The sequence below is a fragment of the Heterocephalus glaber genome, unplaced genomic scaffold (assembly GCF_053883595.1).
Source record: "Heterocephalus glaber isolate CG9 unplaced genomic scaffold, H.glaber_assembly_v1.0 deba00001444, whole genome shotgun sequence".
Classification (NCBI taxonomy): Eukaryota; Metazoa; Chordata; class Mammalia; order Rodentia; family Bathyergidae; genus Heterocephalus; species Heterocephalus glaber.
The window spans coordinates 9,270,945-9,340,654 of NW_028258297.1; the positions used below are offsets into that span (position 1 = coordinate 9,270,945).

The 69,710-nt window shown below is 52.5% G+C and overlaps 3 protein-coding genes, 1 long non-coding RNA gene and 1 other non-coding gene across 6 annotated transcripts in view; 4 read left to right on the forward strand and 1 right to left on the reverse strand.

Moving 5' to 3' along the window:
- The first annotated feature begins 5,856 nt into the window (after positions 1 to 5,856).
- On the forward strand, positions 5,857 to 17,167 carry Cbx6 (chromobox 6). Of its 2 annotated transcripts, XM_013072480.3 has the most exons (6): positions 5,857 to 6,041; positions 6,337 to 6,860; positions 7,008 to 7,051; positions 7,194 to 7,259; positions 7,379 to 7,445; positions 11,677 to 17,167. In XM_013072480.3, the coding sequence occupies exons 2-6, from the start codon at positions 6,792 to 6,794 to the stop codon at positions 12,670 to 12,672; spliced, it is 1,242 nt and encodes a 413-aa protein (XP_012927934.2). In that variant the 5' UTR covers positions 5,857 to 6,041; positions 6,337 to 6,791; the 3' UTR covers positions 12,673 to 17,167. The 2 variants fall into 2 exon arrangements, with proteins under 2 accessions (XP_012927934.2, XP_004845647.2); XM_004845590.4 differs by lacking the exon at positions 5,857 to 6,041 and having other exon boundaries at positions 6,673 to 6,860; positions 11,731 to 17,167.
- An 8,365-nt stretch (positions 17,168 to 25,532) lies between these two features.
- On the reverse strand, positions 25,533 to 30,153 carry LOC110349381 (uncharacterized). Its single transcript, XR_002395289.2, has 3 exons — positions 28,981 to 30,153; positions 28,645 to 28,814; positions 25,533 to 28,381 (listed from the first exon to the last, which is right to left on the reverse strand). It is a non-coding gene; the product is annotated as an uncharacterized LOC110349381 (long non-coding RNA).
- A 310-nt stretch (positions 30,154 to 30,463) lies between these two features.
- Positions 30,464 to 49,740, forward strand: Nptxr (neuronal pentraxin receptor; the record flags this gene model as incomplete). The annotated part of the gene is made up of 5 exons (XM_013072479.3): positions 30,464 to 31,306; positions 41,614 to 41,839; positions 43,060 to 43,307; positions 45,394 to 45,573; positions 46,065 to 49,740. Coding segments are annotated over 5 exons (1,722 nt in total), but the record flags the coding sequence as incomplete, so codon positions are not given.
- Positions 49,741 to 52,632: 2,892 nt separating this feature from the next.
- On the forward strand, positions 52,633 to 52,734 carry LOC147827468 (U6 spliceosomal RNA). Its single transcript, XR_015452374.1, has one exon. It is a non-coding gene; the product is annotated as a U6 spliceosomal RNA (small nuclear RNA).
- Positions 52,735 to 64,948: 12,214 nt separating this feature from the next.
- Positions 64,949 to 69,710, forward strand: part of Dnal4 (dynein axonemal light chain 4) — an 11,449-nt gene continuing 6,687 nt past the window's right edge. The window contains exon 1 of the mRNA XM_004845592.3: positions 64,949 to 65,078. The gene's annotated coding sequence lies outside the window, so the exon portion shown is untranslated. The remainder of the gene's footprint in view (positions 65,079 to 69,710) is intronic.

Sequence of the window (69,710 nt, forward strand, 5' to 3'; positions counted from 1 at the left end):
AATAACCATCACTGCCAATTCAGATTGTTTGGAGGGCTGAATTAGATAACGTCATATACAAAGCACTTCGAAGTATCCTTGAGTCATAATGAGTGTTAGCTGTTGATACTTTTTACTAATATAATTTCATTTTCTAGAAGTGATCTAGTACACCTTCAGTAGAAGAAAGGCATGTAACTGTCTATGTTTTGAGTGTGTGTGTGCATCTCTGTAGAAATATGAGCGCCCTGGGGCTCATAACCACCCCCCCACACACACACACACATGCACATGCAGACCTCCACTGTGCCGACAGCTCCAGGTGCCGTAAATGCTGTCATATCCAGTATCGTCGTCCTCCTCACGACAATGATACCAGATAGGAGCGAATATCTCCAACTCACATGTGAGGAAAACTGGGGCTCTGAGAGGTTGATGACTAAAAAAGCTGCACAGTTTGGATTGTATCTATTCATCTCTCCGTGCCCCATGGATTCTTGAGAGCAAGAATCTCATCTTCACGTTGCATTTCTAGAGCCCAACACAGGGAAGGAGGAGGGAGAGATTCAGCCATGGTTTGCTGGATCTGAATCCCTAAATATGTCATGTGGTCAAAATTACCCTTGAGAAATCCCTTCAATGGCCCATGCATTCATCCAACAAATATTAACTGAGCACCTACTGTATTCAGGGCCATGTGCTAGCAATGGAGATAAAGTGGGAGCCAGGTGGGCAAACTCCCTACCCTGTGGAGCTTGGCATCTCATGGGGGAGTCAGGCATTAAACCAATGGTTAATGTTAAACCAATGGCTGGTGTGATCCCAAGCAAAGTGGAGGACCAGGCAGGGAAACTGAGATGAGAGAGAGAGAGAGAGAGAGAGAGAGAGAGAGGCAGATCCCTTTATAGGAAGTTGGAGGAAACCTTTCTGAACAGGGGACATTTGAATGGACTAAGAGAATTGAGCCACACAACCATCAGGAGAAAATGTGGGTCTTCCAGCAGGGGCAGCAGCAAGTGCCAAGAGCCTGGAGTAGGAACAAGCCTGGAGAGGCCACAGCTCCATACACATGGTGCTATGTCCCCGCGTACACAGCAAGTTGGTTCTCTGTCCAGCGCTCCCGAAGATTCCTTCTTCTTATGTCCCCAACCCGCTCCTGTGCTTTGGCTTCCATCAGCCAGCATCTCTGGCTCTCCTTCCAAGCCACCTGAAGGGTACTACAGCCACTTTGCACACCCAGGCAGAAGCCATTCCTCCCACCTACCCTCTCCCCATGCATCCTTGAACAAGTGCCCAATTGGTGGGGACAAATACTGAGGAGGAACTCAAGCTCCAGGTCCCCTACAAGACTCACTGCAGAGTGCCCAGATGCACCCTGGGCAATGTCTCAGCAACGTATGGGATGGAGTCGTGAACGAATACATCTGCTGAAGGTCATCTCCGATTTTTTATTTATTTATTTAATTTCTGGTTCTGGGCATCAAACTCAGGACCTTGTGCTTGTGACGCAGGTGCAGTGCCACTGAGCTAAATCCCCAGCCCTCATCTCCAATTTTTTTTAAACGAGTGAGACAAGCGCATAGGGTTGATGCAGTGTTGAGTTGAACATACGTATGATGCTACAGCCCCACCACATCCTAGCCCACCCGGACCTCAAACTGGGGAACTGAGTGAAGTCCTGTATCCTGCACATCCAAGCTCAAGGCACTGCCTTCTAGTTCAAGAGGGCACAGATCGTCAGTGGGATAGGAGGAGCTAGACTGTTGCTTTTCCAGTTCTGCCAATGTGCAAAGCCTCAAGGGCCAGGCTGACATTCTGAAGCGGAACAAAGCCACCTCCCCGCCATCCCTCAGCCCTTCCCTGCCCCAAGTGCTGGCACAGCCCTCCAGCAGCCTCCTGCCTAGCCCAGGTCTCAGCACACTCATTCCAACACTAGTGCAGCAGACACTTATCAGGCACCTGCAAGTGCTAAGGACACAGGGGTATTAGTTGGTGCCGGTCACAAAAGTTGAGGTCCTCAGAATTCTGTAGGTACCGTCTTAGTCACTGTCTGATGAGCGCTGGGACAAGATATCCGGCACCCACAACTTAAAGAAGAGGTTCATTTTGGCTCACAGTTCAGTCCATAGCTGACTGACTCCAAGCCAAAAAGGGCGAGGTGAGAGGGCCTGGTGGAGGAAAGATGCTCACATTGACAGCCAGAAAGCAGAGCAAAGGGAGGAGCCAGAAAGCCTTCCAGGTCACACCCCCAGGGACCCACCTCTTCCAACCAGACTCCACCTCTTTGTTTTTTTCTTGGTAAGGGGATTGAACTTGGGACATTGCGCTTTCAAGGCAGGCACAGTGCCACTGAGCTAAATCCTGGGCCAGACTCCACCTCTTAACAGCACTTTCAGCTCTGACCCCTTCAGTTAGCATCCCTATGATTCAATCACCTTCTAAAAGCCCAACCTCCGAACACATGAGGTTTTGGGGGGACATTCTAGATCTAAACTATAACAGTGCCATTGGGGAAAAAGGATCTGACCACGGGTATCCCTTCAGCTTCAAGCATGAGCTGTGTCCTGATTAGGACCCACTTTTGGTAAGTTACTGTGTTAGTCCTGAGTCCCCTTGTGCCGCCTTCTGTCAGGGGATGCGGGATGGAGTCTTTTCCTCCTCTTGAACTTAGGCTGGCCTTATAGGTTAGTTTTCTAGTACTCTGTAACAAACACCAGCAATTTAGTAGTTTGAAGCAAGACCCATTTATGACTTCAGTGCCAGTAGGTCAGGAGTCTGGGCACAGCTTACTGGAGTCTGCTCAGGTCCCCAGGCTGCAAGTGAAGTGTCTGCCAGGATGCATTCTCATCCGAAAGCTCGAGTCCTGCTCCAAATGCATGGGTTGTTGGCAGAATTGAGACCTTGGCATTGTGGGACAGGCCCTCAGCTCCTGGAAGGTACCCACCAATTCCTGCCATGTGACCTCCACAGCGGGGCACTTGGCTTCTTCAAGGCGGGTAAGAGAGCAGTTCTGCTGCTCTGAATCTCTCCCCTGGGAAAAGACCTGGCCCCTCTTTCCATGGGCTCCCCTAACCAGGGCAGACCAATGTAAACTCCCTTTTGAGCAATTCAAAGTCAACTGACAGGAACCCTTAATTCCACCTGCAAAGTCACATTACTTTTCCTGTATAAGCCAGTCATGGAGGTAAACTCCTAGCACTTCCCTAAGTCCCACTCCCACTCAGGGGGAAAAGATCATACAGGACAAGCACTGGAAAAAGGCAGACAAGGCAGGGAAACTTGAATTCATTCAGCTCACCATACCACATGACTTGCCTTGACCAATAGGATGTGTTGGGAACTGTGTTGCATAACTTCCAAGGCTGGGCCTTAGGAGCCTTTGTGACATTTCTACCTTGTGTAGCTCCTACTGCTGTTATAAGGAAGCCTGAGCCAGACTATGAAATGATGAGAGCTTTAGGAGGGAGGGCCAGCCAGCAGCCAGCACTAAGGCCCCAGACATGGATCACCCCTTGGCCTTATCTCTGACTGTGGCCATATTAGTGACCTTCACCAAACTGGAAAGAGAACTGGCCAGCTGAGTCTAGCCAACCTGCTGATCAGGAGAGATGATAAATCCTGTGTTTTAAACTACTACATGCTGGTGCTTCCTGCCATGGGCTTATTCCCTAGCACCACTAACTGGAATGCCCTCTCTGGGTAGATCAATGTCTCCCTCTTGGTGCTGGACCCAGTGTCAGAACTACAGGCTGTTAGAGGTGAAGGGGACTTTGTTTCACAGAATAGAGATGCTCTCTAGGGGCTCAGAGCCGCAGGATGGGCTTGGATTTAATAAGAGTCATTGACTGAAAAATGTTGTGAACCACCAAAATTGGCCAGTCCACACTGCCGTGTTGAAGCTGAGAAACAAAGACTTGGGGAGGGAAAAAGAACTTGCATGACATCACCCCACTGGCAAAAGGGAAGGGATGAAAACCCTGGCAGCCACAGTTCCCTGTCATCTCATCTTGGCACTCCACTAATGAGTCCCTGAGGGTCCCTGAGGGCTCCACCTTGAACAAAGCCCAAGCTCAACCAGTGTTCAAGTTCCTGCCAGTCTTTCAGGGCCATCCCTTGCTGTGTCCCCCAACTCAAGTTTCAGCAGGTGACTTGTCAGTCCCTGGGGCACAGGCATATTGGGGCTCTGAAGCACTGGCCCACCCTGCCCCCTCTCCCCAAGATGCCTTTCAGCTCTTTGCTAGCAGGCAGTTGGGAAGCCCTCTGGCCTCTGCTCCCCCAGGCTCATTTGCTCCCACGTGTCCTGTACATGTCTTTTGTGGAGGGCTGAATAATCCCCCCCCAAATATCCACATCCTAATCTCCAGCACTTGCAAATATGACACTGCATGTACCACATGCATTACCCCATAGAAAGGGGATTCTGCGAGTGTAATCGAGTTAGGACTGTTGCAAATGGGAGATTATCTTCAAGGAGCTCGAGGATCACTAGGTCAGTCAGTGGACAGCAAGGTGAGGGTGGAAGCGGAGGTCTGAGTGACAAAGCCACGCAGCTTCTAGAAGCTGCACAAAGCAAGAACAGACTCTCCTAGGGCCTCAGAAAGAAACTAGATGGACAATACCTCAGCTCAGCTCAGCGACGCTGATTTGGAACTTCTGACCTCCACAGCAATAATGTAATAAACTGAGTCCTCTCAAGCCACTAAGTTTGTGGTCATTTGTTACAGCAGCAACAGGAAACTCCTACATTGTTCTACCACCAGTCACACAGTGCGGCAGGTCCCTTTCTGCCCCACTTCCTCCTCGTCCTCCTACCCTGGAGCACCTTTGCTTCCTGATGGTTTAACACAAAGGTGGACCACATTGGGGGCTCAGAAATGCTGCTGAATGAGCTCACAAGTGGATTACTGTATACCCACTTCCTTCTGCGGCCCTCTCCCTCAGTCTGCACACACGCATGCACACACACACACATACACTCACATACCTGCACAACTCACCTACCCACCTTCAGGAGGGCAGCTCTGCTCTGACACCAAGGTCTCCTCAGCTTGCCAGCTAACAGCTGTTTCTCAGAAGCTCCGAGACTTTAAAGGAAGAGGGCTTTCTCTCCAGGTAATACTTGGACATATATTGCAGGGATGGTTGATTTAAAACTGCAAGAACGGGTGTTGTAGCATAAAAATATAAAAACCATTCTTCCTAATAAACAAGTGATGGAAGCAAGAATCCTCATCCTTACACACCCACTCACACTCCTCCTCACCCCACCTCAGCCCCCACAGCCCCTGAAATGTTGCTGAAATCTGTGATATGTGACAGTGATACCAGAAGATATCTAATTCCTATCATTAAGGGTGCAAAGAGGATTCCAGAACAGTGTGAATAGTATGATTGTATTTTGATTTAAAAATTAGATATATATGATATACACATACAATGTATATATGTGTACATATTCACTTACAAGTGTGTTTATAGTTCATCCCCAGTACAAAAAAAAAAAAAAAGACAGAGCCTTGTGAATCTTGTGAGAACAAGTGTGTTTATATAGACGTTGAACAAAGGTTTTGTGGAGATTGTGGATAAAAGGGATTTTTGGTGGTTTGGTTTGGGTTTTTGAGACAGGGCCTCCCTATGAGGTCCAGGCTGACCTCAAATGTACTATAAATGTAGTCCAGACGAAGTGATCTGCCTGCCTCCGCGCGGGTTTTTGTTTTTCTTGCAATGTTTTTTAAAGATTTGTTTTGCAAAGAACAAGACCATTGGCATAACAGAAAATAGAGTTTAAATTATTTCAAAATAAAAGGCACGGAAGGGTTCGTGTACCGGGCAGCCCGGCCCAGCAGCCCTTCCCTGAGTCTCCCTAGAGCAATGGCGGAACTATCAGTCCGAGCTATGGGCTGTAGGCCAGAGACGTGCCGAGGGGCCTGAGAACCAGAACGCATACACACGACCGCGAGGGCGGGTTCTGCCGAGTGACCCACGGACGACCCGCTCTGGACCCAGCCTGCGTTAGGGGCGTTCTCGCCCGCCGCTTTCCAGCCCCCGCTGCCTCAAGTCCTGTACGTGGTCGCCGGGCCTCCTGGGAGAGGCAGGTGTCGCTGGACTGCGGTCGTGCCCCGGACGCCCCAGCTCACTTCTGCCTCCCCGGCCCGATTCACTGCACCCCCCCATTTCCTACGGTGGCGTTTTTGTTTTAATTCATCTAAACTGGTTACAAAACCATACTCCCACGAATACATAAATAATGGATAAGGATGGGGGGTAATGTCTTAAAGAAATTCCCGCAAGGCCTGGCAAGGCAACAGCAAATGCATTTCTGCTGTCTCATATTTAACTGTTTGCAAACTTCTACAGGAGGATGCGCAAGACTGTAGACTCGGGTTCCATCGCACTTCCCCGTCTGGGCCTGGCAAGACTTGCATGGGGGTTAAAAGAAGGGGAGAAGGCGGCAGCGACCGGGGCCGATAAGATGATGGGGAGCAGTGTACCACTGCACTGAGCCTCAGCGGCTTGGCGCAAGCCAGCCAGCCGTCCACCGGTCTCCCTCCCCGGACCCCACTGCCAAGCAAGGCCCCTTTAAGAGCCAGCGCGCGCCCCCGCCCCGCGAGCGCTCACTTTCCCTAGCAACCGCCCCGGGGGAGGGGGAGGTCCTGGCAACGGCGCACTGGCCGGGTGGGTCACGTGACGGCCCGCCGCTGGAACGCGAGCGCGCGCCCCGCCGGGGCCTGTGCGCTGCGCGCGTGCGCGAGCGGTGCAGCACCGGCCGCGGGAGCCGGGAGTATTATGGGCTGTGGGTGCTGCTGAGCAAGATGGAGCTGTCTGCAGTGGGCGAACGGGTCTTCGCGGCCGAATCCATCATCAAGCGGCGGATCCGCAAGGTGAGCCTCCGCTTGGGGCTGGTGCCAGGTCCGCGGGACCACGGGGAGAGGCGGTCCCGTTAGCCCGGCCTCCCCCGGGCCGCCGCCTGCGAGCGTCCCGCATCTTCCCCACCCCCACCCCCATTTTTCCCCCTCTCTGTTTTTCAGGGACGCATCGAGTACCTGGTGAAATGGAAGGGGTGGGCGATCAAGTAAGTGGCGCGGGGCGCGGGGCCGTGGGGGAGGGGCGGCAGCGGCCCTGGGCCGTGGGGAAGGGACGCGCGTGGGCTCCCTCGCCGCTCGCCTCTGCCTCCCGGGTTTTTACGTCGGTTTTGTGCACGCGTGGCCCTGCAGGTACAGCACCTGGGAGCCCGAGGAGAACATCCTGGACTCGCGGCTCATCGCCGCCTTCGAGCAGAAGTGAGTCGGGCCAGCTGGCAGGGCGCGGGCGGGAGGCGTGGAGCCGGGAGAGCCGAGCGCGGGCCGGGGCCGGGGCCGGGAAGGGGCTCCCGGTAACCTCTAGTGTTTCTTGGCCGCAGGGAGAGGGAGCGTGAGCTGTATGGGCCCAAGAAGAGGGGACCGAAGCCCAAAACTTTCCTCCTGAAGGTAACCTGGCGCGGCCCCAGCAGCCCCTTGTCGGGCCCCCATCCCTGCGCAGCGCGGGGCCTGGAAGGGAGGGACAGCTCCGCGGCCGCCAGGCGGGCGGGCTTTGCAGAGGCCCCAGCTGGGCAGGGGGTGGCGGGGAGCCCCGGAGCAGGCCCTGGCAGCGGGCCGCGGCAGGCTGAGCAAGCGAGGTCGGGGAGTGGGGATAATCCTCGTGAAGGAAGCCGGCCTCTGAGGGCGCACAGGGCTCCAGGATGGGGGTGGGAGAGGATGCCCACGGGAAGGGGTGGCAGGGGGCTGTTTCTGCCCTGTGTTTCCTCACTTGCCCTAGCCTTGAGCGCTGGGGCTGTGCCAGTGGGTGGAGTGTGAGCAGCACGCTGGGAGAGGTGCTTGGGAGACCACCTGCTCCTGCCCCCAGCTTCTTGCCTGTCTCGGGATTTATCCTGCACTCTCCCCGCCTCACTCGGGGTCCAGTTTGAGTTTGACCTTAAATCACTTCAACTTGATTATCAATCAGCCTGGGCCACAGACACTTGGGAGCCCTGAGCCTCAGTTTCTCCCCCTGCCCTGGAGGTTTAGTCAGGATGGGGTGGGGCAAGTACAGCCTGTTTACCTTGGCAGGGGAGGGAAGAACTTCCAGAGGAAGCCATTTTAGGGTCTTGGGGATATTGGTGAGAAAGTCTTTTCCCAGTCTGGGAAAAGGAGAACAAGAGGTGACAGGCAAGGCCGCAGGTGGAACTCACTGGGCAGGCTCTGTCAGTCTCCCTGTAGGACCAAAGGTGTGTCCAGGCCCTTTCCACCCAGCAGCTGGTGATTCTGTTTCTTTTCCCACCCAGGGAGGGCTGTTTTTGGAGAAGAGACTGCAGAATGCAGAACCTCTAAATCTCCAGATCATCTAAAAAGCTCAAAGCCCATGCAAGGTGGGGTGGGCCTATCCAGCTCACTCTGCCTCCTCTCCCAGGCGTAGGACCACATGTGTAGGGTTTGCTTTGGGCTTAATGCAGAAGTGAAAAAAATATTGCTTTCCAGAATTCCATATTTCTGTAACCGCTTCCCACAGTCACTGCTCGTCTTAGGGAATCCACCGAGCTACCTTAACCCTGGTGCTTCTCATCGGGAGAGATGGGGCTGGGCTGGGGCGGAGCAGCTGGAAGGCTGGTGGGCTGTGACAGCCTCTCAACGCATCTAGAGCGCCCTCTAGCGGTGATGTGGTGATGCTCAGGAATTTTAAATCGCAAAACACCTTTTTGTGATAGTTTTCATTCCTGAGCTCTTTTATGGGCCCAACACAGTGCTGAGCCCCCTGCATGGATTGTTTTCTTTAATTCTCACAACCCTGTGAAGTGAGGAATGTTAGCCCATTTCACAGATGAAAACAATCAAGGTCTAGCCAGGCATGGTGGTGCACGTCTGTAACCCCAGCACTTGGGAGGCTGAAGCAGGATTGCCGTGAATTTGAGGCCAGCTTAAATTACATAGTGAGACATTGTCTCAAAAAAAAAAAAACCCCACAGAGGGGAGATAATTTTCCTGAGATCTTGCCACCCAGCTTCCTGGCTTCATCTCTTTCTTCCCCTTGTCCCTCAAGGAGTACATGTCAGGTTAAGGGGCAAAGGTGGGGACACGCAGAAGGGTTGTGGAGATGGCAGAGATGGTGGGGTAAGGGGTATGGAGAGTCTGATAGCAGCAGCACCCTGACCCAGACCTTAAGAGACAGGTAGCTTGGTATTTGCAAGGGGTGGAGGAGACAGCTTGGGCTGAACCATTGTGGTCTCCATTGGGCAGTGTGGCAAAGTCAGCAGGTTACACCCAGCTCTTTCTGCTGGGAGCCATAAAGGGCACAGAGCCCATAAGATAGCTTCCATTATTCCCATTCCACACTGGGAGAAGCTGGCCAGCGAGGTTTCATAACTTGCCGGTGGTCACAGTTGACATCGGGAGGCCAGGTGCTTTAGCCTTTCATGCTGTCTGCAGTGCACAGCAGCCCTCGAGGACATGGCTGTCACCCAGCCCAGTGCTGCAATAAACATGTTGGCTCCAATTCTTTTTAGTTCAGGCAAATCCAGGTCCTGCTTTCAATTAATTTTTAACCTGAGGGAGAATTACGGCTCTTACATATTATTAGAATAACATTGAGAAATTGTAAAGGAAGAAGTATTTCTTGTAGAAAATTTGGGACGCACACATTGAAAAGGGATGATTTGTCATAAGCCCAACCCCCTGGGGCTCATTGGGTGTGAACTGAGTATTTGCTGTATCTAGGCAGGTGCCACCTGCCATCCGATGGTCACAGATATGCTGTGGGAGGTCCTGTTCTGATTGCAGAGAGGGAAAGTGAGGTCCAGGAAGTTCATCCTGCATCTCCATTGTTCCACACTGAACCTAGTTACAGAGGCAGGGTGCAGAGAGAGTAAACCCCAACTCGAGGGTCAGAAAGAGGGGATCCTCTGAGTGCCAGTGGGAATGTACTGCAGTGAGCCCTGAGCTTGCCCCTACCTTTGTCTAGGAAGGGGTGTGAGGGCCTCAGCCCCTGGGGAGCAGTGGAATCCAGTCAGCATCATCCCTGTGTGCTGCCACCTAGTGGCCAGAGGGATTGTAACCCAAGCACCCCCAGGTGATGGCAGCCTGGGCCTAGAGGACTCTGGCATTAGAGTGTTTTTCCCCAGGGGAGTGAGGGGCACATTCTAAATGAAGACATTCCCACTGGATAAGGCAGTCAGTCAGCAAACACCTGTTCTTGGGTTATCAGATATCCCCCCAGTACTGATTAAGCACCCAGCTCTGTGGGGAATAGGAATTAAGAGTGGCCCCAAAATGCCCCACATCAGGGTCCTCACAGACTATGGAAATATGTCCTTCCTTGGCCACCACTATCCCCAACTGGATCAAAGCGGTCACCACCTAACTAGAGCCAGGGGATGTATAGACCTGAGGTCCCCAGTGAAACCTGAGGTCAGCCATCGCTTGATGGTTCTATCCTCACACCACTGGACCATGGCCCACAGGCCTCCCTCTGCCTCCACCTCATGTTTTCACAGGCTGCCATGGCCTAGGGAGCTGCCTGGGCACAGCTGGTGCTCTGCAAGGGCCACCCAGGCGTCAGGACCCATATTGGCATTGCCCCCTCCACGTCTGGGATCTGTGCCCTGGCTGGGTTCCTCTAGGCATCTGTACTTCATGTGTTGCACCAAGCCATTCTGCATGTCTCTGTCCCCCCATGAGAGATCACAGCCCCTTGCAGGAAGCTATATGTAAGCGGAGGACAGCTTATATGACCCTGGGACATCCTCACTCCATTTGGGGACTTCTGACACAGAGCGTGTTGGATCCTGGAGTCTTTTGAAAACCCTGCTGTACCCTGCATCTCCCATGGGAAAGCAGATGAGCTGCGCAGAGCTCTGGGGCTCTGGAGAATCCCCAGCCCTGGAAAGAACCTGGGACTGTTCTCGAGGCTGCCCACAAACCTTGCCTCAGTCCCGCCCACTGCCATCTGGGCATAGAGATGTGGCGTGGTTGGGCCACTTACAAGCCTGTCCACACCAAACTCATGTCTGACCAGGTTGGGTTCCACCTCAGGCTTTGGGGTACAGGCTTTGGAATCCGCTGACCACAACTCATTGTGAGCCAAGCCCAGGCCACATAGGTGAAGCAGACCCAAGAGGACACGCACAGAAGCTAGGAGCATGCAGAAGGGGGCTAGAGGCCGAGGGGCTGTCCAGAGGTGTGGGTCACTAGGAAGCGGGTCGGAGCTGGAGGTCAGTCAAGACAAAGGCAGAGGGACATGGGGCACTGGGGATACTAAGTAGGCAGGGCTAGGTACCAGGGGAGCAGCAGGGACTCGCCCTCTTTGCTGTCACCAGGAATTGGTCCCTAGAGGCATCCCAGGCTGGACTGGGATCCTTCCCAGAGGAGCTGACCAGTGCCCTCAGCAAGGGCTCCCCACAGGTGTTGCATCCTGATTACTAACACTGAGCAGGCTGGGGATGAACTGAATCTGTCCCCAGGACCCCCAGCCCGCTTGTGGGGTAGAAAAAGTCTGAGACTTGGAGTTGGGCCTGACCCCCACCTTAGGCAAGTTGTGTCACGTCCCTGGGCCCATTTCCTCTTCTAAGTTGGAGTCCTAGGTACCACTGACTTGCTTCCTGTCCTCTTCGTGGATTGAGAGACTTGTGTAGGGCAGGCTCAGAGGTTAGCGGGAAGCCCTGAGGTCCCACCCTCACCCCTCTGCCCGCAGGCCCGGGCCCAGGCAGAGGCCCTCCGCATCAGTGATGTGCATTTCTCTGTCAAGCCGAGTGCCAGTGCCTCCTCACCCAAGCTGCACTCCAGCGCAGCCGTGCACAGGCTCAAGAAGGACATCCGCCGCTGCCACCGCATGTCCCGCCGCCCCCTGCCCCGTCCAGACCCCCAGGGAGGCAGCCCCGGCCTGCGCCCGCCCATCTCACCCTTCTCTGAGACGGTTCGCATCATCAATCGCAAAGTGAAGCCACGAGAGCCCAAGCGGAACCGCATCATCCTCAACCTGAAGGTGATAGACAAGGGCCCAGGTGCGGGGGGCACTGGGCAGGGCCCCGGGGCGCTCACCCGCCCCAAAGTCCCCTCAAGGAACCGCGTCATCGGCAAGAGCAAGAAGTTCAGCGAGAGCATCCTGCGCACACAGATCCGCCACATGAAGTTCGGAGCCTTCGCTCTCTACAAGCCCCCGCCCGCCCCGCTGTCGCCCCCGCCCGCCAGCAAGGCTGACCTTGCTGCGTCCCCAGGCCCGGGGCTGCTCCTGCCCACCCCCACGGCCACCTATGATGCCCGCAGCTCCAGCTCCTCTGGCTGCCCCTCGCCCACACCTCAGTCCTCCTCAGACCCCGACGACACACCCCCCAAGCTGCTCCCGGAGACCGTGAGGCCCTCTGCCCCCGAGTGGCACGAGCCCGAGGTGCTCGACCTGTCCATCCCTCCCGAGTCGGCAGCCACCAGCAAGCGGCCACCTCCTGAGGTCACTGCCGCTGCTGGCCAGGCACTTCCCCCAGCCCCGGAGCCCACTGGTGCCTCCTCTGAGCTGGAGGCTGGGAACTGGCGCCCGGAGATGTCGCCTTGCTCCAATGTGGTAGTCACCGACGTCACCAGCAATCTCCTGACGGTCACTATCAAGGAATTCTGCAACCCTGAGGATTTCGAGAAGGTGGCTGCTGGGGTAGCAGGTGCCGCGGGGGCCATTGGTAGTGGGGTGAGCAAGTGAGTCCCCCCAGGAGGGAGGCTTGGGGGGCTCCTGTCCGAAGTCACACTTGTGCTCCCACCCCACCCCTGCCCTTAGACCCGTCTGCCTGTGCTGTGCTTGTCTCACGTGGCTCGGTGTTGACCCAGAGATGGGGCTGGGCAGCTGGCCCCTCAGGGGCCAGCAGGTGGGCCAGTCCTAGACTAGGTTAGGGCTGGGGCAGGGCCGGGCGCTGAGAAGTGCTCCCTCGTCTCTTGCCACTGCCCCTGCCCATGCACAGTGGGGCCTGCTGGGTGGTCTCTGGGGAGCCCCAGACCTGGGGTTCCCCTGCCCCATCCATATCCCACCCCGCCGTCCCTCCCAGCTTGCTTCTTGCTCTCGTGTACAGCATCTGATCTCGGTGCTAACCCAGCAGCTGAGGGGCCCTTAGGAGACCCCCACCCAGGGTGGGCACAGCCCCTTCTGCCCATTTGGCAAAGCCCCAGACAGAGTGAAGGACGAGGCCAGATGGGCTCCTCTCTCCACACCAGTGAGCTTAGCAGCCACTTTTGGGCCAGTTCCATGCAGGCCCCTGGTGCCCACCCCTGCCTTTCTGAACCCCTTTTGAAGGCAGGAGGAGCTGACAGAATGCACCCTGCCACCACTTCTGGGCATCTAAAGCCCTTTTAGTTCTCGACCAAAGGTGCTACAAGAACCTACTGTGGAGACCCCAGCCGTGCATGTGTGTCCGCCCTGGGCAAGTGTGTACGTGGATCTGTATGTGCGTTGAGTGCTGGGTGCCATCCTTTCATGATGGTACCTTCACACCTCTTCGGAACAGGGTCCTAAAGGCCTGGTCCTGGCCCACCTTAGTGGGGCCTGGCACAGCCGGGTCTGGGCAGTCTGCTGTGGGAGCCCCAGTGTTCTGGGGCCAGTGAGCCCCAGGCCCCTCTCTCCAGTGGTCAGCCTGGCCAGTTGGGTCTGCCCTGCAGTCATTGCATGGTGGGGACTGTGGCAGAGAGCTGGTGTCCACACCGGCCTCCCCTTCTGCCCAGTGGTCAGGGAAGAAGGAGGAGACCTTGGAGACTTCCCGACTGTCTTCAGCTTCTCCCCCCCTTTCTTGGCTTCTGACCGCTGAAGCTTTTTCACAGCCCAGCCTGCTCAAAGCCACAGGAGGCCGGGATGCCCTGGGCAGCTTCCATTGCCCTATGCTGCCTGGGCACCAAGGCCTCCATGCCAGCAGCAGTGACCAAAGCCCCACTTTTAGGCTGGGCACCGGGAGGTAGGCAGACCAAAGGGGAGAGACCACATGTTCCAGATGGCAAGGGGATTGGTCACCAGGGGTGAACTGGCCTACTTTCGGCCACTGCCTAGGATTTGGACATGGGTGGCACATTCCTGTGTGTGGCTGGAGCTGGTTTCTTGTGTGTGCAGCTGTGGGTACCTCGTTCAGAAGCAGAATGACAAGAGGCAGGTGGGAAGGGAACCCGATCAGATGACCAGCCCTTGGTCCTGAGAGGAGGACACTTTCTTCTGAGTCTTCCTGCGAGGGCTGCAGCATGGCCTCACCCTCCCCAGTGCAGGGTATAGAACAGGCCCTCACAGGGTTTGAGATGGTGGCACTCCTGGGTCCCTTCCTGCCCTGCCCTTTGTGCAGGCCTTGTGACCGTCCAAGTGCCAATTGGCTTTTCCCCAAAATAAGGGCTGGTATTTCTCCTCTGTCGGTAGAGGTGATTTCCCCCTGACCCCTTCCCGGGTACGACTTACCTGGGTACAAGTTACAGGTGTTTCCAGAGACCATAGAAATGTGTTTTCCTGAGAGTCTGTGTCATTGGTGACTTTTTTTGTAAAAAAGTTGTGTTTTCAGAGGTGATTTTATGACAGGAAAGTGAAAGAATTAGTTTTACAAAAAAAAAAAAGGGAAAAAAAAGAAAAAAAAGAAAAAAAAAAGAAATAGAAAAAACTATTGCGGGATTCCTAAGGGAGCGGGGTGGGGGGAGAAAGATATTTAAAGAGAACCTAGTAGCGCGGCATTGCACAGCCGAGGTGGGGAGGTTAGGAGGGGCATCCCGGGCCTGGGGCTGCTGGCAGCTTGGACCCAGCCTGGCCACTGGCCACCTCTTTGGCCCAGGTGGGTGAGACTTCCCTGCCAGCCTGGGCCAGACTTCCACACCCGTCCTTGTCCTTGCTTGAAGGGAGAGGCCATAGCCTGTCCCAGGGGAGCTGGCCTGAAGCTGGGGTACCAGGCAGATAGAGGGCGAAGGCTCCGTGACTTGGGACCTGAGGGGGTCCACAGGGTCCTCCTCTGGCCTGTGGTTGATTTTCTCCAGGAAGCCTGTGAGTTCTTGCTCTCCTCCCTTTGCCAGCTTGTTGGTCCCTACCACTGCCACACCATGAGGGGGGGCAGCTCCCCCATCACCCCAAAGACCCTGACATCCCTGAGCTTCCCTGGCCAGGAGAGGGATGCAGGCTGCAGAAAGCTGTGAGCCCCAGGAGACTGTGACTGGAGTGGTGGGGAGAAGGCATTGCCCATGTCTTTCTGAGGCTTTCCAGGGGCCACACCATGCACGCACAGTGCCTGGAGGTGGGTGCTCCCAGGGGGCTGGGTGGGGACGGGATCAACAGCAAGCCAAGCCACCCTCTGTCCCCAGGAGGTGCAGTGCGGCCCACACGCCCTTGACCACACACTTGCATGTGGATCAGCCTCCTGTGGGCCCCTTCTCCACCCCTTGCTGCTTTTCCATTTGCCTAATTACCAAGCAGAAGTTGCAATCTGGTTTGCTTTATTTTTGTATGTGAAATAACCCCCAAAGCCCAAGCTCCCGAGTCCAGTGTTTCTTGGGCATCGGTTATCTCCCCTTAAATGCACCATCCTCCTTACCCACGAGTCGTAGGAATTAGGCGAAGTCTGGTGTATCTGGGTTGAATGAAAGAGTGGGGACCCATCCCTGTCTCATTTCCCCTCTGACCTCAGTCTGCCCTCCACGGAGGGGGTGTTCTGGGCAGCAGGGCCCTGGCCAAAGCACTGCTGGCGTTTAAGGACCAGGGGTGCTCCAGGCTGCTGGCCCAGGGCTTCCAGGCACCCACAGGCACCCTTATTCTCAGCCCTGCAAAGGGGTCGAGTCAGAATGAGCCTCTTCCTCCCCTTCCCTCTGATCAGGGAAGAGGTGAGGATCTCCAGCCTCCCGGGCATGTGGGCAGAGTGGAAGGGACCACCCCATTTCAGAGGCAGCTAAGCTGCTTCCCTGGGGTGACATGGCAGGCCTATCGCCCAAGCTGACCTGGCCTCTGGGGAACAGCCCTTCAAAAGGGGACCCCAAGGCCAGCACAAGGGGGATCCCTGAGCTGGGCAGCCCACAGCTGGAGGGTCAGCCCAGAGAAGGAAGCTCGGTCAGCCCCAGGTGGCTGGGCTGCCGCCGGCCTTTCCAACCTCTCTGGTCACCCAAGAAGATGCATCCCATTCTTCCCTTTTCTGTGGTTTGGTTTTGGGAGTTTGTTTTTTTTCTTTTTGCACTTCGCCCATGCTGGACAGTGGAGCCCTGCCTGCCCAGTTCTGCTCCCGGGCTCTCATGCACTAGCCCAAGGCAGCCTCTTTGGGGCTTGTATGGTTTAAGGAATCACTTTAAAAAAAAAAAAAAAAAAAAAAAAAGATGTTTAAGGGTTTTACTTTTTGCTGTTTGCATCTCCCCTCAATTCAGAAAGCCCAAGATGAGGGGCTATAGCCCCAGGAGAGGGCTCTCTGACCCTTTTCTTGCTAACACTGAGATATGGAAGTTGGGAGCCAGTTGGGTAGGGGTCCCAGACCCCACCTCCCAGCCTGCTTATCTCCTCGAGCCTTGAAGGAGTCAGCACTCCGCTCCACCAGAGAGTGCGCGCCTACTGTATGCAGAGCATCAGCTAGGCTACAGGGTCTGATGGTCTAGTGGGGGAAGCCACTCCCTAGGGGCCAGGTGGGAGCATGGAGCATTGGCCTGGCCTTGCTTGCTGTTGGGTGCAGGGGAGATGGAGACTTCTTTTGTTGGTTTTAATTTAAAAACACAAAGGCCTGAAGAAATATGTATCTTATAATTTTTTTAATTTTTGAAAAGCTCATTTAATGAATTGTGCACGAATGAATTCTATATATATAAAAATATACGTATATAGCTCTATATTTGGGGAGGGGCACTGTCTCTTTTTCTCTCGCATTTTTAAGATGAAGTGTTGTTGCCTTTGTCTGTGGTTCAACCATCCAGCTCCCAGCTGGCTAAACTTTGCCTCCAGTGGTTAAAGATGGGAATGTAGTAGGCTGGCAGGGGGGAAGTGGGGATGGGTCCCCCAGTCCACCCTGCCCCTCCCTGGTGGAGACAGAGGGCTTATTTTGGGTGTGGGTTTGGTTCTCTTGTTCCGGGTTCAGTGAATTCTGAGCCAGGGGAGGGCGGGTTCGTGCTGATTACTCTGTCTTGTATGTTTTGTTCTGCTGCTCTTTAATATTATATGCCAGGAAAGGGGAGTGAAAAGCCTTTTACCCCCAAATAAAATGTCACATTCCAAAACTACAGTCCAGCCCCCAGAGTGGGACGCATCTGCCTCGTTTTTTCTGCTGCGACTGTGATCATTAAAAAGCATCAGGTCCCACTGGACCTCTCCTGTCACAAGTGAGGAGGGGCAAGCCCTGTCCCTCCACTGGCCAGTGGCAGACCAGCCTTGTGCTCCTTCCAAGTCCTCCCCCGAGGTGACCTGAGCCAGGGGTACAGGACACAAGGGCGGTTAACACCGGGACTGCCACTTCCCGCAGCCTCATGAGACTGACTAGTAGCAAGTGGGAGGGAGGCTGAGGGTCCCTCCACGCCCCTCCCCCAGTTGGAATAACAGCATCCTTGGAGAGAACAGACCATGGCGTTGTCATAGGCCAGGAAGAGGGCACAGCAGCCTTTACCAGTGGTCCCCTCAGTCTGGTGCTGTGTATTCCCTTAACAAGCAGCCCTCACAGCTCTGAAGAGAGCCCTTGGCCTTTGCACTGTGTGCCCTTGGTGATACATGGAGCCCTGTCCCCACCTGTAGGTACAAAGCAGCAGCTCCAGACAAGCTTCTGGAAGTACCTTCCCCGGATCCATGTTGCCCCCGCCTGGCTGCCACCTTGGTGCCTTGAGCACCTGCCTGCCTCAGTAGTCTGCTCCCGGGAAGCCCTCATTCAGTACTTATTTTCTAAAAACCCTGAATTGCCAGTGTACCTACTATGTGCCAGGCTCTGTGAGTACCACACTCGCTTGGCCCACGGCCCTCACCCATCAGGAGGAGGTCAGAGATGGAGCAAGGCCTTAGTTCATCCGCTCAAAGTGGCCCACCTGTCACCCTGGCCCATTAGTTTGTCCGACCCCTGTGCTTTCAGGAATGGAGGCCATGGGCTGCCCTTGGGAGCCAGGTGCATCCTAAAAACGGTCACTGCTGTCCCTTACTGCAAGTCCTGCCCCTACTAAGCTGCTAAGTCTGCTTCATGGTTGAGGGATAATCGAAGTGCTTAGCAAGCCCAACACATAGCCCACCCCACCGGAGAGGAGCCAGGTGGGGAATGCATGGGGACTGGGGGAGAACACTAACCCCCAACCCACGCTGGGAACTGAACCCAGGCAAGCGTGCTACTGAGCTACAACCATGACCTGAGGACCGCTATTTCGCAAAACTGTCATTTTTTTGAAAGTGAAACTTTAATGGTTTTTTGATCCTTATCAAGCTGTGCCCAGAGTGAGAGGGGAGTCAGAGATGCCATCAAAATGTCAAGCCCCCTCCTGGTCCAGAGAGGAGCCTGTGGACTGAGTCCATGCCCTCTTTGTTCCAGCTGCTGGCTTCTGAGAGAAGACACTTCAAAAGGCTGCACAGCCCACAGGGGCTGGGCACAAGGACACCTGGCCCACAACAGTGGGTAGCAAAGGAAGTGACAGAGGAGGGGCCGGGTCCTGGCCTCCAGGCCTCTGAGTGCTCTGAGCGTCTTTGCAGGAAGCTGTGAGCTCAGGACAGTCCTAGGGGAACAGAGGCCACTCGGTGTGATTTGAAATGACCTTCACCAAGGATAATGAGGTATGGAACCCAGCCAAGGCTTGGGGACAGTGGGGTGTGGCCAGAGGCAAGGGATGTTTGGAATATTTAGGATTTAGCAATGGATTGCCTCAGGATTTTCTAGAGGGAACTTCTAGAAATGTAGCTGGGTATCAGATGTAGTCAAAGGAGCTGGTAGAGATGCAGGAACAGGAACTTGGCAAGTAGGTGGCCTGGGGAGGTAGCTTGGGTTTGGGACACCTTGGGAGTGAATCACGCAGAGGGCCCAGGGGGATTTTCACACATGAATTCAAGGCTCAGAGCAAGTTTCTGCCCATAGGCACTGCTCTAACTGCTGTGAGTCTGCCCCTGGCTGTGCCTCAGCTCTGAGATGACAGTCACCACCCACCCTGGAAGGACAACTAGACAGGTGCTTAGCTTTAGGGGGTCACTGGGAAATTAAAGAGCCCCATACCAGCCCTAGGCCTCCCACTCCTATCTCCCCTGTTTCATGCCTTTTATCTCAGGGTGCAGCTGGGTAAAATGAGGCACGTGGCTGGGGGATGATTAACCATGTTAGGGGAGGACACAGGGTCCAGGAGCTTCAGGAGGGTGTGCTCACGGTCTGCAGACAGTGGGATTGGATGGAATCTGCTGTACCTCACAACATTAGAGACACTAGATAAAATGTAACAAGCACCCTTTTAGAGACCTGATTTTCCAAGACACTAAAAAAAATCCCCAGGGACTAAAAACAAAAAAAGTCAGAATGACAAGCAGGTATGGATCCTTTGGGTTCCCTGCGAGGTGGGGGATGTGGGGGCTGGAGTTCGAGGAAGAGATGGCCTTTTCTGATCTTGGGAACCAAGGATTTTACACCTCCATAGCAGTGGGAGATGAGGTCTGGGGCCCTTGAGGTCTGGGGCCCTTGCCAGCAGAGATACCAATGAAAATGCCTGAATAAAACTGGACCTGCATCCTCCATGAGAATGCAAACCTAGGGCAGAGGGAATCACTGTTTTGCAAAGGGCACTGTCAAAGATGTTGTGTGTCTCATTTCTGGCTCTGTTGAAACACACAAAAAGAATTCTCTCTTGAGAAATGATAAGTCTAGACCTTCCCTAACACAAATTTGAAGTGTGAATTTGTATTTCTCACATGGTCTCAGAACTCCTAAAGCTTGAAATTAATATAAGAAAACAAGCCTGGGTGGGTCACACCACAGAACATGTGGCAGTAGCAAATACAAGCTCGCTGGAGGCCATCACCACTACCAAAGCCACATGGGAGCTTCACAGATACAACCTAACAGGAACTCATAACAAAATTACAAAACAGAGAAGCAAGCCATAAGCAGCAGAAAAACAACATATATAGGATTCTGCACCCAACACATTGTTTACAATGTGCACTGAAGATTTCAAAAAATTATTATGTATATCATAGTGCAAACATAAAGCAAACCTCAATAAATTTCTAGAAACTGACACCACGGTTCAAGGTTGTTAGGTTAAAAATCAACAGCAAACAGTAATCAATGTTGTACTGGAGTAAAGATAGACATATAGACCAAAGGAATGAAACAGACCTTCCTATGTACATCGTGAAATAGCTTTTGACAAGGGTTGCAAAAGTAATCAGTGGTGAAAGACACTCTTAACAAATGGTGCCAGAAAAACTGAATATCCATATGCAAAAGAACTAAGTTGTATCCTTACTTAGAACCATATACAGTCGGTCACTCCTCAGGGTCCATGTAGACTGATTTCAGCCCCACCCCCACGTCTACCAACATCCATGTTCAAGTTCCCTGTGTAAAATGGCATAGTGTTTGCATATAACCTATATACATCATCCTAAATACTTTAGATCACCTCTAGATTGCTTACAATGTTCAATACAATGTGAGTGCTGTATAATACTATTATATACTGTGTTTAGGGGATAATGATGGGAGTTTGTAAATATTCAGCACAAATGAGCTTCCTTCCTTCCTTCCTCCCTCCCTTCCTTCCTTTCTTGTTTGGTATTTTTGATCAGTGACTGGCTGAATCCATGGGTGTGGAGCCCACATACATGAAGGGTATGTACAACTATATAATACTGAACTCAAACCTAAATGTAAGAACTAAAACTATAAAACTTTAGAATAAAATCCAGGTCAAGAACTTCATGACATTGGATTTGGCAATGATTTCTTAGATATAACACTATATCAGTCAGTGCTTACTAGAGAAAGAGATTTAATTCAAGATTTACAAATATGTAAGAATTTACAAGAACGGCTTACAATGGCTGCCCAAAGAGTCAGATGTGGAAGAGTACACAAGGTCTGTCTGCACACTGGAGATCTGCAGAATCTAGTCGAAGGTGTAATATCCCATGGGAGTCTGAATCAGGAGGCTGAAGGGTCTGCACTGGAAGCTAGGAGACAACCTCCATGATGAAGGCGAAGCCTAGAGCCCCTCAAAAAAAACAGAAGTGAGCCTTCCTTCTTTGTTTCTCTTTTATACCATTCTGGGGACAAGCCTCCCTAGGGTAGGTCTTCCACACCCAGAACTAGGCTGAGCAATTTATTTGGGCCTTTCTTACTGAAGTTGACACAATCAGTTAACTATCAAAAACACCAAAGGTACAGCCAACAAAAGAACAAAATAGACAAATCGGGCTGCATGAAAATTTGTAAATTTTGTGCATCTAAAGCACTACCCACTGTAAATGCCAACACAGAATGAGAGAAGATACTTCCACATTATACAATGGATAAAAGATAAATATCCAAAACATATAGAAAAATTTACAACTCAAGGACAAAAAAGCCAATACAAAAATAGTCAAAGAACTTGGAAGACGTTTTTCCAAAAAAGGATATAGAGATGGTCAATAAGTACATGAAAAGATGTTCAACATCAATAATCATTAGGGAAATGTAAATCAAATCTACAATGAGATAGCAGTTCATATCTACCCAAAATAAAAAGCCAGACCAAAACAAAACATTACGATAAATGAAATAAGTCAATTACAAAAAGATAAAAACTATAGGGCTCCACTTATATGAGATACTTAAAAGCTGCCAAGGTCATAGACACAGAGTGGGGGTTGCCAGGGATTTAGGGGTGCAGAATAGGGAGTTAGATGTTTAATGACCGCAGAGTTTCAGTTTTACAAGGTGAAAAGACTTCTGAAGGTCATGATGGTGCTGGTTGTACATTATGAAAATATTTAATACCACGGATCTATATGCTTCAAAAAAGGTGGCAAATTTTATGTTAGATATTTTACTACAATAAAAAGTGGAAAAAACAAAACAAGACCATAAGGAAAAAGATAACTAAACAACAAAACTTTGTAGATGGCTGAGAGCTCTCATTGGTGTGCATGGGCTCAGACTTCTGAAACCTCTTTAGGACAATGGGATCTGAGCATGGAGATGACAATGCCCTAATAGGAGAGAGACACTCAGGAGGTGCAAGGCTAATAGAGGCGACTGGATGGGAACGGGACCCTCTGATCTCTCCAGATGGTATGTGGCCTTCATTAGAGCAACATGGAACCAAAGTCTTTTTTGCCATTTCCCAGGGCTGAATGTGCTCGGAATATGGCAAAGACAAGAGCTTCCATTTAAATGACAGCCACCAGCAGCCAGCCTTTATGAGTAAGTGGGTCTGGACAGCATCCCTGCAAAGAAGGGTGGGCGATGAAACAGGAACAAGAACAAAGGCAGGTGGCAGGGTTTCTTGGTTCTGTGAGATAGCCAGGCCCCCTGCCACTTTCCCTTGCCCTTGCTGCCTCTTGCTCTGAAATCCCACCTCCAGCAGCCAGCTCTCTGGGGTGGAGCAGGAGGTCCTAGGGTTCTCTGTCGAGGCGGAGGCTCACAGCTGGGAGCAAGGAAATGGGACACACGTCACAAAAGACAAATGTAGACTCTGTCCCCCAAGGTGGCTCATGAATGTGATGGCCACCTCCCTGTAGCTCTCAGGCCTGGATTCCTGTGCCAGTGGCATCCTAGAAGATAGCGTGCTGCTCTCATCATCTCTGAGTTTCTCTCTCGAGCTGGTCCACCCTCCTGCCTTTCAGATTCAGGCACCATGGAGACCCTTGTCCGGGACTCAGGTTGCCTGGTTTGGGGCCACTTGGCCACTTCTCTCTAGGCTTCAGTGCTGCTCAGCTGTAAGGGTGAACTGGATGTCCTACCTCACAGTGTTATTTGGAGGATTAGGGAAACTGATGGGTAAGAAGTAACACCTTCCGGATCTGCGTGTCCAGACTCCACCGCTCCTCTACTTCCTGTGTCCCAGCTGGTGGCCCACCAGCTCTCTGTGTCCCCTCCCTGTGTGACAGACCGGTGAGAGTAGGAAATCAGCGGTTGGGGTCCCAGCTCTGCCAGCTATGGAGCCTCCTAGTCTGGGCTTCCTCTAATTATCCTTTCCTACTCAGTGTTACTTTAAGAAGAACTAAGACATGCAGAATGGACTTCACAAGGATTGACTTGTTAAACAACTACAAACTTTAAAGCACAGTTCAAAATAAATAGACAATCGGGGCTAGAGATTTAGCTCAGTGGTTCTGCCGCCTGCCTCACAAGTGCAAGGTCCTGAGTTTGATCCCTGGCACCAATAAATAAATAAATAAATAAATAAATAAATAAATAAATAAACCCCGTAGTCCCACCATAGGCAGACGAGGGAAACCAAGATCAGACGTGGGGGACCTCAGAGGTTTGGAAATGGTACAGCAGTGTTTGACCCCATGTGGCCATGCTTAACCACCATGCCAGCACATTGTGCCAGGGTGCAGTCATCGGAGAGGGACTGCCTGGCCATGTGTGACCCTGGGCATACAGTGTACCTGTTCTGTGCCGTGGTTTCCCTATCCACAAAATAGGAGAGGGTAGTAAAGCCCCCTCCCCTGCAGGATTGCTGAGTGTTCTGTGAGCCAAGCTGTGAGCTGCACACTCCAGGGTCACTGTCACATGAAGCCTCCCATGGTGCTGCCAGGGATGGTGCAGACCGAGGCTGAGTCACTTGCTCCAGGCAACACATTTGGGATTGAAACCCAAAGGCCACACTTTCAACCACTCCGCCTTAGCTCAGTGTGACCCCCTTAATGCCACACTGAAAACCTGTCTCCCAGCTGCAGATGTCCCCCCAGGCTGCCTGACTCACCCCTTCTCCGGATGGGAGCCGGGACTCAGTGCTGTCTGACTCATTCGTTTCCGGCTGGTCCCCAGTCTTTGTGACTAACTGACCCCAGGTGGAAATGTCACTTGGATCTGTCTCTTTCTCACCGCCCTGGGGTTCCCTTCCAGCCCAGACCCCCAAGTCTAAGGACAATGGATATTATGTAACTGCTTCAAAGCATAGAACTGCAAAGGGGCTGGGTAAAAAGTGTTCCCTCACCCCTGACTAAGAAGCCAGAAGGGCAGCAGGAGGCCAGAGGCAGGAGGTCTCCTTGGAGATGGTGGGTGGCATTGCTTCTCCCACCTCAGGACAAGTGAGAGGCTGCAAAGCCTCAGACAGCACAGTGTGTGTCCACTGGCATCTGGAGAGCGGGCAAAAAGCCGGCTAGGGTGGTCCGAGATCAGCCTGCACTCTGGCAGGTGACTCTCCTAGGGTGGGTCGCTCATGTGACCCAAGACAGGTGTTGAAAGGAGGTTGTGAGCAGCCACACAGACAGATGAGGCTTTGCCCAGGTAGGGATACATGTAGGGATGCCTAGTGATGGGGTTGCTGCAGACCCTGCAGAAGCCCCCGTAATTAGAAGGAGCCAGGCACCCATGCCACCTGGGAACATCCATCCTCATGACCCGCTCAGTAGGACTGGAACCCCACTTCCTCTTCTCCCTCCTCTATGCTCCTCCCTCAGAGAATCCAGACTGCACCCACAGGTGATGGAGACTCGGTCAGCAGAACGGGGCAACAAGCCAACCCCCTGGGACAGTAAACCACTGCTCATCCAGGCTGATTCAACCTCCTAACTCCCATCTGATCCCCCTGCCGCCCCTGGGATCCCACCTCCCCTGCTCTAGACTGCCCACACCGAACAGTATGTCCCAGCCACAGGAGCTGGAGTGTCTGGGTTTCAGCTCCAACCTGAAGCGAGCTGCTAACTTCTCTGTGTTTCAGTATCATTATCAGCAACATGGAGATGTGACACTGACACCCTTCCTTGTTCCACCAGGGTTTTGTGAAGCGGAAGTGCAGAATCATCTCAGCAGGGGCATTCTGCATTGTCATGCACTTCCTCCTCACTGTACAATCTTGAGAAGATCCCTTTCCCTACCCTCTTCACACTTTCTATAGCTGCAAGATAAATCACATGTGGGTACAATTTCCCAATGGCTACAGCTATTGCTGATGGCTGACAAACATCAGAGAGGAGAAAGACTCACCTTGGCCCATCTTGGCCCACCCTGGGGTCCGGCTGGCAAGCTCAGGGGACAGGATCAGGGAGGGGCCTGGTTTTCAGGGCCTCCCAGCCCCTTGGACCCATGCACCATCCCTTCTTCAGCCTGAGAGTGTCCCCAACCTCCCTCTACGTCTCGGGCTCACTTAGCTACTCTGAGTAGACCAGGGAACAGATGGCATTTGAGGAGTCTCTGCCAGGCCACCAGGCAAGGTCCCAGGGCCCCTACTTTGCTGTTGGCAGCTCAGGGTGTGCATTCCCACTTTAAAGACTAGGAAACTCTAAGGGCAGCATCTGAAGAATCCTAGGGCCATCAGAACAGTCTTTTTAAGGGAACTGGAGATAGTGCCAACAGTCACTGGATTCCATGGTGCATGCAGTGGATAGATACATCCTGGGCACTCCCTGGGTGCCAGTGACCCACATGTGAGAAACGAGAAACTTCATGTGGTGGCCACATGAAGTCCAGGGACTCACTGGGGAAATGCAAGCTTTGGGTCAATGCAGGAGAACCTGGCACGGGAGCCCTGGATGGGAGGAAGAGGGGCTGCGGTGGCAGATGGGGTTCCGGGAGGGGCTTGAGGGAGGGTCCGAGAGAAGGGCTGCTTCTCAGAGGATCCTGGGCTGCTTTCTCATCAGGCAGGGTCTGATTAGCTCTTTGATGGAGACAGTGAGAATGGGAGATATGAAGTCTGTCCACTTCTGGGTTTAAATGCCAGCTATGCAGCCCCTGGCCCCTGGGATTCTGGGCTGAGAATTAACCTTTCTGAGCTTCAGTATTTTCGTCTGTGAAATGGAGACAATTGTAAGGGTCGGCACAGATGAGACCTGGTGGAGTAAGAATCCAGAGGCAGAGAGCCCAGCTCTGGGGCCATCAGATGCCCGGGAGTCAGCAAGGACCCCCAGACCCTCAGTCTGACTTCTGGCCCTTCCTGGCCTGTCTTCCCTGGGCCTGGACCCAGGCGCATGTCTCTAGCCAACTCCTGCAAGGAGGACATTCGTTTCCTCCTGGTTCTTGGCCCCTCCTGAGTGTGTGCGGAAACAGATGCCCTCGCTTCCTGCCCAAGCCTGAGAGCTGGGTTGGCTTCTTCTGCTGCTTGCAGGGAGGCACAGATTCTGGGTGGGAATCTCTGGGCTTCCCTGGGAAAGAGAGCTCTCCTCCCTGGCTTCCGCCCTCCTCCCAGCATCCACTACGAATCTCCAAAACACTTCTGGGCCCTCGAGAGCCCTATTCCCTCTTGGGAGGCCCCAGACTGGAGTGTGTTGATTGAATACAGCCTTAGTCTAAATGACTGAGCCTTAGTCTAAATGATTCCCCAACCCTGTTCACAAAGCAGGCAGGAGGGGAGCCAAGAAGGGGTAGCTCTATGGAGTCAGGCATTATAGCCACTTGGGGAATTAAAGGCAAAGAAGAAAAGAAAGAAATTAACATTTACTGAGCATCTGATTTAGTGGAATAAATTAGGAAGAGAGTAGCACATATTAGGCACCTACTAAGTGCCAGGCACTGGGCTCTGTCCCAAGAATACAAAGCAGCAGGGGAAAGTGGCCCCACGCTTGTGTCCCTGGGGAGTCTACACACAACCTCTCACATGGACATATTCAATTCTCAGCGGATCGATCCAGGTGGGCACCTGTGCCTCCACCTTACAGATGAGGAGACCGAGGCAGTTCTGGGCCACACACCAGACCTAGTGGAGTCTGAACCGTGATCTTTGGGATGGAGGGGTCCAGGGTGGATACAGGTGGCTCTCTCTCCCCAGCCCCCACTTTTCCACCTTCTGGGGAAAGAAGTCCATTTGCTCACAGCTGCCCTTCATTCACTGGGAGTCTGAGCATCCCAAAGTACTGCAGTCTCAGAGAGGAGAGGAGGGGAGGGTGTCTCTGCAGCCAGTCTGGGGGAGAGGAGGTGGGAGGCGCTGTAATGCGGACAGCTCCAGGGGCCAAGGGAACAGAAAGGCGTGTGTGGCCAGCATCTGTTCCACACCAGCCCTGAAGGATGTGGCCAAAGGACAGGCTTTCAGGGATCATGAGGGTGACCCACAGTCAGGTTTGGCAAGGACGGAAGGTTTCCTGGGATGTAGGACTCTGCCCCAAACTGGGAAAATCCCCGGCCAACTGGCATGACCATGAGCATTAGCACAGACTGCCATTGACCTCATGAACATCCAACCTGCCGTCTTCAGAAATTACCTGGTTACATTTTCTTGCCCAATTCCACTTCCTCTCAACTCCTTTTAAAAAATTAATCTCAGCTCCATAGACATTCATTGAGAAGCAGTGCTGCACTAGGCTCTGGGAAATGAAAGAATATTATTCCCTGGTTCTCATCAAGGGGAGTGACTAAGGGCAAGTTAGAGGGAGGTTAGCAGAGGAGGTGGATTCCTCTCCCACCCTGCAGCCAGGGACAGAGCCTGGGGCCGTGGCTTGGCTCACTTCCCTCCCTTGTGCACTGGCAGAGAGCTCTTGGGGCCACCGATCCCTGACTCTTGAACACACCAAGCACATTGTGTTGCCTCAGGGCCTTTGCACTATCTGTTCTCTCAGCTTAGAACACACATCTCCCTGATTTCTGCATGGTTTCTCAGGTCATTCGGGTCTCAGCTCAAATGCAGGCCTTTTCTGATGACCTTGTAAATCTCCCAACCCCGGCCGCCCTCAGCCCTGCCCCATATTGATAGAGTCCTATAACTTTCTTTAATGTGACTTTAAAATTGTGCTTTATGGTTCTCACTACTATCGTAAATTGACTTGTTTATTTAATTATTCATTTGTTTACCACCTGCCTTCCATTAGAATATAAACTCTGAGCTTGCCTTGTCCCTAGCTCAGTGTCTGGTACTGTGCCTGACACAAAAATCGTCTAAAACCATTTTTAAATGAATGGCTATATTTGTTATTTACAGGAAAATGCTCTCACTCTAAAAATGGAATGAAGTGAAGAACAAAAACCCCAGGAGACATAAGACTTGAGATGGAAAATGTGAGGATGTCCCCATCCTGTGGAAAGTCCCCTGAGAAAACTCTTCTATGATCCCCTGACATAGTCTATGTTAGGATTAAACAGGGTCCATGCTAGAGCCCAGGAGAGGAGGGTTCGAGGACCTCTGTGTCCCCCATTCCCTGTTCTATACCCTGGAAGCACTGTCTGAGGGGAATTAGTCCCCAAAGCTTTCTCCAAGACCCTACCTGGGGCTTCACGATGAATGCTGGGGATAAGCAGACCGAAGGGAAAATGAGAAACAGCATTGCAGAGGGGACACGTGCTGGGGTTTTGCAGTCATTTGCACAGTCTGGGCTCACTGCAGGCAGTGAGGGATCGGAGATGAGCCTGGAAGGATGAATGGCATTCAGATGACGCCCTGAGAAGCCGACATGATAAGACCAGAAGTTTATTGTGGCTTTCCACATCTTCCTCTTATTCCTCACTCTCCAGATCAGGAAACTGAGGCACAGAGAGGGTGTCAGGACCCCTGAAAGGCTCAAGATCTGCCCTACTTGCAAATTAACAAGGGAGCCTTCCTGGGCTTCATGGGTACTGACAGGAGGCTCAGGACTCCTGCTCAGAGACAAAGGACTTTATTATTTACGCACCACAGGCAGTGTGAACTTCAGGCCTGCGACAGTTTCCCACGCCCTGGGCGCAGCTCAGGTGACCATGAGGGAACAAACTCTTGGTCCGGGCCGGGCCAGGCCGGCGGAGAGGAAATCAGAAAATCACCGTCTCTGTCTTCCAAAGCTGCTCACCATACAGAAAAGACGTCCTGAATGAGGGGTGGGGCCGCTTGTCACTCATAGGGAGGGGAGTGACAAGTTCATATCACAGATTTAAAAGTTGGGCCAGGGGATAAATAGACCAATTGGCACAAGATTTGACTCCAGCCCCTGGACTCCTTTATCCATCTGTCCCCAAACTCATGTAAAGCTGACCCATTTGATGCCCAGGTGACAGTGGCTCCTCTGTTCCTGGCAGCAGCTCCCTCTCATGGCCTCTCCAAGTGACAGGCAGGTGGCCAGTTTCTCTTGGGGATGTTACTGTGTGTTTCTGCCTTCACAGGACACATGAGTTGTACCAGGAGTCCCAGTGCTTCATCCAGGACATCAGGGCCCATGTCTTTGTCCCTGAGACACTTCCTCCCAGCTGTGCTGCCTGGGCTGGGTTTTCAGGTCACGGCCTCAGTGAGTCCTAACTCCAATCCACCAGCTATGTTATAGCTCAGAACTGGATGAAAACCCCCAACTCCAGAGATGGGGTGAGCAGGGTTGACAGTGTCCCCATGGGCATGGAGCACATGCCTGGGGACCACTGGACAGGGTCCCAGTGGCCAGACAGGGTCCCCCGGGGCTGTTGCCTTGTCAAAAATGTTCTGGTGTTCCTAAGACCACCACCAACACTATGCAAAGACTACTCAAGACCACCATGATAGCCGTGGTGGTCCGAAGACTCCGCCTGGCGCTTCCCCTGCAAGTCAGGAATGCAGGCGTGGAAGAAGGGGCCTGGGCTTGCAATTCTCACAAGTGCAGGCCACAGCAGGACATGCACATCCCTCCCCAGGTACCCTTGCAGCCCTGGGAATCCATGCTGGTCAGGGACAGCCACGTGGGACAGTGGAATTGGCATGGGACTACAAAGGGCAGTAGGATTTTTTCTGAAGTTTTGAATTACAAAATTAATTTTCAACAAACTATATAAAGACAGTTTTGACAGGATAAAGTAAAAAACTTCTCTACATATCCCTCCCTTCCTGCCCTCCCCTCTTCTGGTTTGTCCCCTCCTTACCTGGTCCTCTTCCCCACCAGGGTTCTTCCTACCTGTTATCTTCACCCAGAGGACACGGGGGTGGCAGGGTCTTCTCCAGGACCTCTGATGCTTACATGCCCCAAGGATTCAGAGGAGAGGGTTTCTACTACTCCCTGGAATCGCAGAAAGGTATTTTGGATGGAGGAGAGGAGTGAACTCTAGCTCCGTTGAGAAGGTGGAGGTGGCCAGAAAGTAACTGAGTTAAGGTCAAACACCCCCTCCCCAACACTGGCCTCCTGGCTCCACTCCACACGCCCCCCCCCCCCAGCTCCATCTGGGAGCCCCGACCCAGCTAGAAGTGCCCGGGCGCAAACGCTGCTCCCACGCATACCAGCTGCGTGACCTAGGGCAGCGACTTGACCTCAGGGGGCCTCGGTTTCCTCATTTGCATTGTGAGCCTGTCAGGCCAGGCTTTATTGCAGCACGCTCAGCACAGAGCCGCACGCGCACGCGAGGAAAAGGCTCCCCGCGAGGGAGCTGTTGGCATCCCCTTCACCCGGAGGAAGGAGACCAGAGGACTGGAGGGGAGCGGTGGGGTCGCCCAGGAGTCGGCGGTAGAGCGTCCTCGCTGCAACTCCGGCGGCGCCGCACCTGGGCGCCCGGCGCTGAACGGGTGCGGGGCTGGGCCAGGGCCGGCCCGGGGGAGCGAGTGGGGCGGGGCCGCCGCGCCCGCCGCCTTCTCCTCCCGCCGCGCGTCGCGCTCAGAGCGGCGGCAGCAGCGGCCGCGGAGACAGCTCCGGCTCGCCTCCCGTTCCGGGTCCCAAGCTCCCGGGCCCCGAGCCCCGACCCCGCCGCCGCGCCAGCCGGGGCCTCGAGCGCCCCGCCTCCCGCCTCACGCTGAAGTTCCTGGCCGTGCTGCTGGCCGCGGGCATGCTGGCGTTCCTCGGTGCCGTCATCTGCATCATCGCCAGCGTGCCCCTGGCGGCCAGCCCGGCACGGGCGCTGCCCGGCGGCGGCGACAACGTCTCTGCCGCCTCGGGCGCCGCCGCGTCCCCGGGCCCTCAGCGCAGCCTGAGCGCGCTGCACGGCTTGGGCGGCTCGTCCGGGCCCTCCGCGCTGCCCGGAGCGCCAGCCTCCAGCGCGTACCCGCTGCCCCCCGGGCCGCTCTTCAGCCGCTTCCTGTGCACGCCTCTGGCGGCCGCCTGCCCGTCGGGGACCGAGCAGGGCGACGCGGCGGCGGCGGGCGAGCGCGAGGAGCTACTGCTGCTGCAGAGCACGGCAGAGCAGCTGCGCCAGACGGCGCTGCAGCAGGAGGCGCGCATCCGCGCCGACCAGGACACCATCCGCGAGCTCACGGGCAAGCTGGGCCGCTGCGAGAGCGGCCTCCCGCGCGGCCTCCAGGACGCCGGGCCCCGCCGCGACACCATGGCCGACGGCGCCTGGGACTCTCCCGCGCTCGTGCTGGAGCTGGAGGACGCTGTGCGCGCCTTGCGGGACCGCATCGACCGCATCGAGGTGAGCGCCGCGCTCCGCGCCGTCGGGTGCCCCGCGGTCACCTCCGGTCCGCGCGTGGCCGTGGCCGGGAGGGCGGGTCGGTAGGGTGCCAGGCTGGGACGCAGGCCAGCGTCGTCTGTCATCGTGACCGAGGCACCTGGGGCGCGCTGGGCGGGTTGATGTTGAGCCCCTTTCCTCTCCAAGCACTGGTCCCACGATTAGTTTCTACAGCTGTAAAATGGGTCCAACCACATCCACTCCTGGTGGAAATCGATTGAAACAAGTGTGTGGAAATGCTTGGCACATACTAGGATCTCATTAAAGATCCATATCGGTTCCTTCTGGAGCCCCCAAAACTGCACCAGACCACACTCCATGGTCAAGAGATACGATTACCTGTCCTAGGGACTCTGGGTCTTCCTCTCAAACCGAAGAGAGGGGAAGGGGGCTCCATAATACAAAACGGGGTGCGCCTCACCACCTCCCACCCTTGAATGAATGGGCTCAGACTACTGGCCCCTCCTCAGGAGCTCAGTTCGCACCCAGCCTCTGACCCCTAAAGGGAGGCTCCTGGGGTGGGGTGGGGAGGAACAGGGCCTCACCCCACTCCTCCTCCATTGCCTTTTCCAGACTTTCCTGGCTCAGGCTGGTGGTGGCAGGGGGTGCCCCTCTTGGTATGGGTGATCCTGGGTCAGACATTTCTCCTTTGGCATCTGGCAGCCAGCTTCCTCCCTGTAGGAACACACCCGAGGTGCCCAGAGGTTCGGGTCAGACAATCACACTGGGTGCTAGGAACAGCTGTGGACACCTGCCAGGGGCCGACTTCCAGACCTCGAGGAAGAGCACTGTGGAAGAAGAGGATGGAAAGGCCAAAGTGCTAGCTCCCCTGCTACCTGCCCCCGGCCTGAGTGTGGCAGGGCAAGCCAGAGGAAGGAAATGCAGGGGACTCCCACCCCAGCTTAAACCCTTGGGCAGCAGAACAGACAGTGTCCACGTGGAAGAGTGGGGAGAGGAGGCGGAGGTCTGGGAGTTCAGGGTTGGGTGTCTTAGAGCTAAGAACAGGAAAGACGGCCAGGGGAAAGCTTGAAGTCCAAAGTGAATTGAGTCTCAGTTTCCTCATCTGTAAAGTGGGCATAAGAGCAGTAAGGACTTCACTGGGGCACCAGAGGAAGAGGGAGTTGATTTATGTAAAAGGCCAGAACAGTGCCTGGCGCAGAGGTCTGCTCCATCAATTCGAGTGACTGCTATTTTTAACAATATGCTATAATGTTATTCATTTCTAAAATACAACCAAAAATAAAAACAGGAACAAACTCTCTTTTTAGGGAGCAGATTTTATTAATATAAAAATAATTTGATATCCAGTCAACCTCTTCTTGCCTGCCGTGGCCCTGCCCCCACACCCGGATGGCACAGGTGGCTTCTCCCACGTCTGGGGCTGGCACAGCCAGGCTGGCCCTGGACCTGTTCCCTGGCACCTGTGGCACTTGGCAGGGTGGGCTCCCCTCCTGGGAGCCTGCTGAGGCTGGGGGGATCCTGGGATTTGGCAGCAGGTCAACCTTCCAGACAGGGGGGAGCCCGGCTTCCCCACACGCACCTTCTTATGCTTTCAGTGTGCATCAGGCATGAAGAAAGAAAGGCAGGGTTCTGCCTGGCCACCAGGTCCCCTTCCCAGCCTGGCTGTCCCTTGGGGGTATGTGGCCGGGTCTGGAGCCAGCAGGTGCAGGGTCAGACTCTGGGTCTCTGCTGAGTCCCCTTTAGCCGCTTTTCATTTCTCCCCTCTGTTCTTTCCTGTAACCCTCAAAAGCCTCCAGATTTTCAGGGTCTGCCCTCTCTGCCACCACTGCCCTAAAAGCGCTCTTGCTCGTGTCCCCAGACTTGATGAACTGAATGAGGACTTCTCAGTCCTTCTCTTGCCGAGTCTCCTCTGCCCTCAGACCGTCCTCATTCTCGAAGACCTCATGCCCTTAGCTCCTCCCCGTCTCCCTCTGCCCTTCCTCCTGCTCTTACTTCTGGTTCCCAGGTGCCCCTCTCCTTTTCCCTGGGTGATCTCAGCTGCACCCTGAGCTTCCAGCACCCACTCCGAAGTGGGCCTTGACCAAAGCTGTTTCTAGACCCACAGACCCCGCTGCCTACTGAGCACCTGCCTCTGGCCATCCCCAGTCCCTAACCACACGCTGTTCCACTCCAGCTGAACTCAGGGTCCCTGCCAAGCTGCTTCTCAGGGTGCTCTGTGGGGCTGTGCTTGGGACCTCCTGCCTCCTGGCTCAGGTCAGCTGGCCTCTACTGGTTTCCCACCTCCCGCACATCTTATCTTCCTCGCCCTCCCCCTCCCCCTCCCCCTCCTCCCCCCCCCTCCTCCTCTGGGCAGCTCCAAGGGTACAGGGTACAAATTCCCCAGGCTGCCCTTTGGTATCCATCCACCTCTCCACCTCCACCTCTCAGTTCTCTGCCTCTGCCCAGATCCTCCCGCACGATCCTGCTCCTCCTCTAAGAGTCTGGACTACAGTCACCTCCTCCCATAAGTCTTCCCTGAACTTGCTCTGACCCTTTCTACCCCGCCCGTGCTCCCATAATCCTCACCCAGCCTTGGCCACCTACACATCTCTGATTCGCCTCAACCCTGCCAGACCTGACTATAAAAGGTGGGAAAGGCCAGGCTGGCCAGGGTCTCCCTGCAGACCCCTGATTGCGGGCACATTTGAGGGCGTAGGAGAAATTGGTTGTCTTTTTTGTTTTGCTGTTGTGGTTGAAAAAAGTCAAAAGGTTAATGGGATTACATTTAATTCCACCATTTTCTCCCTTTTGCAGCCCCCTCTATCTGTCTATGTGCAGCCATTGTTAGAGCTGCTGGGTAATTTCCATTTTAGTGACTTCCAGCTCTGTCACGCATCTGTCACTTGACCAGCTCTGTCACTGGGGATGTGGGCTGTTTCTTATTCTTGCAGATGCTCACTGCCGATCTGTTTTGTACAGAGGGGTGTGTTTTGCTTTCTTGGTGTCTGTTGCATTATTTCTTTAGGCTGAATTCCCAGGGGTGCTATTACTGGGTCAGAGGATATTGACTTTGGATGGCTGTGGCCAAGAACCACTTTCTAAGAGAGCTGGACCATTTACGTGGCAACGGGCCATAGGTGTGTGTCCCAGTGTCCCACTTTTGGGCTAATTTATGTGTACAATAAAACTCTAAGATGGATTTAGATGGCATTTTTTAAAAACATAAACTCTGTCCTTAACCCTGCCCAGCAAGCTGACGGTCTCCCCTCACCCTGGAGTGGGGACCAGGGCAGGGAATATCCCAGTCTCCATCCCAGAGGATGCCGGCTTCAGGGAAGCCAGGAATCTTTCTGGAAGAGCAATTCTAGCTCACAGTTACTGGGCACTTAACACGCACCAGGCCCCATACATTGTCTCATTTAATCCTCCTATAATCTCTGGGGGGGAGGTGCCCCTTTTTCAGAGAAACCAAAGTTCAGAGAGGTTAAGAAGCTGGCCCCAGGTCCCACAGCAATACAGCTTGACCTTTCTGGCTCCAAAGCGCTTGTTTTTCTTCATTAACTCTCAGCTCCTCTGCAGGGCTCGAACTTCACCCCCCTGCAAGACTGGGAAAGACAAGTGAGGGCAGTGCCCCAGGCTGGATACTGTAAGTGGACAACTGCAGGCCTGTCCGCAAAGACTTGTCCTGCTAGCTGCCAAGGTAACTGAGGCTGCCCGAGGGACCTTTGCTGCCACACTAATAGCAAGTGATGCTTGTTAGGCACCCAGTGCCTACCTCTTAGCTACGCAGCCTTCCGTCCTAGGAAATAGACTCCATTCCTGCTTGATTCTTCCTTTCCCAATCTCAGTGTTCTTTTGTTTGTTTGTTTTTGTTTTTGGCAGGAGATTGAACCCAGGCCCTTTGCTCTGAGCTACATCCCCAGCCCTTTTTAGTTTTTATTCTTGGACAGAGTCTCATTAAGTCACTGAGTGGCCCCGGTTGGGCTAGAATTTACAATCCTGCTGCCTCAGCCTCCCAGAATGCCAGGATTATAGGTGTGCACCACCACATCCAGCTCAGCCTCAGTATTTGTATCTGTAAAATGGGCAAGATGGATGAGGTGAGGCCACCTTAGGGACCCTTCACTTCCTGCTCCTACTAGCAGTGGCCCCTTCACTCTGGTAAGAAGCCTGGCCTTTTAAATCCCGGCTCCACCACCTGCTTGTTGTGACCTCAGACAACCCCTTCTCCTCTCCAACCCCCAGTTTTCCCATCTGTTAAATGGGAATTGTCATCCTGTTGTTTTTCTTTTTTCCGGTACCAGAGATGGAACTCGGAACCTTGCACTTGTGAGGCAGGTGCGGCGCCACTGAGCTAAATCTCTGGCCCTGTCATCCTGTCTTCTTTTCAACCCTTGCCCCTGGCAGGGGAGACCCTTACAGGGTAGACCCCCAGCTGGCAGGGACTGCTTGGGCAGAAAGCTAAGCCCACCCTGTGGTCTATTTGGAAAGGGGGGGTGGTCTATCTTACATCCAAGATGTGCAAATGCTCACATATTCTACTGCAAAGGATCCAGGGCTGACGTGGAGAGCCCTGTGCAGATGTGCGCATGAGTAACACGACAGGACCCCTAGAACAAGAGTCACAGCACTGCAAGCTTCCCAGAAGACTCCGTCATGTCCTCCAAGCCAAGGCTTCCCCCAGGGCTTCTTTCGCCAGGGGTCACCCTTGCCAGCATCTGATCCTCAGGCTCTGTGCTCCTTCATGTCTGGCTCCCGGGACAGTGGCTTGCCATTTGTCATTGCTGTTGCTGTCCCATTGCACTGTGCCTTCATGCTCTGACCCATTCTCCTGTGGTGGACGTCCAGGCCGTGGCCAATGTCACCCTCACAGTGGGTGTGATCAATCTCGTGGTATCTCCAGGGGCTCTCAACACCCCCTTTCCTCCGGATCTGTCCCCAGGAGTGGGAGGCCTGGGTAGTGGAGGGTGTATATTTAGCATCGGTAGGTAGGTCCGGCCACACATCTTCCCAAAGTGGCTGTGAGCATCTGCACACCCACCTACATGTAAACCTGGCCATGGGCTTGCGCTTTTATAGCATCCCTCATCCTGGTAGGTGTGTGGTAGACTTGCAGCTTTCATTTGCATTACTCTGATAATTCCTGAGGCCTAGCACGTTCCCTTCATGTTGAATTTTTGTGCAGAAGTCTTTGCCAATGGGAGGTGCAGTGAGGCCAGAGGTCAGCGGTCAGAGGTCAGCCTCCTTATTGAAGGAAACTTGCAATGGGGTCTCCCTGGGACAGTCTTGGGTGCATCGTCTCCATGGAACTCTGGGGATAGGGATTGAGGCAACCAACCCAAAGTGGAAGCATTTCAGTATCCCCACAGCCCTTGTCTTACTCCAGGGGAAACTGAGGCTCAGAGAGGTCAAGGGATGTTTCCAAGGCCACACAGCATGGCAGAGGTTGAGCCAAGATGCCCACCAGGATTTCTGGTTGAAGTGGGCTAGGGGTGAGGGTCCTGTCTTTGTTGAGGATTTTTTGCCAGGGACCAGAGGGTGTGTGGGTGGCAGAGGTTCTCTGGCCTTCTGGAGAGGCGAGAGCATTCGCCCCCTGGGACCTCGAGGCCCATGACGGTTCTTGGGATGGCCCGAAGCCCTGCTGGTCTCCAGATGGAGGCTTCCCATCCCCCTCACCCATTTGTCTTCTCATTACAGCTCCAGATTGGCATGGGGACCAGGATGGGCCAGCTCTGCCCTTCACTTCCCTCTTCCCTGCATGGGTTGCTCCTGGGGAGGAAGGTGGGGCACAGGATGGGGCTCCCTGGCACCTCCTCTTACCATTCTGGGCACAGCCCTGCACACCCATGCTGTGGCAGGCATGGGACCTCCTCACCTCTGGGCCCTGCTCAGATGGGCCTGCGTGTGTAAGGGCCTCAACACTGATGCCATGAGCACCATCCCATTGTCACTACTCCCTTTTCCAGGCTCCAAGAGGGTCAGATGCCTGCCAAAGTGGCTCAGCTGTTGTTTTGATCAAGCACTGTAGCTCCTGGAACTGCTCGCCTGCCTCTCAGTAGTACCACGGGATAGTAAGAATTGTCCCAACATTTATCAGACGTGTGTACCAAACTTGACGTAGAGTCTCTGGCTCTCTCATCACTTATATCCCAGTGTACTGTTACCTTCATCCAGAGGAGGCGGCTGAGGGACAGTGCTCAAGCAACTTGCCCGGGGCTGAGATCTAGTAGGTGAGAGTTGTTGGTGACCAGGACTCAGCGTTGCCATGCCCCACGCTGGCTGGCGGTGAATGAATGAGCCAGTAAATGAGCCATGTGGTGGTTGCTCGTGGGCGTTCTACAGCCCTACAGAGGAGCTCGGGGCCACCCCTCCTCTCCTGGGCACCTGGACAGGGAGCAGGCAGCAGGCACAGGACAGTGGGGGCAGGAAGAGTGTTCCGGGCAGAAGGAACAGCATGTGCAGAGGCCTGAGGGTCAGAGGAACATGGGTGTGTGTGGTGGGAGTGACCTGTCACCTGTAGGTAAGATGTGGTCCTGTCATGAGGCCAGAGGGACAGGGGCTCTGTGTTGGGCTGGGGGGCTGTGGACGAGTTTAAGCAGGAGAGTAGTGTAGCCACAGGAAGATTTAGGTGGCAGCCTCTGGTGCTATGTGGCGAAGCACCCAAGCCAGAGCGGAGACACAGCCCTAGGGACACCACCTGTACGCTGAAGTCGTGTAGCATTGTATGCTGTCCACGCTCATGTCCACAGTAGCTAACTGCCCACCAGGCACCTTCCTCTCCACATAACAACTGAACAGGAAGATTCGGGGGGTGGAGATGGAGAACAGAGGGCCACTCCAAGAGGTATTTAAGTGGCTTCATCCTCAGTGGGATGGCTGACCCTCCTGTAACTTTTCATGCATCAACTCTAGGAGCAACACATCTTCAGTCATTGTGTCCTTGCTGAATGCTATGGGATATGAATGTTACCACTGTGCCCTGTTTGCAAATGGGGTAACTAAGGCACCCAGTCACTCAGCTGGTGAAGCCTGGGAGCTAAGCAGGACTCACGGGGCATGGGGTGACCTCACAGGGTTGGAGCCTTGCTGCTGTCCCTGAGGCCAGGTCCTGTGCTGTCAGGCAGGATGGGCTGTGCACAGGGAGACCCTGATCCTGAAGTCCAGCCTGAAGGCAGACAGGGTGCCCAGCCCGTGCCCATGTGGCAGATCAGCAAACTGAGACCCAGTCGGTCGGGGGAGGACTGAGGAGAGGGCAGAGGCTGAAGTCCTCTCTGTGGCCCCGCAGCTATGTGACCTTAGCAGGCAGCCTCCAGCTCTGAGCCTCGGTTCACTTGTCTGTATAGCAGACCTCCTTCCTCCCCAGCCTGTGAGCACAGCTGAGAAGTGTTTGCCTAGCTTCCTGGGGAACAGAGCCTGGCAGATGTGAGCACTCATCAGAGACAGTGACCCTGTGAGCCCCTTGGGCCCTGAGTACGAAGGAGCCCAGCACATTAGCAGCCAAGCTGGGGAGAGAACCCAGTGGGAGCCAAGCTCCCCCCCACACCACCATCTCAGGCCAGGAGCCCACGCACCACAGCCCACACCCGCAGCAGATGGCCAGGGGGTGGGTGGGGGAATTGTGCTTCTGTGATTCAGACAGGGGCGGGGGGAGCCGCGCGTGATCCGGAGCCCACCCCCCCCCTCCCTCCCTGGCCACGCGGTGAGGGGAGGGTGCTGTGATGGGAGGACAGCTTGTGCACCTCCCCAGCTGGCGCATGTTCTGTGTTCTCCTCAAAGGAAGCAGTGTGGTGTAAATAGCCTCCGCGTCCTGTCCCATCCTGTCCCTTCCTTCCCTTAGCCAGAGAGGAGACGTGCTCCAGGGGTGTCAGACAGTTCACAGGGACTTGTGCCTCCGTTTCCCTGGCTGTGTACTCAGAGTATCAGCATGCATGAGAGGTCATGAGGATTCTTAAGTGCCAAGGGTGGGCCTGGCCCATGGAGCCATTCAGGATGACACGGAGGAGAGTGAGCACTGAGGCAGATCAGTGCTGGCAGCCAGGCAGGAGGCAGTCCAAGGCTTCCTGGAAGTCCGAGGAGCTCCAGTGCAATTGGGCACTGGCACACACACACACACACACACACACACACACACACACACACACCGCCATCCATGGTCAGGTGGAGCCTGACCCCATTAGCTCCCACGGGCAGGCTTCATGGTTTGCATGATGCGTCTCTATTCCTTCCTTCCTTCCATCTGTTCTGGGGATGGACAAAGAGAGGCCTTCATGTTTCATTTTATAGGAGGGGAAACTGAGGCTTTGGGGTTAATCTGCACCAGAGCCAGGATTTGCAGGCAACTTGGAGTGAGAATGAGCCCTCAGGATGGCAAAGCTCAGTGTAAGAAGGGGGTCTGGATGCACTTCGTGGCTCATCCATCCATCCCTGTGCTTCACCCCAGCCTGGGGGGAGGGGACAGGCAGGCATCTGGAAGGGTGGGCAGCTGAGACCTTTATCATAACATGGTGGGGGACAAAGGTGGCCCGACTCTCCCTCCCCAGTGCTTCATGGAGTCCCTTCCTAGAGCCAGCCTCAGTAACTTCATCCTGACGACCCGTTTCCCAGGGCAGAGAGAGAAGGCTGACCCTCAGTCCCACTGCATTACCACCAGATGGAGAGATGGGAAGGGAGGACTGAGTCTGAGGTGCTACCGAGCCCTGGCCATTTGAGGCAACCTCATCCTTCCCCAAACACTGTCAGTCATCCCAGGACCTGCATCCTGGGAGTTCTGGGGCCCCACTTTGTGGATGAGGAACAGTGGAACCATATGTTCTCGGGATGCAGTGGTAGAGCTGAGTGTCACCCCCTCTAACCCCTCAGCATGAGGTCCCATCAGTGGTCACAGATGGCAGCTCCACACCCCCAACAGCACTTCCCTTGTCCCCTGGTTAGAGAACAGGCTAAGAAAGGATAAGATATGTGCTCCATGTCACCCAGTAAAGGATCTTCCAGGCCAGAGCTGGCTCATTTGAGGCTAAGAAGGTCTTCTATACTTGGCCCAAGCTGCGGGCCAGCCCCTCACAGCTCAGTGTTTGGGAATTGCTGGGTTCTTGGCTTCCGGTTTTCCCTTCCGCTGTATCATCAGCACCGGGGACAGCGCCCGGCACAGAGTAGTGGTGGAGGCAAACTTGCTCCCTGAATGAACTGGGACGATTCAGCCAGCTCCTGGCTGGGGGGTGGGTCTGGGGCCAGGCTCCCGGGGCCAGGCTGGACGGGAACTGCCCAGGCCCCAGGAGAGAGTGCAAGTGGCTTATCAGTGGGGACTTCAGAGCACGGAGGAAGTCAGGCGGACGGTAAATGCTTATAATTTGACTCCCAGAAGCTCAGTAAATTATTAATCTTCCACTGATGTTCCTGTGACATATCCACCAGAGATTGCTCCCTCCAAAGGTCTAACTTGTAGCTTCTTCTGCCTTCCTGTGCCCCAGGAGAGGGGGAAGGAGGGGCCCCCAGCTCCCGCCTCAGGTCTCCTGACCTCTGGGATCTTAAGACAGGACAAGGAGGGACACTCTGCCCTCATCCTGGCCTGGATGGGGTGTCAGAGTGCAACCTGGACCACTCTACCCTACAAAGTAGTTGCAATATTTGCCATTTGTCACTTAATCCTCCCCATAGCCCTTCCAAATAGGTGCAATTATCTCATGAGGAAATAAGTTCAGAGAGCTCAAGGGATTATTCCTAGGGTCCTACAGCAGATTGGTGCCCAAGCTGGACTTGAGCCCTGAGCTGTCTGTCTGGAGTCTGGGATCTTAACCACATGTCACCCTGGAAAGGCCATGACATCGGAGTCCTATTCTGGAAGACCCTGGCTTGTGCCTCTGGGTCTGTCTGGGATGGCAAGACCAAGCACAGCCACAAAAGTTTCCCTGGAGATCACAAACATACAGCAGCTCTTTTCCTGGGCTGGAGGTCACAGAGACAGACAGAGCTGGCCCTGTCCTCAAGGATGTCCAGGCTGTGGTAGAGGAGTGGGGTGGCAGCGTGGCAGTGGAGGCTTGGAAGGGTCCCCGGTGGCTCTGATGAGAGCTGCTGCCCACATGCTTCTTGCTGGAAGGCTGTGTCCTGATGGGCCAGTAAAGGGGCGACTGTCTTGCTTCTGTTCCTTCACTTCCCACATTCTCTTGCTAGTGCCAGGCTTGGTTGCCTGCAGTTTTATTTCTGTCCCCATTTTGCATATGGGGACTCTGAGGCTGACTGGGGTCACTGCCAAGGGTGGTGGCATCTCAGAGCCCCGTGCCTTTCCTCACCCACCCATGACCTCACACATTCCCCCTTCTCTGCCCTGTGAGCAGCAGGAGCTCCCAGCCCGTGTGAACCTCTCAGCAGCCGCTGCACCAGCACCCGCCATACCCACCGCCCTGCACTCCAAGATGGACGAGCTGGAGGGGCAGCTGCTGGCCAAGGTGCTGGCGCTGGAGAAGGAGCGCACGGCCCTCAGCCACAGCAGCCACCAGCAGCACCAGGAGGTGGAGAAGGAGCTGGATGCCCTGCAGGGCCGAGTGGCCGAGCTGGAACACGGTGGGTCCTGCAGAGAGGGCAGCGTCGATGAGGCCTTGGTCCCTGTGGTATCCTGGGGGGACAGAGCCACTTGACAACACGTTGGTGCTCTCCAGAGGCCAAGGCGGATGGGACAGTGGGGAGGAGGCTGCAGGACACACGAGGGGGAGAATATTATTGTCCCAAAATGATCGTTAACAATTCTCATTTTCTGACACCACCACGTGTCCTCAGAGTGAGCTAAGTGCTGCACACACCTGCTGATTTCACCTTCACAAATGGCACAGGGGTTTTCACAGATGAGGAAACTGAGGTTCAGAGAGGTCAATTGATTTTCCCAAGGTCACACAAGCAGTAAGTCAAGAATCTAGACCTCAAACCAGGAATAGACCCACGGTCATGAATTTAACCACCCACAAACAGCACCTTCAGCAAATGGGGATTTTGTTATTTGTTTAACACCTAAGCTTGGCATTGCCAGGGGGACAGAGGAGCATAATGGACAGTGTACAGGTGTGGACATCAGGAACCCTGGGTCCAGGTTCCACACATGCAGATTGTTTTGTTCAAATCCCAGCTCTACCATTCACTAGCTGTGTGGCCTTGAAAAAATAACTTAGCTTCTCTGTGTCATGATGTTCTCAAGTGTAAATGAGGGTGATAATAGTGGGAGGGTGCTATGAAGTGTGAAATAATATATGTGAAAATGCTTAGAACAATGTCTGCCAATCAAAAAGCAGTATAGGACCGGGGATTTAGCTCAGTGGTTTCGCAGCCTGCTGCGCAAGTGCAAGGACCTGAGTTCAATCCCCGGTACCAAACAAACAAACAAAAAAGCAGTATAGAATGCCTAAGTGGCAAAGAACTCTAAATAATAATCATCATCATCATCATCATAGCTAACTTTTGCTGAGCATTAATATGGGCCAGGCCCTTCACATATTCTGGCCCAAACAATCCTCACACAACCCTGGCAGGGAGGAAATATGACCCCATTTTAGCAATGAAACTGAAGCTAGAGAGGTTAAGCTTAAAGTTTTTGGAAGTCACATGGCCAGGAAGTGGTGAAGGTAGGGTTCGAACTTGGGACATGCAGATCCAGAGCCCTTGGGCTTTAGCCATGTCTCTGAGCAGAGTAGAAAAGGGGATGAAGGTACCTGACACACATCAGGTGGCCAGGAACCATTAGCCCTCCTTCTGCCCAGGGCAGTGTCCTCTGACCCCACCATGCCCACCCCCAGGGTCCTCGGCTTACAACCCCCCAGACGCCTTCAAGATTGGCATCCCCATCCGAAACAACTACATGTATGCCCGTGTCCGGAAGGCGCTGCCCGAGCTCTACGCCTTCACCACCTGCATGTGGCTGCGGTCCAGGTCAGGGGGCACGGGGCAGGGCACCCCCTTCTCCTACTCAGTGCCCGGGCAGGCCAACGAGATTGTGCTGCTGGAGGCAGGCCACGAGCCCATGGAGCTGCTGATCAACGACAAGGTGGGCAGGGCCGAGGGTGGGGCTGGGGTCACACTTCCGGGACCCATCACACAAGGGCTGGTGCTTTCATTCTGCCACTCAGCAGCTGTGGCTGTGGCTAACATGAAGGGCCTGCTGTGTGGCAGGCTGGGTTCTGGCAAGCCAGATATGGGGCAGGCTGAAGAGAGGCTTGTGTCCCCAATGGAGGCTGGTGGTGTTGTCACCATTGTACAGAGGTGATGGGCCAGTGAGGTGCAAAGAGGTGAAGGGACTTTGCAGGGACCCGGGTGTAGGGCAGGGTTGCAGGTGCAGGTGCCCGGTGCCCTGCTCATGCTCCTGGACAGAGACTAAGGAAGGGAGGGAAGTGCCTTAGCTGTAAAACAGGAATGATAATAGTCTTTACCTTTTAGGGCTACGATAAGAAATAGAAGCCTTAAATGCAAGTAGAGGATTCTGAGCAGAGCCTAGCAGTTAGCAAGCTTCCTGAAGTGTGAGCTATTTGACTATGTGAGGCAGGGTGCTGAGAAGCACTTGATCCCCTCACCACGCTTGGCCTTTCCAACAGCGAGTGGCAGGTGCCTGCATTGCTCCCATTTTGCCGATGGAGAAGAGAGGTTCCGGGAGAGGCTGTGTGCTCCCTGGACAGACAGCAGGTGAAGGATGAGGGTGTGATTCAGGGTCTTGGGCTCCAGAAACGACCTCTGAACCCCTCCAACCTTCCTCACACCCAGGCCTCCCACACCCCCGGCCCTTCCCTGGCCAATCACCTTCTCTCCCAAAGTTCCTCCCGTACGTGCTTTGGCCTGACAGGCATGGTGATGGTTTGAGACCCCTGCAGACAGCATGGCCACCATCTGAGACCAGCCAACTGCCACACAAGCCAATAGACACCTTTCATGTGTGTCCTGGAGGAGAGCAGAGATGGGCCAGGGAGCAGCGAATTTCTATTGTGACCCCATAAGCTCTAAGACTGGGGTAGCTGAACTCCATCTGGAGCCTGGACCTTGCTCTGGTCACCACCCCCTGGCTGCTGTCCTTTGTCCTTGGCCTGGTCAAGGGAAAGCCCTTGATGAGAAGGTTTTCACCACTCTGGACAGGATGCAGGCATAGGCTGCCCACTAATCTTGTTGGGCTAGCAATGGAGTGGCCAGATTCCAGAGTTCTTCCGGATGGTTCTGTGCCATGTCCCCTTTCTCTTGGCCTTCACACCTACTGGGCCTCACTGGTGGTCCTGTGCTGTTTCATTTGCCAGTGTGGTCCCTGAAGTCCTCCTTCCTGGCCAGGCATAGCTCAGTTAAAGGCCAAGACCAGACCCAGACCCTGTGTCCTGAACAGGCCCTACACCAAGGAAGTCTCCGAGAGTGCTGTGTTAAATTGTGATCTCAGAGAACATACGTGACAAAGGAGCCCTTTGGGACCACCAGATACACAGCCAGCAAGTGCCTTTCATCTCAAAGGCAACTCCAATCCATTAGCACAGGCTTCCAGAGCACTGTGATAAGAGAATCTGGGCTGGGCCGGGGATTTAGCTCAGTGGTTTCATCACCTGCTGCACAAGTGCAAGGACCCGAGTTCGATCCCCAGTATCAAAAAAAAAAAGAGAGAGCCTGGGCTGAGTCAGGCTTGGGGTTGATTGGTCGTGCCTGCCTTGGGTGGATGAAGGGGTGATGGCTGCATACGTGGCTGCCCTTGTCTGACCCCTGCACTGTACTGATGGGAAAACTGAGGCCCAAGTAGGGAAGAACAGGGCCCCCCATGGTTACACAGGATGTTGATGGCCGAACCAAGGTCAGAGACCAGTGTCTGGGCTCTGTCTGAGCCCTATGCTGTCGGTGCCAGCGCTTCTGAGCCCCAGGTGTGTGCTGAGCGCTATGGGTAGTGCTGCTGCCAACCTCAGAACCTTGTGCACTGGGAAAACTGGACAGTTCCAGTGCCCTAGGGAGACTGTGAGGGTACAGAAGCCAGGGGTCAGGGAAGCACTGGCTGAGGGAAAGGAGGATCAGGACTGGGGTTGGCCCCTGGACACAAGTCTCCCCACCTCCCAATCCCCTGCTCCAGCCTCAGGCCTGTGGCCCCTTTGACCTGGAGTTCGGGGTCCTCTGTCCAGGTGGCCCAGCTGCCAATGAGCCTGAAGGACAACAGCTGGCACCACATCTGCATCGCCTGGACCACAAGGGACGGCCTGTGGTCTGCCTACCAGGATGGGGAGCTGCGGGGCTCCGGGGAGAATCTGGCAGCCTGGCACCCCATCAAGCCTCACGGCATCCTTATTCTGGGCCAGGAGCAGGTAAGCCTCAGACAGGGGTTGGCTGGAGGCCCAAGAGCTTATCCTGCCCTAGAAGGGAGCATGAGCAGGAGGGCATGAGGAGAGAGAACATGAGTGACCCTAAGTCTGACCTCACTTTTCAGCAGATGGGCAAAGTGAGGGACAGGGAAAGGAGAGACCCAGCAAAAGGGCTAACTTTGGGGGTGGGATTGTAGCCTTGGGGGCAGAGTTAGAACCTGAGGGCAGGGCTAGAATGTTGAGGGTGAGTTTGGAACCTTGGTGAGGAATTGACCCTTAGGGGTGGAGCCAGAACCTTGGGGGTGGGATTAGAACCCTGAGGGCAGGGCTAGAACCTTGCTGGGGGCGGGGGTGGGGGGACTAGAACCTGTGGGTGATGCTAGAGCATTGGCGGAAAGAATGTGGGAGGGTGGGGCAGGGCTTCAGCAGGGACAGGGGCCTGACTCTGAGGCTCACTCTATGTCTCTCCTTTCTCTGCTGCTCTCTCACCCTAGGATACCCTGGGAGGCCGATTTGATGCCACCCAGGCCTTTGTTGGTGACATTGCCCAGTTTAACCTGTGGGACCATGTGCTGACACCTGCCCAGGTCCTGGGCATTGCCAACTGTACTGCGCCACTGCTGGGCAGCGTCCTCCCCTGGGAAGACAAGCTGGTGGAGACCTTCGGGGGTGCCAAAAAGGCCCCCTTCGATGTCTGCAAGGGGAGGGCCAAGGCATGAGGGCCACCTCGTCCAGGGCCCCTCCCATGCCTACCACTTCGGGGACCTTGAGGGGGCTGTTCCCCCCTCAGCCTCTCCAAGTACTGTGCTTTCCTCCTGCCCACTTCTGCCCATGCCTCCCTCTTCCCCTCACCTGTACCCTCTCCTCCAGAATGCCCTGTCCTGCGATGGGTGTCCCCTCGGTCACCTGGGTGGGGACAAGTGCCTCACGTCCAGGGTGGAGCCTGGGGTGAGTCCTGGCTCTGGCCCTCCTGGCACTTCACAGGAGCAGTCTCCTCCCCACCCCACCTTGCCCGTCCATCACTGATTCCACTGATCCCACAGCACCCCCCACGGGGTTGTTGTGGGGTGGCCCCCATGCTGCAGGCCTGGGGCTGTCCCTTCCAGGACCACAGCAGGCTGTAGAAGGGGATGACAGAGACCTGAGGCATCAGACTCACCTCCTCCCCCTTCCTGCCGCTGCCCATCTTGAAGCCTCCCCACCCTCACCCGCTTCCCCTCTTCTTTGTGTGCAGTGGTTTGAATCTTGGTTTCTTGCCTGGTGCGGCCCTGTCTCAGTTTCCAGGACATTCCCTTCCCAGCTCCAGCCTGGAGGGCTAGGGACCAAGAATCCCCAAAGCCAAAGGGCTGCCATGGTCACCCCTCCTGCCTCGTGCCCGGGACAGGTCCGGGACCCCTACAGCCTGAGCCAGGAGAAGCTGCAGGCAGACATAGCATCTCAGGCAGTACCGCTGCTGGCAGAGCCACATTACCAAGCTGTGTGGCTCCTGTGAGTGCCTGCCCTACCAGAGCCTGGCTTTCCGCTCTGTGCTGCTCATTTCCCAGAGCTCTGTAGAGCCAGCGTGAGATGACGCACAATCCTGGACAGGTGGAGCGGGCCAAGCCTAGAGACCCAGGGGCTGGCAGGGGTGGGTCCTGGGACTGGGCAGCAAGGAAGGTCAGGCTGGGCATGGGTTAGGTCCGCAGCTGGCTCCAAAGTCAGGGGCAAGGGCAAGGTTCCAGGCCAAGCAGGCTCACACATGGTCTAAAAAAATCAGCTCTCTCTCCCCACCTGGCACTCCAGCCTATCTGGGTTTGTCTCAAAGGGCTGCTTGGCTTTCTGGTTCCTATCCTGAAATCTTTACCAGCTCCCCAACAAGAGTAGAATATAAGAGCTGAGAAAAAACATCCACTCTGACCTCTTGCTTTATGACTGATGGAGAAGAGCTCAGAGAGGGAAAGACTTGCAGAGTCACACAGCAAAGGGCCAGAATTAGAACCCAGGGCTTCAGTGTTCTTCCTCCACTCCATCCTCTGGAACACCTTTTGTGAAAAACCTGAATACCTTGGTACCCCCAGGAGGCGAGAGGAGGAGGGCATGGTCCCTGGCACTGTGGCAGAAGGGACAGTTGAGGAGGCAGGTGTCCCTCCCTTTGCCAGTCCCTCCCAGGTATCTGGGCAGTGACGAGCTACCTGAGAAGTGGGCACCGGGGCCTCTTGGCACCCCTTCTGTCCCCTCCTTGACTCCCCACAGCCACTCAGAGATGTGACGCAGGCTGTGGGGCCCAGGGCCATGGACGAATGTCCAGGATGTGCTGCCTCCGGCCCCCAGACCTTTGTTTCCATTTCGGGAGCACAGATAGATGGTTCAGCACCTCCCATCCAACTCCCCCAGAAGTCAGAGCCATGGCGGCTTCAGCCAGGACCTGCTGAGATTGGGTTGCCCTGGTAACAGCCAATGACATCAGCTCAAGTGCTAGGTCAAGAATCTTGTCACCATAACATACCCTATTGCTGCAGTGATGGCAGAATTCAGCACTTAGATTTTGGGGACACTGAGCTTGAAAAGCTTTGGCAGTTGTTTTGGAAGGAGCTTTCATGGAGGCCTTGGGAGGATGGGTCTTAGGAGGGGGAGACACAACCCGCTTGGTCCCTTGAGCCCACCCAGACTTGAGTCTCATCACAAATCCTTTATGCTTTGTCACAGTGGTGATGAGATGTCTGACTCCGAGCCTCGTTCCCATGCCTAGTCACCCTGGTCAGCCCTCAGGAGGGAATGGAACCAGTGGGGATGTCAGGCTGTGGGCTCCGGATGTGGATCCCTGGAGGAAGGCCTGACTCCCCATTTCCACAGTCCCACCCCTCCCTCAGCTGTGGATTGTTCTAGGAACATTTACCGAGCACCTGCTGTTTGGAGCCAGGTTTTGGGAACTTATGCTGTTCCCAGGGAGATAGAGGGAAGACAGGGAAGGGAGAGCTGGGTTTGGCTCTCAGTTGTGTCCCTGAGCTGTGCCTGTCTCTACAGAAGTCAGAGGTCCCACTTGTTAGGCCCTTCATAGCAGCTGATGCTTCTCGGGACTACTGGTTTACCCCGGTGCAGCTATGCATTAGAACTTTTCTTGGCCCCAAGATAACAGGGGATGAAGCTGGGCCTCCCAGAGGTGAAGCCACCTGCCCAGCATGATCAGGCAGCCAGAGAGGGAGTGCAAGTGTCATCAGAGCTGGTCAAGTGCTCAACCCCCACCCCAGCCCCAGGGGATGAGTGCTTCCTAACCCTGCAGAGTGGGATTTGGTGCATTGCTCCTGACATATTTCAGGTGCATTCAAAGTGACAGAGGGAACTTAGGTGCAGGATGGGTGGGCTCCAGGGCCAGCGGCCCTTCGCAGTCATAGGAGGAGTCTCCACCTCCCCGGAAATGCATCCCGTGTCCCACCTGCCCACGCGCTTGACCTCTGCCTCCTCTAAGGGGCTGCTGTGTCCAGGAGAGCTGAGGGAGGGGATGTCTCCCAGTGTCCGAGGCAGGGGACAGGGGAGCTGCTGCTCCTCAGGCTTCTGCTTTGGGCCAAGCCCTGTGCCAGGTGCTTCATAGCTGTTCTCTGCCAGATTTTCCCACCTTTGTGGCGTGCGGTGCCCCCCCACCTCCAAGTTGTGCATGGCATGGGACCACAGACTAGGCAGGAAATCTTCTCTTAGAGGATACGGAATCCCCCGCTTTACAGGCAGCCGAGGCCTGCAGAGGGTTTCTGAGGCCATCCCACTGAAGCTTGGCAACCCTGAACTCAGCTTTCTGACCTTATGTGACACAGTGACCCCCTCACTCAAGAAGCAGGTCCCTCCTATGTGTCCCAGCACCCCTGGCCTGAGCAAACTGGCAAAGGGGCCCCCTCTGGAGGGACTGTCTGCCACCCCAGACCCCACCTCTCTCCCTGCCCCCTGCCCCTGCTGGTTGGGGAAGGGGCTCTCATGGCCCAGGCTGAGCAGGCAGTGAGCATGTCAAGTCGTCCAACACTGTGAAATTAGTGCCCCCACCGCTCCCCCTGGCCACCCCACCCCCTTCCTCTTTTGTACATAAAGTGACCTGAGATGCAATGTGTGTGTACGTGTGTATGTGAGTGTGTGTGGCCTCTGTCATGGTTTTTGTTACCTTTTTGTTTTTGTAAATTTGAGTGTTCAAAATAAACATGCAGTTTACTCAGAGGCTCTTTCTTAGGGGGGAGAGGGAAGTGCTGTCCTGAGGGGACAGCACATGACAGTGCCCCAAAGCCTCACCCACCCCAAATAGGCCCCGGACCTGCTCTGTTCTGCCAGCTCCCAGGCTCAGACATACGAAGTCCCACATGGAAAGTGGCCCAGTTCTGATGCCTGCCCTCATTCTGAACACCCCTTTCCCAGCTTGTGCCCCAGTTCTGGGATCCGGGTCCCTCCCTTGTTCCTAGGACCCAATCTATCTGAGTCATTTGCCTGGTCCCCCCTGAGTATTGCACCCCTTGGGGTCCTGGAGAGATAATGGAGAGAGGGAAGCTTCCTGTCATATTTCAGACCCTCCCTACGACCTCCCTGGACTCTACACTGAACGTCCCCAGCCAGTAGCAGGGTCTGCTGCCCCCACCTCACTGCCTGCAGGGGCTCCATCTAGTTCCTGGGCCTCCCTGTTGACTCCAATTTGGAGAGAGTTTCCCAATGTTGTCACTGTTCTTGGCTGAACCTCGTCCTCAGATGACCTCTGTGAACAGTTAGAGGCCCAGGCAGGGGGCAGGGGCCACACTAGCAGAACAGAGTTCCCCAGACTTTTCCCAAGCTCCCATCAAGAGTGAATTCAGCCCAGGAGGACCAGGAGGTAGCAGAAAGCAGCCCATCAAACAGAAAAGCCGTGCTTGAAGTGTGCGAAGGTGCCTGGAAAATCCATGTGCTTTTTTAGTCCTACTTCAGAATGAATCCAGATTTGTTTTAAAATAAAAATGTTTTTAATGACTTCCCACTGCGATTCACCTTGAACACTGCGAGGTGGGCAGGCACGCCTTGTTTATCCTCTGCTGCACTGATTTACTTGCCAATAACTTCTCTTCCTCTGTCCCACGGAGCTGGCGACAGCCAACCCTGGGGAAATCCTGCCTCCACCTGCACCACACCAGCACCTGCGAGGCTGAACGCAGGTGTGAAAGCACCAGGTCCTGATGCAGCTGACTCTCATTTGAAATTCATGCCCCGAGAGCTTGACAGTTGGTTCTTCCCACTCTGCAAGCTTAATACACTTGCTTTGTTTGAAGCCTTGTTCCCCAAATGCTATGTCATGTCCTTTCCGTCGTCATCTACAGCCCCCCACCCCCAGCCCTACAAACACAAGGGTGACCCTCCTACCTCCTAGTTCTTTTATCTTTCTTTCTCCATGCACCCTCCAGGACCTTTGCACTGAGCTACATCTCCACTCTTTTCTCTTCTACTTCTTCTTCTACTTCTTCTTTCTTCTTCTTCTTTTCTTCTTCTTCTTCCTCCTCCTCCCTCCTCCTCCCTCCTCCTCCCTCCTCCCTCCTCCTCCTCCTCCTCCTCCTCCTCCTCCTCCTCCTCCTCCTCCTTTTTGAGACAGGAGTTTGCTAAGTTGCCCAGACTGGACTCAAATTTGTGATCCTCCTGCCTCAGCCCCCTAGAGTGCTGGGATTACAAGGTGCACCACCATGCTGGCTGTCCTAGTTCATCAAGTCTGCCTATGAACCTTCACTGCCCCACACTTCTGGCTTTCCCTGTCACCTTGAATGAACAATCCCTCCCCCTTCTACTTGGACAATGCCTCCTGAGTTACCGACTCCTCCTGGTCTTCGTCATTCCAAGAGGCACACGGTTCACTCCCTGCATGTCTCTTCCTCATAATCCCTCCCGCGAGACAGACAATACCCATCTTTATCCCCCCGGTCTTTGCTCCTTTCTCCACAAAACCTCTTAAGAGCCAGTTGTGTTATGAGCTGTGGGATGCTCAGGTTTGATGATTCACTGGAAGGACTTGCAGAACTCAGAAGGGCTGATAAGCTCAGTTATGGTTTGTTTCACCAAAAGGATACAGATAAAAATCTGCCAAGGGGAAGGAGGCACCAGAGAGGCCAGGAACGAGCAGGCTCCAGCTGCCCTCTCCTAGAGTCCTAGGGACATCGCTTCCTTCTCACGGCATTGATGTGTGGCACAAGGATGGAGAACATCACCAGGAGGCTCTTGGAGCTGTGGTGGCCAAGGTCTGCATGGGGTCTGTTTTGTAGCCACAGAGCACCCACCCGACAGGTCTCAAATACTCAGTCTTTCGCCCCTGTCCCACTGTCAAATGGACACAGTGACCTCCAGGAAGCAGAAACTCATTTGCCATCGATGACTGGCATGAGCCATCTGGGGTGGCCCAAGGCATACAAGGACACTGTCGTCAGGCATGAGGTTCGAAGGCTCAGGGGTCACCTCCCAGACACCTGCCGAGGCCCTGTGCTCCATTTGGCCTATGCAGGGTTTGAAAAGCCCAAGCCTGCTGTGTTACCCCCATACTGCTCAGTGAGTCCTCAGTCCCTGTTGCCACCTCTTGCTCCTCGGCTGGTTCCCATCCATCTGCCCCACCCACCCCACTCCATGACATCATTTGTGTCCAGGCCAAGAATGACCTCCATGTTGCAAAATCCAATGGTCAAGCTGAGCTGAGTGCTGGCCTCGCCCTGAGGGCGCCTAAGGCAAGGGGTCTGGCGCAGGCCCTGCCAGGCCTCATCTCTAATAAGTGCCGGGCACCGCGATGCCGGCTCCCCTGCCACAGAACTATGGTTCTACTTCACCATCTCTGTCTTGAGTCCCCTCTGGTTCCTCCTCATCTCCTGACCTCTAAATGCTGCATCATTTCAGGGCTCAGCCTGGGTCTCCTAACTCTTCCTAGACGCTCTTCCCCAGGAATCGCACCCAGGCCCCGTGGCTTTAACTGTCATCTGATGACTTTCAAAACTATGAGTCTTACAGGTGTCATGGTGCACATCCCACTACTCTAGGAGGCTGAGGCAGGAAGCTTGCAAGTTTGAGCCCAGCCTTGACAACTTAACAAGACCCTGATTCAAAGTTTAAAGAGAAAGCTTGCTTCAGCAGCGCATAACTAAAATTGGAACGATGCAGAGATTAGTGTGGCCCCTGCACAAGGATGTCACGCAGACTCGTGAGGCGTTCTGTATTTTCCTTGAGACCATAATATTAAGTGAAAAAAATCAGACACACAAGCTTAAATATCGCACGGTTAGCCAGGAATGGTGGCACAGGCCTATAATCTCAACACTCAGGAGGCTGAGGCAGGAGGATCGCCAACTTGGTTGAGGCCAATCTGGGCTACACAGTGAGTTCAAGAGCTACACAATGAGACCCTGTCTCAAAAAACCAAAAAATAAAAATAAAAAATAAAGAAATTGCATGGTTTCTTTTATATGAGAATAAATAAAGAGTATAAATAGAGAGCAAAATAAAAGATAGATAACAGGAAACAGGGAGACAGATCATTCTCACATGGGAAGGGGGTCAAGAGATGCAAGGAGAGAGAGGGAAGGGAGTGAAAGAGGGTGAAAAAGGAATTAAGGTGTGTTAGGCACAGGCCGGGGATTTAGCTGTGGTGCCGCCACCTGCCTCACAAGCGCAAGGTCCTGAGCTCGATCCCCGGTACCAAAAAAAAGATGCGTTATGCACATGCACCAACTCCCCACAAGGAAGGCAAGCATTACAGACTGCAAACATGTACCAATGGAAAAATAAAAACTGAAAAGAAATGTAAGAAATAAAATTAATCAAATAAAAGGGCTGGAGGGGCTGGGGATTTAGCTCAGTGGTTCCACTGCCTGCCTTGCAAGCGCAAGGTCCTGAGTTCAATCCCCGGTACCAAAGAGAAAAAGCCTGGGGATGTAGCTTAGTGTGAAAGCCCTGGGTTCAATTCCCAGTACTGCCCCCCACAAGACTCCCATCTTGGCCTTTTCCCGAACTAAGCTCTTGATGCCCCTCCACCCCTTCCCCATACCTCCTTTGCTCAACCACTGGGCCTCAGGTGCTCATGGACTCTCTCTTGCCCAATCAATCCGATCCATGCCCTGCTGACTCTACCCACTGACAGGCATCCGGAACATGTTCACTCCTCCCTATACCGTTCCACATTATCTCTCCATCACGCTGCTGCAAGGCTCTCTCTCTCTCTCTCTCTGTCTCTCTGGTTTTTTGAGACAAGGTCTCACTACGTGGTTCAAGCTGGCATTGAACTCACTGTGCAGTCCAGGCTGGCCTCCATTTCGTGACAATCCTCCTGCCTCAGCCTCCCTAGTGTTGGTATTAAAGGTGTGCACCACTATGCCCAGCTTGCAAGATCTTCTCTTAACATCCATTCTCCACGAAACACCCAACATGGTCATGTTGCACCCAGAACACTGTCTTCCCAGCACATTTGGAACGAAATCTAGACCGCCATCCTCTGTGATCCCAGCCCTGCCCGCCGCTCAGATCCCGGAGGTCACACTGTTCCCTTTCCTGGTTATGCTCAGGGACGGGCGGCCTTCTTCCTGGGCCAGATTCAGGGAACCTGTTGTTCCCTCAGCTGGGAATGTTCCTTCTGCTGACTCACAGACCCGCTTCTTGTCATTCAGGTCTCTCTTGTAAGGCAGCGATCACAGAAAGCTTGCTGACCACCTGGCCTCAAGGAGCTGCCTCACCCCTTTTGCTGTGGAATTTTCATGTACAGAGGTGGAACATGGTGGCCTTTATCCGGAAAGCAGCTTTATTCATGTTGGCACTGACTCAGCGAATTAGTATCCAAAGGCTGAGTACAGATCTTGGCATAGTTGTACCCTATTAGACAATTTTTGCATCTCTGTCTCCCTTATATGGCACACACTAACATTTTCCGTCTAGTTGAGTATGATTTATGTTTTGGAGTTACATCAGAACTACGCATGGGTACATAGAGGCTAATCTCGTACCACTGTAAAAAGTTCCATCCCACATATGGGGAGGGACCGTACCACACTCTGCCTTGGCCTTGTCTTCTTGCCGTACCCCAGCCCTTCCCACCCAGCCTGGGCCCGAACCTGCACCTGCTCTACCATCCTCCTCATCCTCACCCCAGCATGCACCTCTGTGGAATGATCTGGCTTACTTCCTTCATTGTGGATCACCCAGAGTGTCCCTTTCCATCACCAGCTCTGTGACAGAGAGCTGTAGTCGTCTTTTTTATCCACCCTCTGGTATGGAGTAGATGCTTAACACATATCTGCTAAATACTAATAATTGACACAAGCTGAGGGCTTGTTATGTGCTGGGCACTCCCTGCTCTGAGTATCTAGCACATTTTGTTTTTTGATTTTTGTTTTTGAGACAGGGTCTTGCTGTGTAATTCACGCTGGCCTTGAATTCACCATGTAGCCCAGCCTGGCCTTGAACTCCTGGCGATCCTCCTGCCTCAGCCTCCCAAGTGCTGGGATTCCAGGCCTGTGCCATTAGGCCCGGCTTGAACCTGGCACATATTGGTTTACTTAATCCAATGAGGGAAATGCTACGAGCAAACTGAGGCCCAGAGAGGGGGCTTCACCAAATCTCGAGGCTTGGAAGTGGCAACCCTGGGATTTTAATCTAGTCTAACTCCAAAATAAGTAAGCTGTGATAGTCAGCTTCTTGTCACTGTAATGAAATGCCTGATATAGTCAACTGATAAAGAGAAGGGGTTAGCCAGGCTTAGTGGTCCACACCTATAATCCTAGCACTCTGAGAGGCTGAGGCAGGATGATCACAAGTGTGAGAGCCTGGGCAAAGTAGAGAGAACCTGACTCAAAATAAGAAATAAAGGGGCCGGGGATTTAGCTCAGTGGTTCCGGCACCTGCCTCACAAGCCCAAGGTCCCGAGTTTGATCCCCGGCACCAAAAAAAAAAGAAAGATATAAAGTATCACTGGAGGTGTAGCTCAGTGTAAAAACCTTCAGTTCCATCCTCAGTACTGAAGAGAAAGAGAAAGAGAGAGTTTATGACTCATGGTTTGGAGGTTCCAGTCTGAGGTCCATTAGCCCCATTGTTTGGAGCCTGTGGCAGGAGCACATGGCAGAGAAAATCCACTCACCTCGTGTCCAGGAAGCAAAGAGAAAGAGGAAGAGGCCAGGGTCCCATGGTCCCCTCCTAGCCCATGCTACCAGGGACATTAGCACCTCCCATCAGGCCCCACCTACCAAAGCTTTTGCCACCTACAACAGTGCCAAACTGGGGACCAAGCCTTTAACACACGGGTCTTGGGGAGCATCCAATATCCAAACCACAGCATACAAGCGCTGTGCGAGGAGTCTGTGATCTGGGGCCTTCCTCCCTCAGATCAAAACACTGAGGTTGACACCAGAGACTTCTATTGCAGACCAAATCCTCATGGAGAACGCTAGGAAAACTGCACAGCACACACAAGTCATCCAGGGACAGCGTTAGAGAGAAACAGGCAGGCTGGAGCTAGGGGGCGAAGACCCAGAGAGAAGAGACACTCAGAGAAGGGAGCCTGAGCCCAGGCCGTAGCTCCCTCTTGAGGCAGCTGCCCTTTTATTTACAAGGGACAGCCCAGGGCAGCAGTGGCCAATGTGACAAGAAAGGGGATGGCAAATCCTGTGGAACACTGGAGTTCAAATGAGGCACTCTGGTAGTTTTCACAGGCCTGGAGAGGACCCCAAAAGGCTATACTCTTGGGAATATTCCAGCCTACCCCACACACACACCACCACAAACACCAGTTTCTGATCCTCTTATTCATTGCCTGAATCATGGCATCAACCACTTCAACAGCTGGCTAGAAGCAAAAGTCGATTCTTTCTGCCAGAAGAAACATCCTCATCCAAACTCTCACGCTGCATTTTTGTTATATGAGGTTTGGTGTTCCATGGGAAATTGTTGCCAGACATATCTGGAAACAAAACCAAGTGGAAGAAAAACCAGAGAGGAGAAACAAAATGTAAAGGTCAGTAGAGCAACATATCAGATAAAATTGCATAGAACCAAACATGCACACATGTACACACTACTACAAGTGAAACAAGGGAAATCTGAATAGCATTGCGTCCATGTCAACATCCCAGTGACACAGTCATCTATTTTTTCTGGATGTTACTATTGGGAGAAAGTGAGTAAGGGGCACAGATCTCTTTGTGTGACATCTTACAATTGAATGGGAACCTACAATTACCTCAGAGTAGAAAAAAACCTTAATTTAGCCAGGCGTGATGGCACATGCCTGTAATCCCAGCACTCGGGAGGCTGAGGCAGAATTGCTGTGAGTTCGAGGCCAGACTGGGCTACATAGTGAGTCAGGGTCAGCCCGAACTACATAGTGAAATCCTGTATCAGAAAACCAAAAAAAAAAAAAAAAAAAAAAAAAAAACCCAAAACTTAATTTAATAAAGAACAATATGAGGGATCCAAAGAGTGGAGTTATAAAATGGACTTGAAAATAATTATGGCTACCATATTTAGGACACTAAATGACAAAAGGGAGAATTTTGAGAGAATTGTAAACTACAAAAAAGGATCAAATGGAAATTCCAAGACTGAATAAATACATTCACTGAACTTGTGAAGTTAATTAAATAGGTTTAGCAGCAGACTGGATAGAGCTGAAAGAGATCAAAAGAAATTCTCCAGGGCCAGGGATTTAGCTCAGTGGTTCCGCTGTCCTCGCAAGCAAAAGGACCCAAGTTCGATCCCTAGTACCAAAAAAGAAAGAAATTCTCCAGAACAAAGACTAAGAGAAAAGAATGAAAACTATAAAAAAGAGTAGAAAGTTAATATGGGTATAGAGAAAAGGTCCAACAGAGAAAGCTCCCGGAAAAAAGTAGCAAGTGCAATTAGGGCAGAAATGATTTTTGGATAGATAATATCTGAGAATTTTCCCTGAACTATTAAAAGACATTAAGCCACAGATTCAGGAGCCTCAGGGAACTCCACACACAAGGAATGCAAGAAAACTACATCTAGGCCCCTGATCATGAAGTAGCTATAAATCAAAGACTAAGAGATGGACTAGTACTGCTGTGGCCAGGGGGGCTTTGCTGTGCTCGAGTCTGGCTCCTCCTGCCCCCTTAAGGCTTCCAAATCTCTAGACTTGTGAGAAATAAATGCCTAGGTTTTTTTAATAAATTACCCAGTCCTGGGTATCCTGGTATTAGAGCACAATACGGATTAAGACACTCCATGGAGAACGAATGAAGAAAGAAAGACAACACGTGACATTTACCAAGTGCTGAAAAAAACTGTTTCGCTGGAATCCTAATGCAGTGAGGACATCCTTCAGAAGTGGAGACGAGGGCCGAGGATTTAGCTTAGTGGTTTTGCCACCTACCTCACAAGCACAAGGTCCCGAGTTCGATCCCCAGTAACCCCTCCCCCCCCCCAAAGAAGTGGAGACGAAATAAAGATATTTTCAGGCAAAGGAAAAAACTGAGAGGGTTCATCACTAATAGTTTTGTCAGTAACTGAGCTTCCCTAAAGGAAATCTTCAAGGAAGTGATTTAAGGAGAGGGAAAGTTATCCCCAAGGAAAATATAAATCGACCAAAGGGATATGTGGATGAATCTAATCCACACTGACTGAAAAAATAAAAGATGTTATGTCTTGTGAGACTTAAAATTCATGACAATAATAGAAACAAAAAAGCAGGAAGAGATAAACACAGTTGAAAGAGTCTGGTGTCCTTGAATTGACCTGGAAGTAAGAAAAAAATTAAGTTTATGTTAAACTTCTTTATTTCTAGGATCAATATTACATTTTCCTAGGGTAATCAGTAAGAGGATTGAGCCAGGTAGTGCATGCCTGTAATCCCAGAACTCAAGAGGCTGAGGCAGGAGGATTGCTGTGAATTTGAGGCCAGCCTGGGCTACATAGTAAGACTGTGTCTCAAACCCCAGTCCCAAAATATAGAGAGAGAAAATTGTAAAAGGATATATAAGTCAGGTGTGGTGGTGCATGACTGTAATCCCAACTCCTTGGGAAGCTGAGATAGAATTGCAAGTTTGAGCCCAACCTGGGCAACTTAGTAAGACTTCTCAAAATTTAAAATAATAATAATAATAATAATAAAAGACTGGGGATGTAGCTCAGTGGCAGAATGATTATCTAGCATGCACAAGTCCCAAGGTTCAATCCCCAGTACTGAAAACAATCCCCCCCAAAAGAATATATAATTAACAAGCTAATAGTACAAGAGGAAAAAAAATAAAATAGTAAAAATAATTTGAAAGCACCCCAAGCTGGGCACAGTGGTGCATGTCTATAATCCTAGCCCTCTAGGAGGCTAAAGCAAGAGGGTCCAAGTTTGAGCCCAACCTGGGAAACCTGGTGACAGGAGAGGGAGGGGGAGGGGGACAGGCAGGAAGGGAAGGGAGAGAAAAAAAAAGAGAAAAAGAAAGAACTGGGGATGTAGTTCAGTGTGAAGGCCCTGGGGTTCAAGCCCCAGTACCAAAGAAGGAGGAGGAGGCCAAAACAGAAAAATCAACACAGAAAGGGTGGAACAAAGAGAAAAGAAATAGTAAACTGGCTGATCTAAACCTAATTTTAATGCACAGGAGTAATTACTGTAAATATATAAAGATAAATGTTCCAAGTAAAAGATAAATATTGTCAAACTAGATTAAAGATAGTTTTATTAACAAGTTGAAATTAAAAAGATAGAAAAACATACCATGAAAATTCTAATTCAAATAAAGCTGGTATAATAACTATGCTTAATTCAAAGTAGACTTTAAGATGAAAACCATTGCAAGAGATAAAAAGGAACATTTCATTTTCTTTCAGACCAGTAGTAGTCAATTTATTGTCCACTTTGCTACATTTTCCAAATAGGCCAGCAACTCAAGGCATTTTTAAATTTCATAAAAATTTATTCATCTACATTTATTTATTTTATTTTTTATTAGTACATGTTTTCAGCACATAGTACATAGCAATTACATTCATTGTGGGGCATTGGTCCATGTACATAACACATCTCAATTCTTCTCTTATCTCCTTCCCCTTCCCTCCCCTCCTACCCCATCTCTCCACCTCTTGGTCAAAAGGGACATTTCATGATGACGAAGAGTCGATCTCTTCAGAAGATCTAATAGTAGTAAATTTGTATGCACATATTAACATAGCTTCATAACTCATGAAGTAAAATTTGACGGAATCAAAAGGAAAAATTCTTAAATCAAAAATCATAGTGAGATATTTTAACACTCCTTTCTTAAGAATTTATGAAGTCAACAAACAGGTAAGTGTGGGTAGAGAAAATGTGAACAAAGTGATTAAAAAATGTGACCTAACAGATCAACTGTAGCATAGATATTCTTTTCACTGCACATTTAAAAATGTACTGACAGCCGGGCATGGTGGCGCATGCCTGTAATCCCAGCACTCGGGAGGCTGAGGCAGGAGGATCGCTGTGAGTTCGAGGCCAGCCTGGGCTACATAGTGAGTTCAGGGCCAGCCTGAACTACAAAGGGAGATCCTGCCTCAAAAAAAAAAAAACCAAAAACGTACTGACTACGGTAGATCAAAGTAATGCCCTGCCCTGTAATGTGGTCTACATCCTACTCCCTGGCACCCAGAAATATGTTATGTCACACAACAAAGGGAAATAAGCTTGAAGATGAAATTGAGGTTGTTAATCAGATGACCATGAGATAAGATTACCTTGGATTATTCCAGTGTGATCTCGAGGTGCTTAGATGTGGAAAAAGAAGGCAGAAGAGCAGTGTCAGAGGAGACAGCATGAAAGCCAACCATCCATTGCTGGCTTTAAAGATGGCAGGGTCCATGAGCCAAGGAATTCTGGAAACTTCTAGTGGCTGGAAAAGGAAAGGAAATAGTCTCCCCAGGAGCCTTAGGAAGGAATATAGCCCTGGGGACAGCCTGATTTCAGCCCAGTGAGACCCATTTTAGAATTCCAACCTCCAGAACTATCCAGTGGTAAATTTGTATTGCTCTAAGTCACTAAGTTGATCACAATTTGTTATGACAGCAATAGGAAACTAATACACTACCCATATACTTGGGTTCAAAAGCAAGTCTCAACCCATTCTAGAGAATGGAAGCATACTGAATATGAAGCTAGAAATGAGTAGCAAAAGAAGAAATTAGATAATACCTGAATGTTTACAAATAAACAATACACTTCTAAATAACTCATGGATCAAGCCAGAAATCTTTTATTACATAACAATTTGAACTAAAAGATAATGAAAACATGGAATACCAAAACATGTGAGATGCAGTTTAAGCTCTGCTGAGAGGGAAAGTTTTAGCCTTAGTAGATGTTAGGATGATAAAGAAATAATGCACAACAGGGCAGGCCAAGCTCCCCAACCCCCCGTGTTTTTGTCATAGGATATTCTGTTCAAGCAATGTAACTGCTTGTGCTGCAAAGCAATGCAACTGTTTGTGCTCCACGATGTTTGTACCTAAGGTTTCAATAATGTTCTGTTAACTCTGCCCATTGGCCTCAGTGAGCATGCTTGCCCCGTAGGTGTCCCCTCATACCCCATAGATCTCTATATAAGACTGCTTCCATTTCTGCTTGGGGCCCAGACTTCAGAGTACAAACTCCTCTGAGTCCACTGGTGTAATAAAGAATTCCATCATCTATGAGTGCCGCTTGCATTCTTTGCCTCCAGAGACCTTCAGATAGCTGTAACGTTTGGCTGTAACGCTTTGCTGTACCAAGAAAAGAGGGAAGGCTGATGATCAATTAAATCTCCATCCCAAGGAGTTAGAAAAGGAAGAGCAAATCAAGCAGAAAGAAATAATATAGAGAACAAAGCTGTATAGAGAAAACCAATAAAGTTGAACTCAGAGTGGTTAAATTTCCATGAAGATGATAGAAGAAAAAGGCAAAGGGAAGTTCTGGGAGCCATGGAGCAGAGTACCAGGGGGACTGAGCAGGGTGAGGGGCCCCAAGAATGAGCCCCAGGGACACGTGACAGAGACTTTGCCATAAGTAACCCAAAGCCAGCTCTGCCATGGGGAAGGCTGCAAGCTTGTGAACTGAGCCACACTCCCCACCACTGGGGCATCTGTACCAAGCATACAGGGACCTCTGAGCTTCTGCTCTCGTATGGTCACGTGGGAGACGAGGGATGTAAAGACAAGTAGGACAAGGTCCTTGCCCTCAAGGAACTCACTGGAGGAGACAGAATTAAGCCAGAGGAAACAGAGGAGATGCGTAGTGATAGCAACATGTACCAGGTGAGATGGGAACCCAAAGCACACTTTCAGTGGCCTGTGATGGGAGCTCAGTGTGTGCAAGCTTAGGCCAAAAGCTTATGGACTCAGATAACCAAGAGGAAGAAAGAACGAGCAAGAAGATTGTGAACACAGAGGACAGGTGAGCAGAAGCAGGGAGAGGAAAAACAGCCTAGTGCGTCAGGGAGCCAGGAAGCTTGGTGTAGAGGGGATGGAACATCAAGGAGCCCACAGGCACACAGAGAACTTTGAATGTCACATTATGGCACATGGAAGTCACCAGGCAGGTGACAGGGAACTGTGGAGGGAGGGGAATGCAATAGGGAGATTTGGGCTTTAGAAGGATCACACTGACTATGATGGAGGATGGATTACAGAACAGCAGGCCGGCATGGGGGTTCCATCAGGGGGTTGTTGGGGTGACACAGAAAGATACTGCTGGTGTTCATATGGGGAGGAGGAGCTGTATGGGGAGACATATGGTGTTCATATGGCCAGGAGGAGCTGTATGGGGAGACAGTTAGGAGTCAGAATTGGCAGGCTTTCAATTGATTGGCGGAAAAGGGCAAAGGGCTACTCCCTGGTTTCTGGTAGAGACAAATGGGTGGCCAGTGATGGCAATATTGGAGACGCGGAATGTGAGGAGAGCAGGCTGGAGGGAGATGACGATTCAGTTTGGAGCACACTGAGTTTGAAGGGCTTGCAGGGCATCCTGGTGGTGATGTCCAGGAGGCACTTGGACATTGAGTCCGGAGAGAGAAATACAGGAGCAGTCAGAATTCGGAAAGACATTGACAATGGAAACCATGGGAATAGATCCCCAAGGACAGTCCTCGAGGCAGCAATTCGCAACAAGACACACATGGTGGCATTACCCCCTGGGAATATTCGGCAACATCAGAGGGGCTTTCCAGAGCACACATGATTCCTACAATTCTAGTAAGTACCCTAGGGAATATGATCAAGGAAAACTGCTACTGATGAGGAGGTCACTTAGGTTAGCAAGAAATTCGAAATCATAGTTAGAAGAAAAGAAGGTCAAGTTAGACACAGAGAGCAAAGGAAAGAGATCAAGAAGAAGGCCAAAAATGAAGAGGAAACAGGAGAGAGAGGTACCCTGATATTAGGATTGAGAATGCACGGGGGGGGGGTGAAAAATCACATTCCTGCCCCTCACCATTCTGATGTGGTGGGGCCCTGGAACCTGCAAAGTAAAGCGCTCTCCAGATGCTGCCTCTGGGGTACAGAACTTGGTAAGATGGGTGTGGTCAGCAGGCTCCTAGCAGAGGAGACAGATCCCTTAAGATAAAGACTGAAATGACGGGGTTGAGGTCTCTCAGTGGTACAGTGTTTGCCTAACATGCATGCAGTAAAAGAGACCAAAAGGGTCTATCAAATTTCGCTCCTCAGGAGGCCACCAGTAACCAGGAAAGAGGGTATTTTGGTGGTGTTGTGGGAGCGGAAGCCAGATTGCAGTGGGCTGCAAAGAAGTGAAAGGGAGGCGAGCAAAAGAAGACAGCAAGTGTGGACCCCTACTGGGAGAAGTTTGGGTGAGAGGCGGAAGTGAGCGCGTCATCCACCTCAAAGGCCACCCTCACCTTCTGGAGAAAATTGGCAAGGGGGATTAAGGAAATCTGGAGGCCCTCAGAACGTGCCAGGGAGGCAAGCTGAGAATCAGCAAAGGCCTAACACACTTAGCGCTGCCAAGTCTCAAAACAAAAACCTACTGTGCCTGCCTCCTGCCTACTCCAAATCCTGTCCACTGTCATCACTAACAGAGTGATCTTTCCCTATGACAAATCTGCCCATTACTGCCCTTCTAGAAACCCTCCCAGCAGCTACTCTCCCTCATTCTTGCCTTACACGGGGAAGCACCAAGGCCCTGAACCTGACATTCACAACCCTTCAGGCCACTCCCTTACTTCCTTCTGCCATCACAAGCACCCAGCCAGAGCTCCCTGTAAATGCAGCAGTGGGGTTTCACCCTGTCTTAGTTACTTTTCTCGTTGCTGAGACAAAATATTACACGCCCAAAGTTAAGGGAGGAAAGGTTTATTTGGTTCACAGTTTGGAGAGGTTTCAGTCCATAGTCAGCTGGCTCCAAGGCAGGGTGGCATAGCAGGCAAACATCACAAAGGAGAAACAGTCCATGGGAGGCAGAAGGTAGCAAAGGAAGTAAGGGACAAGACAAGCCTCTTTCTGTCCCTTACATTGTATCTAGACTACTAGGATTAGGGTGGTGCCAAACCAATCAGTGGACTGATTTAGTAATCACCCACCCTTAATCCTAACATTGCACCATGAATCAATCACACACTCTAGATTCAGTCACCTCTGAAGAAGCCCCACCTATGACTGAATGAGGCTTTGGGGATACATCTAGAGACAAACCATAATACACCCCAAGTAAATATAAAGGTTTTCATTGTGGAGTATCCCATTGACCCTTTGATCCACCCAATGGAAGCTGCTAGCTCTTCCCCTTCTCCTCCTCTCCAGCTGCACTAATACCTTTAGGTAATTTTTCTCCAGAGAGGAACCAAAGGCAGCCTATGGACAACAGTATCTTTAAGTTAGATGGCACAGGTGTCTCCTAGCGATTAGGTGACCTTGGAGGATATGGAGTAGTGGAAAGAAAGACCACGGGGTTCCTTCTCCAGGGACATTATCTTGATTCATCCTTTATTTGCTTAATCTCTCTGCACTTTAGTTCAGATAGGACTGCAGATACTACTAATCTGAAAAGTATTGGGCTGGGGATTTACCTCAGTGGCACCCCGCCTGTCTCTCGTAAACGCAAGGTCCTGAGTTCGATCCCCGGTACAGGGGGGAAAAAAGTGTTGTGATGAAAATCAAGTGAGCAATTAATTTAATTGTAAAGCCCTACATAAGTGCTAGTTATTAGGTTTTTGAGGTCCTAATAAAGTAGCAGCTCGGCATCACGAAACCAACAAATTGCATCTGTTATTTCAAATGACGAAAAACTCCAAGGCAACATTACTTCTCGAAGTTTGTTTCTCTCAAAAAAGAACTTCAGTCTGTTCGCGACTCCTCGGGCACACTTAAGACGACTATAAGCGAAGCCCCGCCTCCCTAGCCTATAAGCCGCGCCCCTTTCAGTGCAAACCCCTACATCGTAGGTCCTTTGGACACTGATTGACACCTTTATTCACCAATAATAAGTAAAATTCTTGTCAACGTCCGGTGAGGGGCAGGACTTCCTTGCTGGTTGCTAAGACACTCTTGTTCGCTCCTTGACAACACTGGCGGGGGTGTACTGGCTGCGGCCCTGGCTCCGGCCCCCGCGGGAGCAGGTGAGGCCCCGGGGCGCGGCGGGCAGCCAGGAGGGAAGGGGTGGTCTGGAGGGAGGGCGGGAGGCAACGCGGGGCGGACAAGGCCTCGCCCACCACCGAGGCCCCACCTCAGTCTCCAGCCTGCTGTTCCCGTCCCAGGACCACCCCCACCAACCCTACTTGGGGACCTGCGAGCTCAGTCACGACAGATTCGTCCTTGCGATCTGCAGGCCGCTCCTCCTCTCCCCCCGGCAAGGCCCTGTCCAGCTTTGTGCTCCCGCATCTTCCCTAATCCGACACCCCCCAGCACCCAACACTCCCACCTTCGCGTAGTAAGCTCCCCTCCCGTGATTTGGCTAGTGGTCGCCTTCTCCTTCGCCCAGACCACTTGGCTTAGAGAGTTGCCGACTACTGGGACACTGGACTGATCATTTCCCTTTTGGGGCTTCAGTGTCCCCATCTGTAAAGAAGTTGAGCTGAATGATCTCTAAGGCCTCTTTGACTCTGACGTTCTAGGATGTTATTTGACCCAACCATAGACTTCCCGGAGGATGTGCACTCCGTGGTAGGAATCTTGTGCAATGCAAAAAACTTGGCAACTCTAATTTGGATTTCCATTTACAGACTTTCACAAGTTACCTAACCTCCCTGGACACTGACTGGTCTGTGCATAAATAAAGCCAGTATACCACAGTGCATTTCCTTTGGGAATTCTGGGGATAGTATGAATTAAAGTAGAGTCTAGGCCAGTGTGGAGTCAATATTTGTTACTTTCCTTTCTCTGTCTCTTCTTCTCCACAATATCCCCCTCTGGGAAGTATTAACTGCCCTCCCCCCACCTTAGCCTCAGCTGACATTTCTCCTATTGACCCTCAGATCCATATCTCCAGCTTTGATCTTTCACCTTTGTGGCTAGAGACACTCAGGGTGGGGACGAGGAGGCCAGAAGTGACCGATAGAGTTACCTTTGGACCTAATGGCTTTCCTCCTGCCTCTGTCATCCATGATCAGTTATTTCCTACTCCTGACTAAATACCTCCATTTGCACATCTTGCCAGCAACTTAAACTCAGTGGTTCTAAAGTCAAACTGGCCTGTTTCTCTACCTACCCATCTATTCTACCTGGGTTCCCATGCCTCTGTCATGGCATCACCATCCCCCTGAGACATCGTCCTTCACTCTGTTGTGCCCATTCCCTCCTGGGAAATATTCAAGTTATTTTGTTTCTTCCTCCATGAGGATCCTACTTCCTCTTCTTCCTAAGGGCATCACCTTGGTTCAAGTATTCAATGCTTGTCACCTGACCATTACTCTAGCTTCCTAATTGCTGTTCCTATCTTGACTCTTCTATCAACCCAGAATATACAACTGCGCCACCAAGAAAGCTCCAAAGGCTTCCCATTCCCCACAAAAAACAATCCACCCTTCTTAAGCCTGGGTTTTAGAGTCCTTCTGCACTTCCACAACCCAGCCCCAGCCTTTTACCCAGCTTTCTTTGTCCTTTCTTGGCCAAATTCTAACCTCCAGCCAAATTGGATTGTTGGAACTTCCAAGAAGATGCCTTGAGCTTTCTGCCTTGGGAGCATTGTACTTGTTCCTGTCTGGAATGTTGTCTCACCTGCCCACCTGCCAGGATTCCCGCTCATCTTACAAGGCCTAAATTCCATGCTGCCCCTGCCACCCAGTTTCTCATGATGTTCTTTCCACCCTCCCCTTCCAGAATTCTCTTCCCTTATCTCTACAACTGATACTTCCCATTTTATGCCAAGCAGCGCAGCTCTTGTGTCATTGTGTTGGTCTCCATTTCAATTGTAAGCTCCTTAGGACAGGATCTGGCTCTTAGCATGGAGTAGTTGAAAAGCATCATCTTTGAAGTCATAGATACCTGGGATTGAATTGTCCCTAGCTCTTTATCAGAGCTTGTTTATCTGGAGAATGGAAAGTCACTTTCCTTTTCTCACCCTGTGTGCACATAGGTATCATAAGGATAGTAGTGCCTATCTGACCGTCATTGGGGACATTAAGCAAGTCCCCATGTGTAAAACACCCCACCTGCTGCCTGGCTCAAGCTCAGTGCTCAGTAAGTATTATTAGATAGCTTTACTAGGTTCTCTCCCTTCCCAGGGGACAAATAAAATAAAATATAATTTAGTTACAGTTTGGAATTTTTTTGTTTTGTTTTGTTTCTCTCCTTCTGCCATGTGCCAGACCCTCTACTTTGTGCCCTGGGCCATCTAGAGGAGACAAGATGAAGTCCCTCAGCCCCAGGGAATTGCCTTGACTCACGACTCACGATGCAGTCCTGATCAGTGGTGAGATGTCACCGGCAGTTAGCAATCGTGAATGAGTCATTAAGAAATAAATCAGTGCTAAGTCCAGTTTATTTCTGTGCTGATGTCATCCTTGGTCCCTTTCATCCAAGTCTACTCTGTTGAGTGGGAAAGAGGCAGGTGGAGGCTGTGTAACCCACGCTCTGTGTAAGCAGCTGCTTGAGCAGAGCTGACGGCTGCCATAGCTATGACTTTCTGTCAAGCTTGTATCTTGACAAAAGGGTTTGGGATTTCATCCAAACTTGATATGTTCATGAGGGTGTACCACGTGAGTCAGTGTTTGTCATGTGGCATTGAACAAAGAAAATGTTGAAATTGCCGATCTAGACAAATCAACAGATGTCTCTTCCTTCTCCTACCTCACTTTCCCCCTTCCTTCCATTCTTTTCTTTGTCCTTCCTCCCCACAGACTGAGGCATGTCAGGTTTTTTTGCTGGACCTCAGTAAAATGACAAACAATAAGGACTATGTTAAAAAAGCAAAATAGAACAAAGCAACCTTTGTGTGTATGCATGGCGACGGTAACTGTCTTGAGAATGACCAGCCTTCATTCGGCAATGCTCTCCTTGTTACTTTTACATTTTCCTCTTTGGTAGTAGATGATTGCTCCTAATGCTCATATTTAGTGAGACTGAAGCATGGCCACCCCATGTTTGCTCCCCCTCTAACCTGACCTAGGAAACCCCGTCTTCCACATCATCTCTGGACTTGACCTACTGACATCTTGATGAATGTCCCAAAGTCCTTGGGCTCCTTTCCCCTCACCTTTCCAGCTGTTTTGTAGAAGGCACAGGGTAGATGTGTCTGGAAAAGCAGCGATGACCAAGGTGCACAAGTGTGTGTCCCTGACACACTTCCCTGGTGGAAGCAGGAGGTGGGCCTGGATGGATGGCTGATGGGTAGATGCTGGCAGGAGTGATTTGAGGTTCTCCCTTCTTCCACGGGAGAAAGCACCGAAGGTAAAGTTAGAAGAACAGATCTGGGCCCCAGTCCTGGCTCTGCCACTGCTTGCTGTGCACTCTTGAGCCAGCCCCAAAACCTCTCTGAGCTCAGGTACCCAGTCTGAGAGCTGGGAGCTGATCCTTCCCTCTGAGGTTGAAATGAGACCCTGAATGTGAAAGCACAACATCACCACTGCCACCCTTGCCTGGCCCAGGCGAGGCTTTGCCAAGGTTCCTTGTGACTGTCCTCCTCCCAAATTAACACGGTAGTTGGCGGTGGTTGGCTGTAGTGGGACTCAGGAAATGTTGGTTTGTTGGGCTCGTCTGTGAAGAAGGATACGGAAGTCCCGCTCCCTGCTGCCCAGTGCCAAGAGCTGATACCATCAGGTAGAGCCCCTTCCTGTTCCCAGTTTCCCAGGCTGAGAAGTGAGCATGTGTCTGAAACAGACCTGAGCTGTGTTTGCAGACATGTCTGGAGCCCGCACCTAGAACCCGCACGACACACTCTGCTGTGTCCTGCCACCACTCAGATGCCCAGGGAACCGTAACCTAAGAACCAGGAGTGTTCCAGGCTCTGGGTATCAGGGATGGCAGATCCTTTTGGCTTGGTCTCATCCCACCCACATCCCAAGCCCTCTGGCGGATTCTCAGCTGCTTCTGGAGCACAATAGCAAGTGGTAACTGAAGTCAGCACCACAGAAGAATAGACACAGCAAGACAGGGACCCTGGCTTTGACAAGGCGATGAGATAGACCCCTGTCCATGCACCTGGCTGCCACTGAAGCACACAGAGGGGCCTTGGAGGGGGAGAATTCAGGGTGACAGGAGCGAGCGAGGCTGGGCCAGGCCGGGTGCCACCAAGGGCCAGATGCCATGGGCTCAAGCTCTGGAACCTGACAGATTCAAATACCCTGGCTGGCCACATTTATATTATTAGAAGGTTCTTTCCAACCTGACACAGCTTCTTTCAGGCACATGCTCATTCACATGGGAGATTGATAAGGTTATTAAACCTCCTAGCTCTGCTATTTTTGGTAGCATTCTTTCAGCAGCATTTTCTAATCATGGCCAAATGACTGTACTGTACTGAAATGATGCAGCATCATAAAAAATTCCCCTACCTTTCTGGAATTGGAAGCATCTCTAACTATTCCTTTTTATTCTGTAAGTCTCATCCCTTTTGGATCCCTGGAAGCATATGTTGTGGTTAGGAAAAGCTATTAATAAATAAGTCGTGGTCCTTAATAAGCACGTGGTTGAGTAACGTTGACCGAGTCCTGGCCAGTATGTTGGCAGAAGTAGGAGCAGGCAGTGGTGCTCCGGTAGAGAGCTTTAACATTTCAGAATTCTCGGTGCAGACACATGGGGCTGAGGGGGCCTAG

Bases quoted from the DNA above. Each gene is read 5' to 3' on its own strand.
- Cbx6 (XM_013072480.3), top strand. From the start codon at position 6,792: ATGGAGCTGTCTGCAGTGGGCGAACGGGTCTTCGCGGCCGAATCCATC. The intron at 6,861-7,007 runs GTGAGCCTCCGC...TCTGTTTTTCAG, and splicing joins TCAAGCGGCGGATCCGCAAG to GGACGCATCGAGTACCTGGT. The intron at 7,052-7,193 runs GTAAGTGGCGCG...GTGGCCCTGCAG, and splicing joins TGGAAGGGGTGGGCGATCAA to GTACAGCACCTGGGAGCCCG.